General features: G+C 38.3%; 2 protein-coding genes across 2 annotated transcripts; one reads left to right on the forward strand and one right to left on the reverse strand.

Moving 5' to 3' along the window:
* Nucleotides 1-4,370: 4,370 nt before the first annotated feature.
* LOC110681155 (vacuolar protein sorting-associated protein 16B-like) lies at nucleotides 4,371-5,863 on the reverse strand (the record flags this gene model as incomplete). Its single annotated transcript, XM_021856922.1, has 4 exons — nucleotides 5,653-5,863; nucleotides 5,070-5,587; nucleotides 4,985-5,012; nucleotides 4,371-4,613 (listed from the first exon to the last, which is right to left on the reverse strand). Coding segments are annotated over exons 1-4 (858 nt in total), but the record flags the coding sequence as incomplete, so codon positions are not given.
* Nucleotides 5,864-10,437: 4,574 nt separating this feature from the next.
* LOC110681154 (coiled-coil domain-containing protein 174-like) lies at nucleotides 10,438-45,329 on the forward strand. Its single transcript, XM_021856921.1, has 4 exons — nucleotides 10,438-10,573; nucleotides 10,635-11,065; nucleotides 11,800-12,089; nucleotides 45,031-45,329. Exons 1-4 carry the CDS (start codon nucleotides 10,502-10,504, stop codon nucleotides 45,327-45,329), a joined length of 1,092 nt encoding a protein of 363 aa, XP_021712613.1. The 5' UTR covers nucleotides 10,438-10,501.
* The last annotated feature ends 26,760 nt before the right edge of the window (nucleotides 45,330-72,089 follow it).

Here is a 72,089-nt window from a genome sequence, read left to right on the forward strand (position 1 = left end):
ATTTTGAGAGATGTTCCAAACACGCTAGAACTGTAATGTAAGTACAAACTTATTATACCATAGTAAAAACTCATTCTTCAAACTATAATAAAGAAGTTTGCTGAAGAGAGAAATTTAATCCAACGGATAGCAGAAGAGATATTTATGAGTTTGTTTGCTATTATTTAGCTAAATATGGGATTATAACCCTGCAAACATATACAAAAATCCCAAACAAAACTAAATCAAAAGGGATTTGTTTCTTTAGCAATATCCTTCATTAAGATTTGAAGAATGAGTTTGCAATATGGGATGATAAGTTTCTACTTACATTACAGTACAAGCGTGTTTGGAACATTTTTCAAAATTTTTCCATAGTAATTTCTATATAAACCTACATTATCTTTGGGCCACCTTCAAATCACTACCTAGAAAGCTGAAAATTTCACAGAACACTAACACTTTTTTTTCGAATTTTCTAGAACAATCTCACAGATTTTAGTAAGTTGATCGAAAGTATTTATCATTTGATGACTCTCCATAGTATTAACTCCAATTTGTCAAAAATGTCGAATGTGACTGTTATGGGCAGTATAAACTCTATCAATTATAGCACGCGAAGGCAACAAGACAGACCAAACTCACAAAATTTGGGAAGCAGGATTCACAATGCTCAGATTGAATATAAAAATACCACAATCTTTTAGGTTTGTTTACATTTCCCAATTGGGAATTAGTTTTCTTCCAAAGCCTATTAGATGTAAGGTTGGTCTTTATTCCAGTTAAATTTAATGCAAAACCATATAGGCTCTATTGAAACACTTCGTAAAAGCTACCGGAAAATCAACGTAGCTCTTACGTGTAGCGCCGGTGGAATGGACGAAGTTCAAAAATTCATGCATTCATTCTGGGCTACCTATGATTAACGTAAAAGCTACGTGAAAAGTGCGATGGAAAAAACCACGTATGTTTTCACGTAACAATGACGTTTGGATTACTTTGAGTGTATATACCTACTTTAAAGTTTTGAAATACAGTAATGTCCCGATTTTGTCAGCCCCATGCTACATTTAGGGTTGACAAAATCGGGAAATGTTTCGACTGTTTTCAAATTTTATTTCAACTTAGGGACTTAGTTTAATGATTTTGTCAATATAAATATTGTTGTTTTCCTTACATTTTGTATGTATCGTATTATTATTATTTATTTTTATTAGAGTGGCTTTTCGCCCTTGGCGAGTTCACCACTTAAACATATGTATCGTAATCTAAGGTAATATTGATCAGTTTCTTGGATAATTTTTACAAAATTTAAATTTATAAAATTCGGTCTTTAGATGATTGTATAGACGTGGCCAAGGTCATAATTGACTTTATGAACCAAAAATGGCTAGTATAGACGTGCTTAATCTGATAAAAATAAATATCAATTTTAGGCTGGCAAAATCGGGCAAAAAGGATGCTAAAATCGGGGGCTGACTCATTACTGTAATCTAGTTAAAAATAAATGAAAATGAAACTCCATACAAAGTTTTTTACAAGTAAGTACACGAGAAGATTGACCCAGATAGCCGTAGCGGTAAACGCGCAGCTATTCAGCAAGACCAAGCTGAGGGTCGTGGGTTCGAATCCCACCGGTCGAGGATCTTTTCGGGTTGGAAATTTTCTCGACTTCACAGGGCATAGAGTATCTTCGTACCTGCCACACGATATACGCATGCAAAAATGGTCATGGCATAGTAAGCTCTCAGTTAATAACTGTGGAAGTGCTCATAAGAAAACTAAGCTGAGAAGCAGGCTCTGTCCCAGTGGGGACGTAACGGCAGAAAGAAGAAGAAGAAGACATGAGAAGATTAGCATTGGTGCTGCTAATTATGAATACTTTACGCATAATTCAAATTTCATTTGCAAATGAACTATCACAGTAGTTTCACTTTTATTGGCACTTATGAAGACTGATAGATCAGTCTAGGGGGAACACAATATCCAATATTTATTTAAAAGAATATACAACTCAACAATATACACTAATCTGCACAAAATAGAGCTACATTCTTCTTTCGGTATAGTAGTTTCCAAATGTATAATTTCACATGTATGTCCAAATTTTATCAAATATAGTTATGTATCCAGCTTTTCATCAATGTTTCAAGATGGTGCATTATAGCTTACATTTTGGGGCTTCCCCGAATGGAATAAAGACGTTCGTACTTTCATATTATACGTTTCCGATATAATTATTACGTAAATTCGGCAAAATAAAAACGTACTATTCTGCACGTTAAAATGATACGCACTTCTTTACGTCAATTCTAAATTACAAGGAACCGTCATAAATAACGTAGCACTTTTTGGGCAATTTTTGACACCCCCTTCCCCCATTGTAGCCTATTTTTCCATACCTAAATACATGGTTTGTAAGCAAAGTCGTAAGACTCCGCCTCCCCCCTAAAATGCTTACGCTCATTTATAGACGGTCCCAAATGACTTGTTTAATTTTGCACAAATAAGTGATACACCCTTCCTTTCAGTCTTATCCTGTTGACGATATAGACAAAATGTTTCGTAACGGGTACCCAAATGGCAAAGAAGGTATTTGGCATGATTGATTAAAAATGGTCAAGGACCATTTGACATAATGGTCATTTGGCAATGACCATTTGGCAATAACATGGAGAACATCCTTTTTTGAAAAGAAGGAGCATAGGTATGGCTGGATGGCAAATGGCTTTATACCAAATCATTTTATGTCAAATGACCTTATGCTATAATGGGCTCTCCATCGATATATTTTGCCTATACAGTCAACTTTCGTTCGTTGCACTAAACCCGTGGCCCACCTAGTGAAAGACTTTCACTAATCGGGCTAAGTTTTTGCGCTGTCAAATAACCGATTACAATAGAAATTCAGCGCTACCAACATTGACCAATTACGGTTTATGTCAGAAAGTGACATTTGCCTTCGTTTTAAGTGGGGCTATAGCCCACTTAACGGGAGCCCAATTAAAACGAAGTGCAATTAAACGTAGTGCAAGGAACGAAATTCGACTGTATCATTAATGAGATAATACTGAAAGAAGGGTGCACCAATATATAGGACAAGAATAAACATATAATTTGTATATTTTATGGGAATTTACTGAAAGAAGGGTGTATTATTATAATATGCAAAATAATCATGAATAGGGGGATTAGGGGCATAATGGGACACATCAGGCAAAAACTTATTTTACATAGAATAAAAAAATATATGTTTCAGTTACTCTCGGCTGGTGTCCAAGTTCGTAATTAGTATGACGTGCTGCATCCATTCATGCTAAGGAAAAAGTCTTATCAAATGTAAGAAAAAACGAGATAGAAAATTGGGTCCAAAACACGAATGATAAAAAGGCATCCGGGTAAAATAAACACTTTCGTGGAATTTAATGAAAACTTAATTATTAATAGGTGTCAAAACGTACTGATGTGTAAAAGTACTCCCCCCACCCCCCCCCCCCCCCCCCTATCACATTAGCAAGAAGAAACTTCTCTAGGTTAGTTACTTTTGCTCTAAAATTTAACTCTTCCACCGCTTTGCTTATAAACTAATTTGAAAGCTGAGAAAAAAACTATAGTAGAATTTCAGAGGACAAATGAAGCAAAGCATAAACTTTTATACCGTCAAAAAGTTCATATACAATACAGATTTCGTACTGTACGGTACGGAAATCGGGGACTTCGCCAACTCTCGAGAGCAAACGCTGGATTTATGCTGTTAGCTTCAAGCTAAAATTCATTTCAATGTTTATTTCAATTAGAACTAGAATTCATTTTCATAATTAAAGCTACTTACAAATTTGGTGAATCGACTACTTATATGAATGAAGAATGGTGAGTCGTCGGATTCAAGCTAAATATATAGATGACAGGATCGTTAATTACCTTAATTTTAGAAACAAGAGTTATAGCTTACTTTCAGTCTAATAGAAGTATTCACGACTATGTTTTACTTGATTTCAACGGATTAGATTCAGGAATAATATAAACGCTGTGTCAACAGAACTGGACTTCAATTTCGCATAATCATCTATTTTTTGTCCTATGATATTTGTTGATGTTTCCGATGGCATATCGGATAGCTCGTCTGAGGTCATTTGACATTGACAGCGTTTTGTACGGATAACACTACCGCAACGGGGGGTCTATCGCACAACGTACAGTTTATAAAAGTTTTGCTGAAATATGCATATTCCCAGAGAATAAGGGGGTGTCCATTTCGCCCCGCGTGTTCATTTTGCGCCTAACCCCTCTACCTACATATTTGTTTTGTCACATCAGAAAAAAAATGGATATTCATATAGCTTTCTGGGGAACGTGACATTCTGGGGAACGAGATTCTGGGAAATGGGTTCGTTCTGGGGAATGTTATAGAATCCTTTTATTCTAGGGTTGAGCAATGACTTTTTGAACAGTTTTTTGCATTGCAACACTATATGCAAGTACCTACCTAGCAAGTTAATGTAATTTGCAACTAGCTGAGCATAAAAACTGTTTGCTCCTGGCTGGGAGAAATAGTCACAGTAGATCTTTTTTAACCGTTGTCGCTTGAATTCAATATTTGATGTGCTCCGCACGTAGATAGAGAACTGGAGTAACTGTAATGAGTCATGTGGTAAATTGGTTAAAATATGTTTTGCCCATACTAGCATAACAGTCCCATATTATACAGTCAACTTTCGTTCGTTGCACTAAACCCGTGGCCCACCTAGTGAAAGACTTTCACTAATCGGGCTAAGTTTTGCGCTGTCAAATAACCGATTACAATAGAAATTCAGCGCTACCAACATTGACCAATTACGGTTTATGTCAGAAAGTGACATTTGCCTTCGTTTTAAGTGGGCTATAGCCCACTTAACGGGAGCCCAATTAAAACGAAGTGCAATTAAACGTAGTGCAAGGAACGAAATTCGACTGTATAGGATTTCCTCGAGTATGAGCAGTGTTAACTCTTTCAATATTTACTTACGCTTGCTTCATGATGTCTTCCAAGGTACCTAAAGTTGAAACATCAATGTTTTTAATACTGAAGGAACAATTCGCGGCATACCTACGTCAATAGATCCGTACATTCGGTGACCTGGAGCCTCAACGCCATATAATTCACGTAATGACTAACCGCTTCCGGTCTGGTTTGAAGCAATCGGTAGAGCAGCTTCTTCTTCAGAGTCTTCTCCAAAAAGAGCACAACTTTCAGTATGGCATTCCCATTCCCACTGGCCACGGCCTCGTCCAGCAGGGCTTCCTTTTCTTGTAGAGACCGGAACATTTCCAGCGAACAGCATTTCCCCAAAATCAGCTTCGCCACGACACACGGTGCCGATGGAGCAAAATTAAGCTCTTGCAGCTTCTTGCGAAGTAATTTCAGTTCCTCTTCCACGCTGGCGCCCTTCGGCATGGCCCTTTCGCTACGGGACTGGTCCTCCAGAATCATCGTCAGATCGCTGTCCGCGATTATCATGTGCAGTGGCAGTTCGCTCTGGACGAAGGCATAGTTCACTTCCGAGGCGGTGTCCTCTCCAAATAGGCTTCGCCGGTTAGCTCCTCCGGTGGGAAGTTCCAGAATGGCCACCTGTTGGCAGGGCAAACAAAAGGCCTGATGAGCCGAATAGTTTAAGGGAAAAAAAATCAACTCACGTCATCTTCGTCGAAGTTGAAAGATTTGTTGGCGGAGTCGTTCCAGTAATCATCGTCTTTTGATTCCATTTTTGATTTATTTCACTTAAATAATAAGAAATAATTTTGTATTTAATACACAAAAATTAACTGGGAGTTTGCACAAAATTCCACCACTTCGTCACGACTCACGATAAACAAACTTTTATGTTTTTTTAGCGAGGGGCACACGAATGCGATAAAAAAATGTTTTTTGCAATTTCTCATCGTAATAGGCTGTTTTTCATCACGCCAATCTGTCATGATACGGCCTACTTTCCTGCACTGAAGTATGCAGTGCGGGAATAGTCATTACCTAACTGAAACCAGTGCTGTAATGATTCATTACGCAACGCTTTCTCATTACGCAACTGTTTTCAGTTGCGTAATGAATCATAACACAACCATTTCTCAGAAATTGTAAAATAATGGTGGATGCGTTCCGATATAATTTCTGATACCCTCAAGTGGTCTTCTACGAAATTGCAAAAAATGTTGTACGTAACTCGTTGCAGAACTCGATTTTTACAGCACTCGTCGTAATTATCCTACTCGGCAAGCCTCGTAGGATAATTTTACGACTCGTGCTGTAAAAATCATCATTCTGCCACTTGTTCCGTAAACTACTATTAACAATCTTTGTTCTGAACAAACATGCACTGAAGAAAACGTCACATAAGAATTTCATTGAGCTCTCGCTGAAACCCGAAGAAAATAGAAAACCCCCCAAGTATCCATGATAGCATTATATGATTACTTAGGGATGGTACACAAATTATGTCACGCTGAATTTCAACTTTTTTGACCCCCTCCCCCCCTTTGTCACACTTTTTGTATGAGTCCTTCGAAAATTTTGTAAGGGTTGTCACGCTTGGCTCGACCCTCCCCCCCTTGGAGCGTGACGTAATTTGTGCATGACCCCTTATATAAAGCAGCTGCAATGCCATAAACCTACCATTAATATAGTTTAAAGGTGGAAAAAGGCCCTTATATAGTCGAACTAATGCAATAATGTTTATAAAGCAACCAAGCAATTTTATTCATAAAGTAATACTAGTGCACCCAGGTAACCACTAATCACTGTTATAAGCGGTATATGAACTGTTAAACAGATTTGCAGTGCCTATTAGCATCATAAGACATTTTCAAATGCTTCTAGGCACTGTAGACTTCAAGCCCTGAAATAAGCCGTATATGAGTATATAACGCTATGTTACAGGGCCTGTAAACCCTGTGTCTATAAGCCGAATGCAACGGCTGTCAATGCTTATAAACGGCTTAATATCATGACGTTTATATCGAATGGAGCAAAACAGATTTCAACCAAAACAAAAAAGTGTTGAGCGATGATGCAAATTGGGAACATTTTTTTCCGATTCATAAATGCTATCCGAGAAATTAATTCGTGAGTAGAGGAAATGCCCCAAGTAACCACAAGCATTAAGGTATTACCGTATTTTAACTTTAATTCAACAAGTGCAATGCATCATTGCTTTTATTCTGCAATATGCGTGCAATAATGCTTTAATTCAATTTTATGAATGCAATGTAGCATTGCTTTATTGTAGCAATGAAATGTGCATCAATGAGTGATATACGGTCGCCGCTCAATGCTTCATTGCATCATCTTACTCAATGCTTCATCGCAACAAAAACGACAAGACTTCAATGCAGTATTTATCGTCGATCCTTCATTCACTCAGGCAAATAGACTATAGAAATACTTAAATATCCCTTATAAAAATTCGCCATAAGAAATCTGGTCGAAATTCGTAGATTTGTCTTATGAGAAACCAGAATTTGAAAACAAAAAAAAAGTTGCATCAACCTGGAATTGAACCAAAAACCTTACGATTGATAGGCCCGTGCATACACCACACGCCTTTCACTGATTCAATGTGACAAGATGCTAAAACGATACATAAAGCGTGAAGATGAGCAACCGTTTTAGCCCCACATAATGAAAACAAAACAAAATCTCAACAGCAAAATAGCGACAGCCGCGGTAAACTTGGAAGTGCAACAGTCGTGTTCACCAAACTTATTGGGGCCCATTCACAAATTTCATAACGCTGAAGGGGGTGGGTGGGTGTCCTCGTGATGTTACAGGTCATACAAAATTTGTAAGATATTCATACAAAAAGCGTAACGAGGGGGTGGTTGGGTGTCGAAAATTGCCATTTTCAGCGTTATGAAATTTGTGAATAAACCCTTGCGCACTTCACCCCAAATTGAACTATCACTAAATTTGTAGAGTGCAGGTAAAAAGGGATCATCTCAACGTATTCGGTGGACTTGTTCCTTGAACCACAAGAAATAAGTGCACTAAAAACATTATCATGATTGGACTTATCTCTGCTATCACACTTTGAGGGAGCTTACACACTTGTGATGGTCCAACTTGGAGTGAAATCGACAATATTTGCCACCGGCAACGAAAGGGCGCTGCTTGGAGTTGCACAATTTTCCCGGCCAAGACATGCAGCATTCATGGTCCGGAGAATAGGCGCGGCGAGTCATCGAAAACATCTCATTTAATTTAGGTTCGAATCCCACCAATCATACCAAAAAGACAGACAAATAGCTCGTAAGCAAACGCTGACCTGACATCGAACGAACAAAAAAATACTATAATATTTTTGTGTTTCTATTTTTGATCTCAAAACAATTGTTTCCTTCATGCATCAAATACACTTTGGCTAAAGCTTTTATACGGTACAGACCGTAACTATACTTTAGCAATTGCCAACATAGAGATAGGAAATGTAGCCGTATTTAAACTTTAATAGCGCCCTTTTCCACTTTAATACTGCATTAATGAGACATGTAATGCAGTATGACTTTATATGCCATATTTTATAGTAGCATATAAAGTGATATTGATGCAACTATATACAGCTGTACGGTTACTTGGGGCTGGTGAAATGCCTTTGCTCAATATAGATTTTGATAACGAAGTGGATTTGGAAGTTTCTTAACTAATGAGAGAAAACGGGAAGGGAAAAAGTACAAAAAATAACGTGAAAGCAATTGCGGGGAAAGGAGATTTACCACGAGAAAACATATTCTATCAGCTATCTGGGCATTCTCATGTGAAATGAATCCATGTCTAACTAGCTACCTACACGATCTAGCTGGCATTAACAGTATCTTAAACTTTCTTCTGCTGGATAGCCTCAAAGGCTACAGCAAATTTCCTTACTTTATATATTATGCTGGGCGATGTAAATTATTGATGAGTTGGAGCAGTTGGGAAATGCAATGAAAATCGTCCGAAAGGAGCTTCAAATACATAAGTTCAAATCTGGAACAAGCAGCAAAAAAAACTTTGGAGAGGAGCATAGAAAGAAAAGAATGGTTCAGAAAATAAACAACATTTTTTTCTGTTTTCCTTAGTCCACGTGCTACAAAATTTTGACATATTTTATTTCAGTGACTCGGAACTAGTAGGCAGTTTATTAGCCGAATAATTCGCCAAAAGTGGCTTTATAGCAGCCCTTAATTACGATATAGTTCCAATTAGCCCTGTTAGCCATGCTTTTAAATCGACTATAGAACCGAAGACACATTAAAGACCTCCATGTTCCTTGCAGTTGCCCAAAATTTTATGGCTCATAAGGTAATCTAGAATGCCGTGAAAAGTGTACTGCGATCTGTCAAACTTGGGTACCTTTTGCACTACCGAGGGACCAAATGCAGTACTAGAAGTGGTACCCAATCTGAGCCCGAGTGTGACGGACCTGATAGAACCGACTTGGGACCGATTTATACTGCCTACTGGTTACTTGGGTAGCGTGATTCCAAAGACAAATTAAAGACCCCCATGTCCCTTGCAGTTGCCCAAAATTTTATGGCTCATAAAGTAATCTAGAATGCCGTTCAAAGTGTACTGCGATCTGTCAAACTTGGGTACCTTTTGCACTACCGAGGGACCAAATGCAGTACTAGAAGTGGTACCCAATCTGAGCCCGAGTGGGACGGACCTGGTGATAAGGCTATCCATGAGGACTTTCCGCGATAGGACTGACAGCTAAAAGTGTGCATAGAACCGAAACAGCTGGATAAACAACACATGCGAGTGTTATCAGAGCTTAACATTTTCCTTTGTAATCGAACGGTCACTCCGATCGCAAAACGTCAAAAACTCGTGGTAAACAAAAAACCAGCTGATCGCAGCTGTCTCATGGATTGCCTTATTCACTACATATGCTCGTCGAAAAATATTTCGTGTTTAAAGGCTGGTTTGCTACTGACAAGAAACGGAATCGCCTATCTCGATGCGTGGAAAATTTCTTCTAAGAAATGGTCAAGAAAATCACATTTTTCTTCAGTACGCAGTTGAGAAGAAATGTCAGTTCAAAGGGGGCTCTCTGTAGGAAATTTCTTGACCCATTAAATCAAGAAATTTCTTAACTTTTCTTGAGCGAAACAGCATACTTAGCTTAAGCATGGAAAGGTATAAAACATAATATTTCGGTGACTAATTTTAAAGTTTCTCAATGATTAAAATGGGATAAAGTTGGGAATATATTAAATCTCATACTAATTAGTATTTTCGCCTTTTTCCTCTTATAAGAGTGAAAGAGAGATGATGACAGGTGTCACACAACGATACAAACATTTTTACCAGTGAAGATGAATCGGCCACGGTTCTGAGAGCTGAATAGAAACTTGTTAACGTGTCAATCAATGGGTGAAAAACAAAATTTGTGTTTTGGTCGGCTGGATTTCACAAATTTTGTTCTGTTTTTGAAATCATATGTTTTTTGTTGATAAACACTTCTCCTTCAAGTTTGGATATTTTTGCGCACTGCAAACGTTATCACGGTTTATGCCGTATTTTTTTTCATCTGCATTCACGATGAATGATCCCAACAGAAAGATAGACATCGATAAATCATCGGTAAGTACCGATCCTGCCGGCCAAATTTCAATCGAGTAATGTTCCGCTCTCCCCCAAACAGCTACTCAGCCTTAAAGCGGAATTACTCCGCAAACAGGAGGAAGTGTCCAGGGCCAAGGCCTTCAACTCAATCGACGATTTTGTGCCAAAAAAGGTGCCCAAACCGGAGAAGCCACCGCCTTCGTCCCGGACGTCCACAAAGCACAAGGATGCCCAACAGATCGAGCTGGAAGATTCGGCCGAACTAACCCGGTCGAAAAAGATCCTGGAATCGAAGGCCAAGTACTACGACCGGATGGTTGCATCCGGTGGGGCGCTGAATAGCGACGAGAACTGTTTGGTGATGTTCAATTATAAAAAGCAGACCGACAAACCTGCGCCGAACCCGGAGGAGAGACAGTATAGTAGTTCGGATGAATCGGAATTGTCCTCCGGGGATGAAGAGATGGTCAGAAAACCTAGGTCAGATGTGGCACCCGCGGCTGGAGATTGGTAGGTATTTTTTTTACAGTAAATTAATCTACGATGGGATATACTTAAGCTTAAAAGGGGGCTCCGAAAAAAAAAATCAATGTTTGAAAAGTTGTGCTCAACCCTGGACTAGGGATGCCAGGGGATTTGATGGGATTCCTCAAACAATTACTCCCGAAACGCCTCTAGTCTAGAGGCTCTAGAAGTTTCTTCAAAACTTTTTCAAAAAATTTTAATGTTATTCATTTTTTTAAATATTTTTTTAGATTCCTTCAGGAATTCCTAACCAAAATACCTTCGGAAATTCTAGAAAAGGGTGTGGCGAACTCGCCAAGAGCGAAAGGCCACCTAAATAAAGATAAATAATAATCATAATTCTAGCAAAGATTTATTATAGAACATTTCCTCAGCTTTCTAGAGAATTTCATTTTATTCCGCATGATTTGATCCTCCAGGGACTCTTCCAAAACTTTCTCAAGCAGGGAAGTTCATTAGGAAGTTGTCTATGTAGTTCTCTAGGACTCCTTCCTATTTATCATCAATATGTTCGTCCCTCTGAAATTCTTGTAACATTCGTGGAATTCTTAAAAGAATTCTTAGATGAATATCTGAAGAAGTTGATTTGTACCACAAAAAGCTACAAATAAATATTTTTCAATCTAGGCCTAGGGACTATGAGCAATATGACTTTTCGATCACTGATTTTTCCTGTATCACCTTAATGATTACGCTAATTTTTTATTTCCCCCCCAAAGGGTCGAATACACGGATTTCCTCGGCCGTAGCCGCAAGTGCAGGAGGAAAGATTTGGAAGAATGCTTGCGGCGGGACAAAGACATGGCACGAGATGCCAAGGGGAACGTTGATGACAAGGAGGAGGATAAGGACGAAGAAGAGGGAGAACTGATTGGGCCCGTTCCGTCGATGGCTATCACCGAGGACACGATCGGGGAACGGTTCCGTGAGATGCGCGAACAGTGGGCCAAACAGCAGGCGGAAAACTTGGACAAGGATTCGGTGCATTATCAGGATGTGCTGTTCGATGGTGAGTACCTTGAATTGTTTCTCCTGATATAGAATTTGAGTCTATTCCATCATCTACCCGAGTGGAGAGGATAGAGGAGGGAAATATGGGAGGCAATAAGAGTGGGGTTCCTTGAAGAAAGAAAATCGCATATGCGAAATGAGTACATTTAGCTTCATATCACAATGGGTTCAAACAGGGCCCTAAAAAGGGCACTGCAAAACTATAGTTAATTATAATTAGCGTAACGAGAGCCTATACCTCTTTACCACGGCAGATTGAGAAAACATAATGTTCTGAAGATTCAGGTTTCTGAAATCAGTTTCACTTAATAAGTGTTAACCGAATAATCGGAATCGCAGCTACGCGAAACTGAACTGTTACATTTCAGATGATAAGTAGGGTAAATTGCCAATTGTTGAACGGTCAAAATGCTCGCTAACTGTTGAACACGCCATAAGGAATACACGGACTGTTCAACAATAGACGAGGTTTTTAGCCCTTCAACATTAGGCGAATTGCCCTATTTTTATAATCTGATTCACAAATATAACATGCAAATGAGTCAGCACGCTGAATATTTGCCATGTGATTGTTGAATCAGCAGTGATAAGTCAACGCTTTGACCAAGGACATGCGAATTTTCTAAAAGGAAAGTGACAAGCAATTGTGGGATCATTCGAAGCTGGGGCAATTATATCCTAATTCACCAGAAGTGGAAACATTCAAATCACTTTTAATGCGCGGAGAGTATCCATGACATTTGATTACAATTTCGTGACATACAAACACCATTCCATTTTATTTTATTTTAAGTTCCGGATCCTAACCGGATTAGGGGGAACTTGGGGGTTTTCTTATCACTGCGTAAACACGACTTGTTTGTTTGAGGTGCAAAAACTGAAGAGAGCCTCTTCTTAGTGCTTGTTTATTGGAAATCGAGAGGGATTCGCGATAAGGGCCTATCTGACAAATCAATAACAATGAGAAAATAACCAATGAAATTTTCATGTGCACTTTTTAATCCCAATTGGAGAAAATATACTCCAACTTTAACTATTTCACTTTAATACACATTTCATAAACCTAGTTCCAAAATCCCCATCAATACCACACACATCTCCTTCAATTTTCCTAGCTATTTCGTAATAAAAAAATATTATAAAGTTTCGCCTTAAACGCACTCAAGAATGCCAGTATCGCCCAATGTTATGAGCCTGTAATCGATATTATTTTCAGTGTCGCCTATTACTTTTGCGCCGTGTTTTCATTCTGGTTTCAATTAAGCCCGCCATGTACGCCTTGTTTATGTTTTATTTGCAGTGTCGCCGTTTACTCTCGCCGTGTTTTGATTTCGATTTCAGATGCGCCCATCACTTTGATAAACAAAAACACAGGCGTAATCAATGAAGTGTGTGGTTTGGCATGAGGTGAAGTTTCGTCTTCTACAAATTTGCGTTTTTTGAATAGTTAAATTATCGAAAGGGGAAAAGTTCAAGTGCAGTGAATAGACAATCAAGCTGCAATTTCACCGCTATAGTTTCCTAAATTGTGTACATTTTGTCAGTTTCGCCTAATTCGCGAATCTTTCTAGAAATATAAGTGCGACAGCAGTGTTGCCAGTTCCCGCTGACTATTTTATGGAATGCTAAATACACTCCCAAATTTTTATACACAAATATATCATTTCGATATACATCAGCTCTTCCTTCTTATAAAAGATTGAACAGTAATTCAACAACAATAGTAAACTTTAATATTATTCGAATTTACTTTTTACTTTAGACTTTCCTGGTTAATAACACAGGGTTTGACGGTGCCAAAGTAGAAGGTGCACCATAATAATATTCGTCTGTGAAACATATCACCTTCCCAATACTTTGGCACACCTCTAACAGTTCATGATTTTCATGAAACGGCTGCATTCAGGCAGAGGATCTGTTAATATGTTTCGGCATATTATCAGGTCCTCTTCGAACGGATGGACCGCCAGGGCTCAGTAGTTACTTATAAACCAGTGCTGGTTGTTGATGTTTCAGTTCGTTTACACGAGCTGTAGCATCCTTTGTTCTAATGAGTAATGGTGATTAAGTTTCAAAGCTACCCGAGGAGGAAAGAATAACTCGCAATAACTTATGCATACCATATTTTTGTATCATACCATAATTAGGTATTTTTCAGTTGTGAATCCCTAATTTTGGTATTATAATGGTATTTGCAAAAAAATGTTAAAACAATTTAAAATACCGTAAAATGGGGTGTTAAGGACTCGTGGGGTTTTAAGGGATTGAACTTCTCCATCAAGTTTGACAAGTCACAAAAACGTCGAAAGTCGTTATATCAGTCATCTGAAATGCTTGATTTGTTCGGAAGAATGTGAGCTGCATTATGTGATAGGGGATGTCTATTGAAATAAAGTATTGTAAAGTCTAGACATTGAAAACGATTCAAAACATTTTTGTTTGAATTTTATAGGCAAAATACATTTAATTACAAAACTATGAAACAATATTAAGAAAAATATGTGACTAACTTAGAACATAAGTATATTTAACTGAGATCACAAAACAGACAAAAACTTTTGAAAATTTTATATAGATTTCGATTTTTAATTTTTCTTATGGAAAAAGTCGCCTTTTCAAAATAAGTGGGGTGTTAGAGGATTATCTTTTTTACTTATTCCAAGTGACAAAACTCATTTGATTTATGCCGTAATCAATTCCAATATACTTCTGGCTTGTTCCGTGAAGTAAAACAGCATTGTAAAAGTTAAGGGGTCTATTTTGTTTGTTACTGAATATAATCAAAATGTCTAATCTCGAAAAACGGTAAAACTGGTATTTTTCCAAAACTTGTTTGATCACACTGCTAAAATGTTTGGAATGTTTGAATGATTCTTTCATATGGAAATGGTTTAGAAGCCATTGATTTTTTAGTGGTAATCCTATGAAGTGGTAAACAATATTAATGTTTTGTCATTACACAGAGTCTATAAATAAACAGGCGTTGCAGAATTCGCTCTCATTTGAGAATGAAGCACGATCAAAGCAAGCAAAGAAAAACATCCCATCTGTTGCTGTCCACGATCGTCATTGTATCGCAAGGTGTAACAAGTCTGATAAATGGAAGCAGCGAGCGAGAGCTCCAACGAGAGAGCGATGATAAAATCCATTTTTCTCGCTTGTTTACCGTTGGGGATAGGCGTTTTTCTTTACTGGCACGATAAACAATCCACGAACTTCCAATAACAACAGTGTCCCCCAGGCTTGGAGCATGTTTAGAGAGGTTTTATCATGCACTACTATCCCCCCAATCTGATCAAACTTGTAGCAGTATACGATAAACAGTCTTTCATAATGATGCTGCACATTATGCACGTTATGATAGTTACAGAGAGCGATACGTGAGAGATTCTCTCAATTTTCTCAGGATTCAATCCCTGTAAATAAAGAGTTGCGCAAAGAGTGAAACCAAATCTTCTTTTCGAACTGTCAAACCGTCTACCTATCGAACAGACCAGCAAAACAAATAGGGGCTATTTTCGAAGACAAAGGATAACAATCATTCAAAGAAGTCTCTTCGCGCAACTCTCTGTATATAGACTCTGTCATATCTGAGCTCTTTTTGAGAAACTTCGCGGCCTCTTCGGGCACTAAACGCATTGTGTTATAGAGTGAGAATTAGATTTCCGCTCCATACTGGAACATTTCTTCTTATTCAGTATTTTTCGACCACACAGAAAGAAAAATCCATGTAAATTTCAGCGTAAAATCGTGCACATAAAGGTAATGCCAGATTTGTCGCAAATTTACATGACACATAATAACACAGAAAATTACATCAACATCATGTAAATTTATGCCAATTGCACTATGGTCCAGGAATCAGTTTTACGCGGAAAGATGCATTCTGAGCTTTAGTATGAAACATTAGACAAAAACGGTCTTCTACAAAGTTGTTTGTATTAGTTGAGGCCTTTGTTTGATGTTATTGAAAATTAGGGTGGACCACATTTTCATAGAAATGATTAAACTAACTTTCTTATTTGTAGAAATTATATTATACATGCTTCAGCAAAGTTCTAGACCATTCAATTTCAAGCAACTTTGCCAAAAAAAGTTTTTTTGTATCTCTTGAATTGAACGATTTAGAGCTTTTTTCCTACGGTGACATAGGGTGGTCCGAACAAAACTGGTTTTCTGGCTCTAGAGTTTTTAATTCAAGTTTCTCATCAAAGTAGTCTATGAAACACTTTTAGAGCTTTAAAAAATGCGTAATTTGGTGAGTGAAGAAACTCGCTATCTCCTTCCGTTTAGGAGTTATTATTGTTTTTCTTCCAAAAACATGCCTACTTTGATTGTGGATTTCTCTGATTGGGGCAAACATTAAACATATCTTTTGACGGCGTTCAAAAGACAAAATAAAATTGTATGTTATATCAAAAAATTACAGATGTGTTATTTTTGTAACTCTAATAAAACATCTTGAAAGTCAAACATTTTTAATCACAAAAACTTTAATAACTTTTGAACTAAAATAGATATTAACAATCTTTTTGCATGAAAATTTGCGTTTTGTTAAGTTCTAAAAGTCGTTTATAGACGACTTTGACGAGAAAATAATATTAAAAAAACTAGAGTTAAGAAACTTATTTTTGTTGGACCACCCTGCGATGATTAGGAAAAAATGCTCTAGATTGGTCAAATTTTGAGCTACAGAAAAACTTTTTTTGGCAAAGTTGATCAAAATTTAAGTTCTACCGCTTTGCCTAAGAGCATATACCAGTATTTTTGCAAATAAAAAAGTTGATTATATGATATGTGTAATATTGTGGACCACCCTAGTTTCAAATGACACAGTATGAAAGCTTACATTTTTAGAAACAATTTTGTAGAAGATCATTTTTGTCTAAAATTTCATTTTCATACTCAAAATGTAAAATAATAAAGAAATACATATCATGAAAATCTTCAAAATAGTTTTAGAGCCCTATCTTTGTTATTTCAGATTTCTCGTCAAAGCGGTCTATGAATGACTCTAAGAACTTAACAAAACGCAAATTTTCATGCAAAAATATTGATGATATCTATTTTAGTTCAAAAGTTATTAAAGTTTTTCTGCTTAAAAACCTTTGTTTTTCAAGGCATTTTATAAGAGTTACAAAAATAACACATCTGTAATTTTTTGATATAATATACAATTTTCTTTTGTCTTTTGAACGCCGTCAAAAGATATTTTTTATGTTTGCCCCAATCAGAGATATCCACAATCAAAGTAGGCATGTTTTTGAGAGAAAAACCACAATAACTCCTAAACGAAAGGAGATAGCGAGTTTCTTCACTCACCAAATTACGCATTTTTTAAAGCTCTAAAAGTGTTTCATAGACTACTTTGATGAGAAATTTGAATTGAAAACTCTAGAGCCAGAAAACCAGTTTTGTTCGGACCACCCTATGTCACTGCAGGAAAAAAGCTCTAAATCGGTCAATTCAAGAGATACAAAAAAACTTTTTTTGGCAAAGTTGCTTGAAATTGAATGGTCTACAACTTTGCTGAAGCATGTATAATATAATTTCTACAAATAAGAAAGTTAGTTAGACTATTTCTATGAAAATGTGGTCCACCCTAATTTTCAATAACATCAAACAAAGGGCTTTACTAATACAAACAACTTTGTAGAAGACCATTTTTGTCTAATGTTTCATTCTAAAGCTCAAAATGCATCTTTCCGCGTAAAACTGATTCCTGGACCACTGTGAATTGTCGCGTAATCGGTTAGAGTCCATGCTAGATTACACGATGTATAGCAAAATTTACATAATGTTATTGTAATTTTACACGATGTGACGTGTAAATTTGCGACATTTCTGGCATTCCCTTTAAGTGCATGATTTCACGCTGAAATTTACATGAATTTTTCTTCCTGTGCATGCCACTGGGTGTTGCATTTAAATACTTTGTTTAGTGTAGTGTTTTATTTATAGGACAAATTGGCCATTTCCCCTATTAAAACTAAAAGCTTGTTGAAATCATCCGTCTATTATAGATTATTTATACAGTTGCTCTGCGTACCTTATAGGATTCGTAAACTGCACATATATAAGTTATGATTCTGTTGCATTTAAATATAAACATCATTTCAAGACAATTTTACGATGTATTAATAGTTTCCAAATAGGATTAATAACTACGAAATATTCAGCCGTTAAAATAAAAACGGTTTGAGTTTACAGGAGTTCCAAGCTCGATACTGTTGATGTATTACCTGATTATGGTTGAACATAGCTTATGAAATTGAATGAAAGTATCAAAGTTATTGACCAAAAAGATTATGCTTTGCTGTTGGCAAAATATATCTGTTTGTCTATGCTACTAGTTTAATGATGGTTATTATTTTATGCAATCATTTCTCTGAATATAAAAACTATTGCCTAGTTCTTAACACAATCATGATAAAAGTTTTCATAATGATAGAGAGTGCAGTATAGTTTATCAAAGTGATTTTATTTTTTCTACTGTAACTTTCTTGATTTTTCAATTATTTAAAACTTTTTCATGATAACAGATGGTAAAGGGTAACAAAAATGAATTATTATGAAAGTAGTGTGATGTAATTTTCATAAAAAATTGTAGCTGTGAAAGTGAAGTGATATAATGGAAAGTAGACATATATGATGTGTATTACGAAAGTTAATGAGTGATAATCGGTGATATTAGTGATAGTGTTAAAAAAGTGACAACAGCAAAAGTGTGGTAATTATGTGACAGTGACTGATGAAATGAAATGGGGAATGAGGACCTTTCAATAAAACTATTTCGTTCTTCACTCCAACCACTTTAGTAGCATTTCAAGTCTTATCATAGTTTTATACTAGTCTCGAATACAAGACTGCAAAACTACGGCAAGGGTTGATTGCTGCTAGGGTACACAGTGACCATTTGAGCAACATTGCTTAGGAACGTCTGTGCGATGAATGTAATAGAGGCTTATAAAAGCAAATGTTGGGCAGGAGCTTGGGGCAGATTAAAAGTCCCAGTGCTACCCCTATCGCTACTGAAAAAAAATTACTATGGAAAAGGTGAACCTTTCATGTTCAGTCCTCTAACTCCTCGTCATAATAGTCTATGGAAAAGTGAATAAACTCTTCGCGTGTGAAATCTTTCCAGCTACAACTTTGTCGAAGACCACGTTTTGCTTCGACATAAGAATAATTTGTTATTATTGATAACAAATCATACTGAAATGATCAAATGAATTCCCGCCAAGAGCACCGCGAATAGTCGGTAAGGCATGCTGAATAACAATTTATCCTCTCGTCCAATCAAAATGTGGTCTTCGGCAAAGTTGTAGCTGATAGGATTTCAAATAAGAAGAGTTTGTTTGCTTTTCCATAAAATGTTATGACGAAGAGATAGACACAAAAGGTTGGCGTTTTCCATTTGAATCTCCATAGAAACTTCAAATGGCGTGTGCAAGTCAAATTTCTTTCTGTGATGATGCTATTTACCATTATAAAAATTGTTTAAGCATTGGTGAACCGAAATTTTAAAATATGCATCACTCTAGTGGTCATTATATTGGCGAAGCCTGACTTGCAACATATCAATCTTCATGAATTTGCAAATCAAGTCTAAAGAACGGTTTAAACGGTTTAAATCAGTGGTTCTCAACTTTTTCGGTGCTGCGACCCCCTTTGAAGCTTTATAAACGTCTCGCGGACCCTTAAAGATGAATTTTCTTGAAATCAAATGCAAGAATCCTGCTATGATCCTTTGGAAGAGTTTACTAATAATTGAGCCAGGAATGTAGATTTCTGACTACTAGCATCTTTTCAAAGGTATGACAAGGAACCTACACAAACAATGTTGACAAAATACAAATAATGCAGGGCAAGTAGAATAAACCTCTTGGGAACCTTCATCTTTCGCTTTAGGGGCTGTCCATTTATTACGTAAGATAATTTTTGGGATTTTTCAAACACCTCCTCCCCCACCTCCCTTCTAAGAATTTTTAATATGAAAATAGAAATTAAATTGTATCACGCGTAAGAAATCTCAAACCCAATCCCCCCCATAAACCCATTAATTACGTTAGGGTTTAATTATTAATGGATGATCGCTTAACATAACATTTTTCACCATCAGAAGGTCTGAAACTCTGCAGTAAATCGCATTTATGTCCGGCATTAGAATAGAGAAAAGAAAAACATGGAACAACAACGATTCACTATAAGCTGGTGAATTTTTCTCGGCCGAAACATTGCAATTAAAACGTTTCTTCAACGCATTTCAGCCCAAATATGAGCTCAGTAGCTTTCCGACTTTTCTTGCCGACGTGAAAACTGCAAAGATAATATACATACTTCAACATTCCAAATCCCACTAGCTTCTCAACAAAAGTATTCCCAGGAGTCATACCAAATGCTTAAGTTTAGGCCAGATAAAACTTTTTTTCCTGATTTATGAGATCTTGTCACACCCCTTGGTTTATATTTAAATTTCAGATGTATTTTGTTTTCCTTCTGAAATGTCAGATAGAAACAACCCCAGTGTTAAAAACTTGAGCCCCTGTTACGTTTTTGTCGGCTAAGTGAACGTTAAACTTGATCAAAAGTGACAAGGTTCAAATTTGAACCCATTTTTTTAAATTAAAGCTTAAATATAATATAGCTATTATCTTCGCGAGAAAATTTGCCAAAATAATAAGGAATTTGCAAAATTTGCAACTTACCCGGCTTACATTTATTATGTAATGCTAAAATTGGAAATTTATGACCATCGTCCGTAACGCTTTTTGTATGAAATATTTCAATTTTTTGTATGAGCCATAACGCTTGAGTTTACTCCCCCTCTCCCCCTAGAGAGTTACGTAATTTGTGGACGGCGTCAACTATATTAGGAAAAGATTTCTTATATCAAGAGAAACGACACTTATTTTCAATGGCTTCACGGACCCCCTGAGAGCTCGTCACGGCCCCCTAGGGGTCCGCGGACCACCGGTTGAGAAACCCTGGTTTAAATGGTTTAAACGTATTTGGATGACTTGAACACATGCCGGATTGTTCCGGATACCCGGATTCCTGGGGTAAATGGCCACTAAATTGGTGGTTTCGAAACATATCTGTCGACTGTCGACATATCAAACTTTATAAATTCCCAGATTAAGGCTAAAAAAGTTGGTTGGTTCAAACGGTTTTGGATGACTTGATCACTTACCAAGTCGTTTTGGATACTCTGTTCCTCAGGGAAAGTGGCCATAGTATTAGCGGTTTTGAGATCATTCTTGCGACATAACAAACTTCATGAATTTGCAAATCATTTCTGAAGAAGAATAATTCAAGAGATTTTGGATGACCTAAACCGATGAAAATGGCGAATATATTGGCGGATCTTAAACATAGTAGTCAAACATCATGATTTTACCAACCAAATCTAAAAAAATATTATATTGTGCTATTTGTGTCGTGAATTCTGATTTAAATATTTAGTCCGCAAAACAATTTTCAAATCGCAGATGAATTTCTGCCAAGCCTGCAGCTGGAAGAATCGATATAGCAATTTACCACCTTTGCTAAATCTTGTAAACACTTTAACTTACTCATCAACATTTTTCTTCACCAACTCATACATTTTCTTATTATCCCACATACAGAAAATTTTGGTTTCCATCCCAAACTATAAAATTATTATTTTTTTTCACTTCTCCACATGTGGCTCCATTTGACACATGTCAATTGAGCCTTCATTAAGTGCCTTAACATAGTCTAGAAGATTAAATCTATATATAAGAATGGTCACCTGCTGTAGGTGTATACTCACCACATAATTGTTCACTACTATCAGTGGGACTGTTATGCGTAGAAATTCATCAAAAAACCCGTATTTTTAAGCTTAACAGTCTCACTTTGAATTTCGTAGCAAAATTAACTTTTTCCCGTAATACAAACTCTTGGCTCTAATGAACACGCTTTCTTTATGCGATTACAAAGATTTTATTTAAATTTATCACAAACCAGGTCAACCAATGGTGAACAAGGGCAAGACAAGGGATAAATTTGATAAAATCTTTAAATGCGTTTTCTCTGTTGCATACAGTATGGCCCATAAAAAATGCTAAAATCGTCATATCATGTTTTATGGTAGTTTTCATAATAAAAGTGTTAACGAAACATACATTTTATTCATTATTTGTATTGTTTAATCTATTCAAACTCAGGTTTACGCTTTGAACATGATTTTTATCTGTTACTTTCATCTTACTAGAGAGGAGTTGGAAACATACCTTCAAATTTTATCATGCAGTCATCAAGTTCAATATCTTTGTGATGAAAGCTTCCAAAACATCAACGATGGGGTGAGGACCTTCACAGGCTTTGTCTCCAGCATTCGCCGATATCATATAATAGAATGGATTCATACCTGGATCATTTTAGACATAAACATATTTTCGAAACAAAAACTGCTCATTTTGGAGAGCCGTGGATGAACCTTCGTATAAGTGTGATAAGCGGCTCTGTTTTGCTCAAAACTTATGAGCTAGTATTGATATAAGTTGTCTCTAACCGAAGGAACATTTTTTCCTCAAAAAAGTGTTATACACCTCTGTGTTTATTTTTTATTAAACTTTAACAAAAAATGAAGGCATATCAAACCCATAAGACGCAAATGCCTCAAAAATAAGACCCTGGCAATATATTTTATTGTGACCATGGAAAACACGTTCTCCAAGAACTCCTTCATCCTCTGATACCATACAAACTAATATTTTCAACAATAAAGTGTGATTTTCGAAGGTGGAAAGTTTATTACCACAATCAGACGCTGATATAGCTTTGAGCGTACAAAACCTTTAAACTTTTTTTTATTTATTACATTATTTTGGAAAGTAAGAAAATTATGGCAAAAATTACCCTAGATAGTGAAGTTATGCACGAATATACTACATTAATGAGACATTACATTCACTCACAAAAACAACGAAAATAACGCTTGTGGATGCTAAATTCACGTTCAAACAATTTTCGTGTTTTTTATGGGCCATACTGTATTTTGGAACATGGGACAATTATGCGTATAACGGCAGCATAATCAAAAGAAAATCGATGGTAATGATTATATACGAAACATTAGAAAATTAAACCGAATTTCAAAAGAAGGAATAATCATTGTCAAAAATATGAATGACGAATAAGTTATAACCCCTCTACCTGCAGCTTCATAATTTACCGCAATAAAACCTTGATTACTTTTTTATTTCTCAATATTTTTGCATCATTATTTTACAAGTTCTTAAAAAAACTCTTCTTGTTTTAGAATCTGTTTATTAGCCATGATTTGTATGATTTTTTCAGAGTAGGTCATTATCATCTAGCTTTGTATAGCCCACATTTTATTTCTTTGATTAATTGACGTAAAACAAAATGGCCGCCAAAGACAAATTATATGAAGACGACGGATATTGACATAGATTCTTAAACTAGGAGAGTTTTTTAAGAACTTGTGGAAAAATGATGCAAAAATATCGAGAAAAAGTAACTTGAAAATACCTTCTCAATTTTGTTTTTTCATTCTTATGAGCATGATAATTTTTTTCTCAGAATGCATATCCTCAATTGTTTACATAATAATAAATAAACACTTTTTAATATGGCTCCCACTAATCTGCACATCGTTCGAATTGAAAATGGTTTTAACGTCATTCTACTCATGGAACCGAATTGGTAAAGCAGGCCTGCCCAACTTTTTCAAACCGCGGGCATAAACGCAGAAACAATTTTGTGTGGCGGGCCACCTTTTTATATGCATAAATATTCGCATGACAAATGACAAAAAGTCAGTAAATGAATCTCAGAAGTCTGACAAAAGTCAGGGAATGTAACAAATTTATTTGAGAGAAATCGAAACACAGATAATTACTGCAAAGCTTCCTGCTGTGTAAGCTCAACATTCCCATTATTACGGTACTACGATTCATTTTAGGTTTCTTATTCAGGAGTGTATAACAGGACAAGGACATTTAGATTTAAGGAAAATTGTCGTTCTCGTTTGATTTTGCATGGAATTTTATGGAACAAATAGCGTAATTTAGGTAAATTTCAGAAAGTATATAGGGAAAGCGTACCAGTTATGGTAATAATGATTCCCTATTTGGCAATATGTGAAATTTCGAAAACATTCATACTTTAAATAGCTTTGAATGTTTTAACATCAAGATATATCTGATTTCTTACTAGAGATGGGTGACTCACTCACGAATCGTTCATAAGAGTCGACTCTCTAAAATGAGTGAACGAATCACGATTCTTTTCAAAAGAGTCACGATTCACTAGCACTTCATTTTTTAAATAGAAGAAAATTTTGCTTAAAAAAATTACCAGGAATCTTGCTTTTGAGTTGGATTCATCTTAGTTAAGTACCCCGGACATGTATGAATTGTTGATGTAGCTTTATGAAGAATGATCTCATTTTAAAATGATTACACATTTTGTTTCATATGCGATATCCTTGATTTTGATAAGATTTTGCTAAATGAGTCACTGAATCGACCAAAAGAGTCGATTCACTTTTGTGAGTGAATCACCTACGATTCACTCCCACAATTAGTCCATTTTGCCCATCTCTATTTCTTACTACTAAAACATACAAAACAGTTCAACATTTGGAAACATTCAAATTATCATGTATGGCAATATAGGGAACGGGTACACCTACCATATCACTTGATTATTTCAGTAGTTAATCCTTGACACACTAGTTCAGTAATAGGCTTACCGCAATGTTAGAAATGATAACCTTATGCGTGTACTATTAGTTTGTAAATTTGCAGTTTAACGTACCGATATTCCAATCAATTCTATTGTAAGTTACAATTCTATTTGCACTATACTAGTACTATGGCGAAACCCGGTGCATGTACCCTATCGATAATTACCTATATCCCCAATCGCTAAATCTGCAACCATTCCTCCAAACTGCTATGCAACTAAAAATATGTTTGAACGAACGCAGATCCGTTTGAAACGTGAAAAGCTTGCAACAAATCATAACGCCATGCGAAGAATTCACCATTGTCACGCATGTAGGTACAGAACCTATCTCAAATTGCCGAACACGATCCCTAGAGGTCGTTGCAGCTGGCACATCACTCTGTGACTGTATTGTCTACTATAGCAAACGACAGCCATCGGATCCGCACCCAGGAGGAACAATTGTACGTGATAGCAAGTCTGGTTAATTTCCGTTCCACATGTCAGACCACCCGCACCGATGCCTTCGAAAATTATCCTAAAACAATTATTCTCAGGTCGGGAGCTGCATTGCCCTGATAAAAAATATTCTAAAAATACAATAGGTATTATTGTAACAATGTCATACTTTCCAGCAGATCTACCATAGAACTAAATGTATTTTCTGCGTTTTGTACCTTTGAATCAATTGTAAATAATATTTTACATTTTTGAATTTATTTTAGTATCATTCCAAACATTACATTCATGTCTTATATCTAGGTGTTCTGTGTTTAGCAACACTATCATCCTAATTTGATATAACAAAATTAAGCTTTTATTTACATTTTGTTAACAACATTTCATTTACCATAGCAGTTACGATTTTTTACAGGTGAATTGATTTCATCTGCTCATTAGAGAAAAAAAAAACGCTTTCAATTTACTTCACCTAACTTAACCTAACTTAACCTAAATATATAACGCATTAATCGTGGCAATAGAAGATTGTAACGATTTTTTTCTAAAATTATTAATTATACCATAGGTTGTATGGTGTTTCTATAAGTTCAACTGTTGAATTAATTGTACATTTTCTACTGGGGTGATCCCGGTTTGGGGAGGCTCGTCTCGTCGTTTGTTGACCGGGGCGCTTACGATTCCTGCACCGTTGAATAATACATTCCCACTCATCGTCGGTTGTCAATGGGGTTGTTTCGAGCCGAGATTATGCTGGCTTATGCCGTTCGTTGCAGAGTAATTATTCATAAACGTCGGAATCATGTCTGCACGCGGTGGAGTGTGTAGTAACATTCGTCATTTATCTCTCGATTGCAGTATTGTGTCTTTATGCTTTGGGGCGCACGATGTAGTCACTACGTTAACACCGGGTTCGATAAGGACGATAAAGCCATGTAGATTGAAGTGAAAATCGAACCCACACTTTAGTGCATGATAGTTATTCCATACTTTATCTCATGATAAAAGGGTACTTCGTCGAGGTATTCATTAAAAAAAATGCAATATTCAGAAATCCCAGTCGAGAATTCCTTCAGGTATTTCTTCACGAACACTTTAAAAAAATCCTTGTAATGTGTGCAGGACATTTTTAAAAAATTCTTCATTATTTTTTCTAGGAGTTTCTCCGAAGATTCCTCCAAAAAAATCATTAGGGATTTGATTATTGTTGACTTAACGAATCTTCTGAAGGATTCCTCGAGCAATTGTATCTGAAAATCCTCCGGGAATTCCATCAAGAATTTCAATTGGTTTATGTCCGGGAACTTTCACAAGAAATTATCTTCAAGGAATTCTCCAAGATTGGTTTGGATTGTTCAAGTGTTTTTTTTTTTCGCAGATATATACTTCCCCTAATCGCATAAATATCCCATGTAGGAAATTCCATAGAATATGGGACAATTATCTAAATAAATATGGGCAGTATACTACCTGCCAACAAATTTCCCAGAGTTCTCTTCCAAAACTTTTCCATACAATCTTCTAGCAGTTCGTTAAAAAAATCCTAAACATTTTTCCAAGAATTGAGTAGGATTTTTTCGAAACCCCGGATAAAAGTCCTGAAATTTCCTTAGATTTTTCCGGAGTTTTCGCAAGAATTTCTCCAAGGGTTAATATGAAAATTTTAAGAAGTCTTCTAGGGATAACTCCAATTGTTCCTCTAGGAATTCTTCCAAATGTGTCTTAAATAAATCAATGCAGAATTTATTTTGGAATTCTTCTAGGAATCACTCCAGCAACTCTGATAAAAAAGAAATCCAGGAATTTCTCAAGGGTTTCTTCCAAAGATTTCTTTAGAAATACTTTCACAGACCTCTTTGGAAATCTCCTGGAATATTTGTATCAGCGTTGACATCAATGTTTGATTCATTTTAAGGATTTTATAGGGAAAGAAATCTTCAAAGGGTTACTTTAGAAATTCTAGGAAGTTCGAAAAACCATTTTGATTCCTCAAAGAAACCTGGAAAATATTTGGCAAGAGATTTGTGTCGAATTCCAGTTATTTTATTGCAATATTTTTTTTTGGTATTTCCTTCCTCCTAAAATTTAACTCGTTTTTTTTTCAAGTATGCCTGTAAGAGCTTCTTTAGGTTTTTTATTTTCAGCTTACGCCACATCCGCCAGAAATCCTTGAGTAGTATCAAGTATTGATCACAATAGTTTCCCAGAGATTTCTTCTGAAAAATTCTGAAACTATTCGAGAATGTTTCGAGAAATCTCTCTGGAGTTTCTGAAACAATCCCTCTGGGATTCTTCCGAAAATTCATCGGAGAGTTTTCCTGATTTCTTTTTAACATCTTACTTCAGGGATCCCTTAGGAAATTTTTCAGAAAGCCCTCTGGGGTTCTTGAAGAAATTCCTCATGTATTCTCCCGTATATCCCTCTGAGATTTTTGGGATGTTTTCTGGGACTCTTCTAAGATTTTGCTGTGGAATATTTACGGGAATTCGTTTTGGGATTCTGCCGGATATCTCTTCCGAATTCTTCCAAAAATCCTTTTGGGCTTATTTCGACAATCTTACAGCAATTCTTCCGGATATTTTCGAGAATTCTTTTCGAATGATTTCTGGAAGATTCACAGCTAGTTTTACCGGAAAAATTTCGGATTTTCGAAAGAATCCAAGAGGCGTTTCCAGAAAAATTTTGGAGAAGTCAGATAATCTCAAAATAATTTCTGAAAGAGTCCCAGGAGATGAATCCTTAAATGATATCCGGAAAAATACAAGAACTGTTACCCGAGGTTTCTCTAGAAGAATCCCAGTAATATTTCAGAAAGAACCTCGGAGAAATTTCCGTGAAAAACTTTGATGTATTTCTTGAAGAATTCCAGGAGGATTTCCGGAACGATTCCCGATGAATTTCCGGGAGAATCCTAATGAGATTTGTGGAAGTATCTCAACGAGATTTCCGGAAGAATTTCGAAAGGGCCACAAAGCGATGTCCGGAAGCACCTCAGAAGGGTTTCCAGCAGCAACCATGTAGTAGATCCAGAAGAATCTCAGGAGGATTTTCGAAAGAATCATCGAAAAATAACCTGGAGGATTGTAGCAAGATTTCTGGGACGCACATCCTACAGAGATTACCGGACAAATCCCAGAGGGTTGTCCGTAAGAATCCTTTAAAAACATTCCGAACAATTTCAACATAATTCCAGAACTTCTCTACCGGAGACGAACCAACTAACGGCTGAAAGTCTCGATAATAAAGATAATAAAAATAATAAATAGAGAATAATCCGAGAAGAATTCGTAAGAATTGCAGAAGCATTTCCTGAAAAATCTCCGAAGGTTTTGTGGAAGCTTCCCACAAGGATTTCTCGAAAAATACCGGAACAATTTTCGGAAGATTCCTCGAAAGACACCTTGAAGAATTCCAACAGGATTTTCGCAAAAATTCCAGAGGAAAAATCCTAGAAGGATATCCAGCCAAAGGACTCTCAAAACTAATTCTGGAAGATTTTCGTGAGTATCCCAGAAGGATTGCTTGAAGAATTCTCGAGAAATATCGGGAAGTATTCCAAAAGAATTTCATAAAGGATCTTAGAAGCATTTTCGGAAGAACCCTAGAGACATTTTCGTAAGAACCTCAGGGATATTTCCGGAAAAATATTAGAAACATTTTCCAAAGAATCGTAGTTATTCGGAGAAAGGATTTTACATCAACAATTTCTGAAAGAAGAATAATAAAGGGTTTTTTCCTGGGAGGGAGACACCGATACTACACACGAAATATGACACAAAGTTATTTCGAACTGCAAGAAAACTCCAGCTTGTCAACAACAATCAAGGCAGACTTGATCAAAATCGCTAGTTTTCTTTTGTTGTGTTCCTTCGATCGTTCTGGACAAACATGGAAAAAGGGCCAAAGTTTTCTATGCATTTAAGGTGACACAGTTTGGAATCAACTTCTAAGATTGCACTGAAACTTCAAAGGCACAAATCTCGCGAAGAAAGCATCCAACAACAGTGAACTTTTTATTTTGGCTTTATGCACAAGCAGAAAGCTTAAAATAAGAAGATCAGAAACGTTTGCAAACTATTTCTCCAGTTTTGTGCCTTTGAAAACGTGAGTAGGGGCACAAGTCGGCCATTGGGACGGCCATCTTTGGATTCCGAGATGTTTCACCTTAATTTTCGTTTTTAGCATAGCATAGCATAGCATAGACTGACTGTACATGTCAATGGTTGCTACTCCGTGATTGATCGGAACTGGTAAGAATTGCACTACGATCCAAATGAATAAGGGATGGGAGTTTCCGCTTACTCTCGAAGTGCAATTTTAGCAGATCTAATATTATTGATCAATAACAGCGCCGGCCAAGTCCTTACAGTCAGTTGGGATGGGGAAGGAATGTTAGGGTGTAATGATTGTTGCTTCTAGAGACCGAGAATACCTCTGCATCTCCACAATCACCACGGGAAGGGTGTTTATTAGTGAGGGAGGAAAAGATCTGGGAGTTACCTCTGGTCGGTGATGCGATCCATGGACAAGGGGGAAATATACGACTTATATTTAAAGCTAGTTGTGTATTTTTGTCTCGAGAAGTTTTTGGTAGAAGCTTTAAAAAATAGGTCAACATCTATAATGTCGAACAATTCAAAAGACGTTTTTATTAATGTCGAAAACTGAAAATTACATGTATATATTTTAAATTATATGAAACAGGAATAATGCCGACACTTGTAGTGACGAACCATACATAGTTTGTTTGAAAATGACATATGAGTATTACTGTGCATTTTGTCTCGATATGGTAGAAGTTTTAAAAAATACGTCAACATTTACAATGTCGAACAATTCAAAAGATAATTTTTAATAATGTCAAAAAGAGAAAAATATATGTATATTGAAATTGTATAAGAAAATAGCATAATGCCGACACTTATAGTGACGAACCATACAAAGTTTGTTTTAATATTACATAAAAGTTACGCTTTCAAGAAAAAATGTGTTATCATAAGCATGAAACGAACTCACCAGTTGGTAATCCATTCTCGACTGAACACAAAACTGACATTGACAGCAAAACTTCTTGGCGTTCCGAAAACAAACCGTCTTGCTTGGGCCTTCCCAAATACCTACCCAGCAAGACGCTCCAAAACAGGGAAAAAAAAACTCCGGCGACGAAAACACGCGCGAAACCGTGAGCAAAATCTATCGGACGACGCAAAACCGAACTGTCCTGCTTGGGCATCACGAAGCACTACCCAGCAAGACGCTCCCAAACAGGAAAAAAAAATTCTCCGGCGACGAAAACGCGCGAAATTGTGAGCAAAATCTAACGGACGACGCAAAACCGAACTGTCCTGCTTGGGCCTCACGAAGCACTACCCAGCAAGACGCTCCAAAACAGGGAAAAAAATATATTCTCCGGCGACGAAAACGCGCGAAATCGTGAGCAAAATATATCGGACGACGCAAAACCGAACTGTCCTGCTTGGGCTTCACGAAGCACTCTGTTTCACCTTAATTTTCGTTTTTATTGAAAAAGTAAAATGATGCGTATTTGAGTATTTTATATTCAATCAGAATAAAAGTTGCTATTGTGACTTTACCTTACTTACCAGTCAGGCTAAAGCCTGGGTGGCCTCTGCTGTACGTAGGAGACGTCTCCATTCGACTCGGTCCATGGCTGCCCGTCGCCAGCCACGCATTCTGCGAAGGGTCCGCAGATCGTCCTCAACTTGATCGACCCATCTTGCTCGCTGCGCACTACGTCGTATTGTGCCGGTCGGATTGTTTTTGAGAACCATTTTCACCGGCTTGGTATCCGACATTCTGGTGACATGTCCGGCCCACCGCAGCCTCCCAATTTTTGCGAGGTGGACAATGGTTGGTTCTCTCAGCAGCTGGTGCAATTCATGGTTCATCCGCCTTCTCCACGTTCCGTCTTCCATCTGCACTCCGCCGTAGATGGTCCGCAACACCTTCCGTTCGAAAACACCAAGGGCGCGTTGATCCTCTGCACATAGGGTCCATGTTTCGTGCCCATAGAGGAGTACCGGTCTAATCAGCGTCTTGTAGATGGTCAACTTCGTGCGATGGCGAACTTTGCTCGATCGGAGCGTTCTGTGGAGTCCAAAGTAGGTACGATTTCCAGCAACGATGCGTCTCTGGATTTCTCTGCTGGTGTCGTTGTCGGCGGTCACCAGTGAGCCCAAGTACACGAATTCTTCGACAACTTCGATTTCATCACCGTCAATATGAACTCGAGGTGGGGGGCGTGCCGTGTCTTCTCTTGAGCCCCTCGCTATCATGTACTTCGTCTTTGACACATTGATGTTCAGTCCGATTCGCCTAGCTTCAGCCCTTAGTCGGATGTACGTGTCCGTCATCGTCTCAAAGTTGCGTGCAACAATATCAATGTCGTCGGCGAAACCAAGTAACTGAACGGACTTTCTGAAAATCGTGTCACTCGTGTCTATCCCCGCTCTTCTTATCACACCCTCTAAAGCAATGTTGAACAGCAAACACGGAAGGCCATCACCTTGCCGTAACCCTCTGCGAGATTCGAAGGGACTCGAGAGTGTCCCTGATACTCGGACTACGCACATCACTCGCTCCATCGTCGCCTTGATCAATCTTATCAGTTTGTCCGGGAAACCGTATTCGTGCATAATCTGCCATAGCTGTTCTCGATCGATTGTATCATAGGCCGATTTAAAATCGATGAATAAATGATGTGTGGGTACATTGTATTCGCGGCATTTATTTTTTTTTTATTTTTTTTATTTATTTCATAATTCATCGAACAAAAATGTCTACATGAATATTCTTAATTTTAACATTAAACATCATAAATTTCTAGAATATAAACGTTTACGGAAGACATCAATACTCATATTAAAATCAAACAGGTCATACACACAGTTAAAAACTTCGCACATTCTTCGAATTGGCTCATGCTGAGCGCAGTCAGTTCGTTGGAAATCCAGCCTAAGAAAATTTCGAGTACGTAGGGGTCTGGGTACTACATTCAAATTGATTCTGGATAGAATAAAAGGAGCATCAATGTTCGCGGTAATGATTTTTCCAGCGAAAACGGCTATCATCATCTTTCTCCGTTTTTCAAGTGTGTCCAGTTCCAACAAGCGGCATCGGTTCTCATATGGAGGAAGCTCATCAGGGTTGCTCCATGGAAGAAACCGCAATGCGTACCGGATAAATTTAGCCTGTATTGACTGGATTCGCTTTATCCAGACGTCGTGGTACGGACTCCACACAGTTGAAGCGGTTTCAAGTGTTGAACGTACCAAAGAACAGTAGAGAGCCTTTAAACAATGTGGATCGGTGAACTCCTTAGACAGACGAAAGATAAATCCTAAGCTCCTGTTGGCTTTAGCAATAATGTACGAGTAGTGTTCTCTGAATGTAAGCTGACTATCAAGAATCACCCCGAGGTCTCTAAAGCTTGCAACTCTTTCAATCGCATTTCCTCTGATTGTGTAAGGCCATATCAAAAGATTCCTACATCGTGAGAATGATATCACAGCACATTTTCCAACGCTTATGCACATAAAGTTGGCCTCGCACCACTGGGAAAACAAATCTAAGAGTCTCTGTAGTTGCCTACAGTCTGCAACACCTGGCGGATGGCGAATATCTGGTCCGTTGTTGCTCGTTCGCCCATAAATCCTGCCTGATATTGTCCAACGAATTCTCTAGCAATTGGTGATAGACGGCGGCATAGAATTTGGGAGAGTACCTTGTAGGTGGCGCTCAAAATTGTGATCGCACGATAATTGGCGCAATCCAACTTGTCGCCCTTTTTGTAGATGGGACACACGACACCTTCCATCCACTCCTCCGGCAATACTTCCTCCTCCCAAATCTTGGAAATAACCCAGTGCAGCGCTCTTGCCAGTGCATCACCACCGTATTCTAGCAACTCGCTCGGAAGTTGGTCCACTCCAGCGGCTTTGTTGTTTTTCAACCGTCTAATCTCCGTTTCTACCTCTTGGAGATCTGGAGGCGGAAGTCTTTCGTCGTCCGCGCGTGCTCCCAAAGTTATTTCCGTGCCACCTCCGCTACTGGCCACATCACCATTAAGGTGCTCGTCGTAGTGCTGCCGCCACCTTTCGACCACCTCACGTTCGTTCGTGAGAAGATTTCCGTCACAGTCTCTGCACATGTCGGCTTGTGGCACAAAGCCTTTGCGCGAACGGTTAAGCTTCTCGTAGAACTTCCGTGTGTCTTTAGCGCGGAACAGCTCTTCCATCGCTTCGCGATCTCGTTCTTCTTGATGGCGCTTTTTTCTTCGGAAGATCGAGTTTTGTCTGTTCCGCGCCTGTTTATACCGTGCCTCGTTCGCTCTCGTGCGGTGTTGCAGCATTCTCGCCCATGCTGCATTCTTCTCATTCTTCAACTGCTCCCATTCGCCGTCGTACCAGTCGTTTCTCTGATTCGGGGCCACTAGGTCCAGCGACCTGTTGCGGTGCTACCTATGTCTTATGTGCCTCCAGCCATCTTCAAGAGTGGTGGCGCCAAGCTGCTCTTCCGTTGGTAGGGCCACTTCCAACTGCTGCGCGTATTCATGGGCTACTTCTGAGTCCCGTAACCGCTCGATGTTAAGCCGCGGCGTTTGGCTTCGACACGAGTTGTTCACCGTCGAAAGTTTTGAGCGCATACATACAGCAACTAGATAGTGATCCGAATCTATATTCGCACTGCGGTATGTGCGAACATTGGTAATGTCAGAGAAGAATTTTCCGTCGATAAGAAAGTGGTCGATTTGGTTCTCGGTTAGGTTCTCGGGTGATCTCCAGGTGGTCTTATGGATATCTGCGGGGGAAGAAGGTGCTTCGGACTACCATACCACGAGAGGCTGCAAAGTTGACGCATCGTTGGCCGTTGTCGTTAGATACGGCATGCAGACTGTTCTGCCCGATCACCGGTCTGTACATCTCCTCTCGTCCTACCTGTGCGTTCATGTCGCCAACAACGAGTTTCACGTCACGCGGAGAGCATCCGTCATAAATCTGCTCCAGCTGCTCGTAAAACGTCTCCTTCTCGTCGTCGGGTCTCCCTTCGTGTGGGCAGTGTACGTTGATGATGCTGTAGTTGAAGAAACGGCCTTTTATCCTCATCTTGCACATCCTTGCGTTGATCGGCTGCCACCTGATAACGCGTTGTCGCATCTTGCCCAACACTATGAAGCCAGTTCCTAGCTCATTTGTGGTGCCACAGCTTTGGTAGAAGGTAGCCGCTCGATGCCCGCTTTTCCACACCTTCTGTCCAGTCCAACAAAGTTCCTGCAGTGCTACGATATCGAAGTTACGGGGATGTAGTTCATCATAGATTATCCTGTCGCAACCTGCGAAACCAAGTGACTTGCAGTTCCATGTTCCAAGTTTCCAATCGTAATCTTTATTTCGTCGCGTGGGTCTTTGCCGATTGTTCCGAGTCGTATTATCTCCTATGTTATTCGCAATAAGGTTTTTTACGGGTGGCTTATCGGGTCTACGCCAACACTCCTGTCTCGTCGGAGCGCCATCGTGCCAGCTCTGTTTAACGTCCCAACTAACACTAGGACGATCGCGCTGATGGGGCTACCACCTTGGATTTAGCTGTGCGCGATTCAGCATTTCTTACTCAGCCGCTGGATACCAGAACAGACGCTGTTTGAGCCGCACCTCCTAGTGAACAGACGCTCGAGACGTACCTCCTCAATCTAGCTGATGTCAAAAGGACAACAGTGCTCAGGCTGCACTACCAGCTAAGTACGCAATCCTTAGCTGGCGGTCTTTGTCATCGTTTGACCCGTGGAAGCGTGAGGTAGGAACTTGTGAGGACCAGAGCTGTGTTGAACGCTCCTTCCTGGTTGTCGACTCACCGTTTTGCAGCCGTTTTGCTATTGTGACATTACTTTTGAATAAGCATGAATAGCTTTTTAACCGATTTTTTGTCACATTTGATAAAATGCAAAAAATATGTATTAATCAATTACGCACTTTTATCATGTTTGTCCATTGTTTTAGATCTGGGCTCACAGTGACAGCAGAATCTCGGCTCACCTTGACGTACATAAATTTTGTATCGGTTTCTCCCTCCCAGGGTTTTCCCTACACTGCCCATACTCGCACAACAGTCCCATTTATATAGGAAATCCCATAGAATATGGGCAGCGCCGGATTTGGGCTTCGGGGGGCCCGTTTTAGATCTCATAAAGGGGTCCCTTTAATAAAAAAATCAGCCCGGTTCCACAAATTAACGTTTTGAATTTGGTTTTTAAATTAGATGTTTGGTCCTAAGATATGCAAAGGAGTGTAAGTGTCGTTTTGGTCAGTTTTTAGAATCAAAATTTGATCAAAGAATTTGACTTTTTTCTTTCAACAATTCGTAGAAGATTGGTTTGTGTATTGGCTTCTTTATAATGTGTATGGAGTGAAAAATTGATGAAAAGCTTCAAAGCCGAGTTCCTCGTATATAGCCTTCAACCCCCTCATAAAGAACATTGTATCTTTTCACTCTAGTTATTGTTCTCCATTTAGCCAAAAAGAACAAAGCCACTAGTTGATATGATGAACTTTTTTTATTGTTTATGGAATGATGTCATTTTCATTGAAATCTTTATTTACGAGAGTAATCCTTCTGAAATCAATAAAAAGCACTTTTTTTAAATCAATAATTAACTTTTCAATAAAAAGTTTTTCTGTCCTCGGCATCATTAACATCAATTTTTAGTTTCAATCAACCATTTTTTTTTCTCTTTTCTCGTTTTGATCCTTTTACTGGGCCGTATTTAAACATTGGACAGTCATATAAATGTATTAATAATTATAAAAATATTTTTTTTATGATCGATTGACTCTATTGAGTACAAGTTTAATGTTTTTCTCTCGTTGTCGCAATCTTTAAAAAAAAAATAGTATTTGTTTTCTATGGATTTTATTCGAATTTAACTCTAAGATTTGACTGAATTAAAAAAAAAACTTCATCAACTATAGAGCTATATCAACATGGAGAAGTTATTATAAATACTGATTACCGCATCAAAAAAGAATTTTTATATCATTTCAAGTTCCCGAAAGCATTGCAAATATGTTCAAGTTATAGAGTTCAGATAGGAAAACAATAAATTCTTTGGATTGAGAAGTACTCTACAGGTTTAGCCATATATTTTTAGATCCTGCAAAAACGTTAACGCATTTTCATTTCCAATAATCCAAGCTAACTCGAGAAGAATTTTGAATATATTGGCTTAACATTATTGATTTATTTTGTAATACATTCAAGGATAATAATTGACTAAACCATACTATGAGATTCAGATACATTTTAAGAAAAATAATATACACATATGTTCCATTGTTAACTGGAAAGTTTAAATTTTATGTCTAAAGAAAAAATATTGCAAAGTTTTTTAAATATTTTTGCACTATATTTTCATTTCTTGGGGGGCCCATCTGATCGGGGGGCCCGGGGCATTTGCCCCCTTGGCACCCCCCCAGATCCGGGCCTGAATATGGGACTGTTACGCGAGTATGGGCAGTACAATAGGTTTCAACATATCAGTGACATCAAATTGGAATTCAAACGATGGGTGCCGATGGCGGCCTGGTTTCAGCAAGAATGGCTCATGGCTGAATATTTGGATAGTTCGTAGTTTTTTTTTTACATATTATTCGCACAGTTGAAAATCGGAATTTTCGACACGCGAAAAACGGATTTTATCCAAACCCATGCGCCGGAGCTACGTCGGGCAAAGTGCGTTGTGCAGCACACAAGATCCGATGTCCAGCGCACTATGCCCGACGTTAGGTTCAACGCATAGATTAAGAGAAAAATCGGTTTTCGCGTGTCGATGTTTCCGGCTTTCAACTGGAGACGCGATAATTAGACAAATGTTTTCCGTACTGAAAATTTACAGGTATAACTGGTGTGCAGCGATATTGGACAAAATCACAAACAAATGAAATCAATACTTGTACAACACTAGCTAGACTCGACCTAAGTCGAAGTTGAATTCGAAATACGCGTATCTGTCAAAGCATACAAACTCTAGTGGAATTAAATGATATAGTACTAAATTCGGTTTTCATTCACATATAAAGAATGTGTTTAGGAAATGTTACAATGGTTTCTCCACGGATTCCTTTCGGCTCACAGGCCTAATTTCCACTTTGCGAATAAGCTAACAAATGTTTGTTTAAGCGTCATTTTTCGTTTTCACAATGAGAGGACTTAAAGACTCCACGTCCTGGTTCAATTATGTATAACTTACATACAAGCTCAAAATACGAAACAATCTTACTAAGTACTTTCAATGAAATGTATATGAATTAATTTTAGATTCCTTTATATTGAGAAATTAATTAGTTGCATAAGTGGTTGGTCGTCCAACTCCTTATCCAACTGCAACGCTTCATATTTCGGTTATCACATTTTCACTTATCTTGCTAAATATTCACCACCCCTTCTGTTTTCCTCCCTTCGTTGAAAATCGACAGATGTTCCTCTCTTTTTTTTTCTGCAACGCAACCGTTCTCATCCCGATGTTGCGATTATTATTACAACCGCCAAGTGTTTCGCTATTCTCATCTCTGAAACTATTCGCCTGGTTGATATTCGCTAAAATGCCTTATGCCCACTTCACATCCTATTCGCGAGGAACAGTAAAAATAATATGGGACAGAATTGTTATTATCTCGTATCCAACTTAGTAACAGGATATACGGCTGAGGCATACAGTGCATACTTCTCTCCATGTAGGCGCAAACCAACTGGAATGAAGCGCAAGCACGACGCAATGGAGGAACAACGTTGAGCTTTCGAGTAATGATTCCAGTGCAACTGGTAGGATATATCCGACGATGGATATTACTATTTTTCCGCCAGTAGTGCTGCCATGCTTTCCAAAGGCAACCGTCGGGGTGGAACAGATTTTCATTCAACTTTTTAATTAAATTATGGTTCCAACTGGCACCAGGTCCTGCAAGCTGATCTAGGGGAGGGTAACGGAGAGGGGAGGAAGTTCAGTACAGCTGATATGTATAAGCCAACACTGTGCAAGAATTCTGAAAGGCGGAAGGATTTCTGTTTGCACAATCTGCCACTGCCGGATCGTCAAGGATGGGAGCGAGTTTCGGTGGTTTGGCTCTGTACAGTATAGTTTTGTTAAATCTTTGGATATGGTTTCAATTGAGCATGAGTGTGATTGATCGCTCGCAGTTGCTTGCTACTCCGTTATTGTTGTAATCACACAAAGATCCAATAGACGTAATTACACAAAGTTCCAATAGACTCTTTCTAGTTCATCACCCTGTCACTGAAGGCAATTCTTGCACCTTTTTGCAGTTCATTAGTTTACTACTCGGGGAAACTGGTCGTTCGAGGAAAAGGGTCATTCGAGGGACCTGGCGTTCGGGTAAAAGATATTCAGGGAAAAGTAGCACAACCCATAAAAAAGATCTTTGAATTAATCCGCAGATAAACTATCCTAGGCACCTGTTGAGAATTTGGTTCGAGTTCATCATCTAACTCTTAAAAAACTAGTGGAATTATTAAAACCTTTGGATTAGTTTATAGAGAAATCTTTGCACAAATGTTAGAGAACTGTGAAAAAGCTGATGAACTCATATATTGTGTTTTTAAAGCAATCAATTTGATAGAACACATTGGATGTTTCTGGAAGAACTCCTTGAAGAATGCAAATCAGCAGGAGGGGAACCTAAGAAAATCTTGGTCAAATCTCTACAGGAATCCCTAGACATTTTACTTGGGGATTTTCTGTTGAATTCCTTGGTAGAATACTTGCTAGATATAATGGTGATGGAATCTATTTTAGGGATTTATTGGAGGAACTGTATAGATAATACAGTTTTCAATAACTGGCTAAGCTAAAATTGTCGGTCAATAGAAGATGAAGGGTCAATGTCATGTCAGGCAAAAAAGTCCAGAGGTTGTGTACACTGATCGAGGTTTTGAATTTATCAGATGATCACGTCACGAAAATATTTTACAGAGTCGTTTTGAAATTTCAAATTTCACTGGGATAGTTCCCAAAGGTGATCACGAACGCAACCCGATCAGTGATTACAACAGAATTATATCACAATTGTATCAAAATTTGTTACAAATATCATATTTTGTTTCAATGTTGTTAGAAGTTTGAGTTGATGGAGTAAATTATAAAACAATTAAAACAAAATCAGTCATAATAACAAAAGCTGTTTCAAATTTGTATTAGTTTAAAACTAAATTACAACACAATTTATTATAGAAAATTTGAGGACAAAGAAATTAACCCATTAACGCCCAGTGATCTATTTTGAGATCAGATGCCTCGAACGCCCAGTGATCTATTTTGAGATCAGTAACATTTCTGAATACAGTTAATTTTTTAGACAAAATGGATGGTTGGTATCTTTGACAAAGTTGTGAAAGACATTATGGGCAGTCTAACGACAGGTTTTTTAGTTCATATTTCTTCCACTAGGTTGCGCTATTAGCATGAATCATTTCTGTTTTGTCACCAGCTCTTGTCGGCATCACCCACGCTCGTCTTATACTACCATAAGCGTGGTTTGCAAATCAGAGATCCTGAACAATTATAGAATAAATCTGTGCTGGAAGTCAGTGTGGATTCCGGGATTCCAGTGTAAATTCTGGGATTTCAGAATATATCCTGGGATGCCATGTGGATCCAGGGTTTCCAGTGCAGAATCCTGGGATTCCGTGTGAATCCTGGAGTTATAGTGTGGATCGTAGGGTTTCAGTGTGGACGCTAAGATTGTAGTGTAGATTCTGGGGAATCCAGTGTGGATTCTGGGAATCCAGTGTGGATTCTGGGAATCCAGTGTGGATTCTGGGAATCCAGTGTGGATTCTGGGAATCCAGTGTGGATTCTGGGAATCCAGTGTGGATTCTGGGAATCCAGTGTGGATTCTGGGAATCCAGTGTGGATTCTGGGAATCCAGTGTGAATTCTGGGAATCCAGTGTGGATTCGGATCCAGTGTGGACTCTGGGAAATCCAGTGTGGGACTCTGGGAATCCAGTGGTGGAGTCTGGGAATCCAGTGTGGATTCTGGGAATCCAGTGTGGAATTCTGGGACAATTCCAGTGTGGATTCGGGGATCCAGGTGTGGATTCGGGGAATCCAGTGGTGGATTCGGGGAATCCAGTGTGGGATTCCGGGGGAATCCAGTGTGGATCGGGGAATCCCAGTGTGGGATTGGGGAATCCAGCTGTGGGATTCGGGGCAATCCAGTGTGTGAATTCGGGGAATCCAGTGGTGGATTCGGGGAATCCAGTGTGGATTCGGGGAATCCAGTGTGGATTCGGGGAATCCAGTGTGGATTCGGGGAATCCAGTGTGGATTCGGGGAATCCAGTGTGGATTCGGGGGAATCCAGTGTGGATTCGGGGAATCCAGTGTGGATTCGGGAATCCAGTGTGGATTCGGGGAATCCAGTGTGGATTCGGGAATCCAGTGTGGATTCGGGAATCCAGTGTGGATTCGGGAATCCAGTGTGGATTCGGGGAATCCAGGTGTGGATTCGGGGAATCCAGTGGTGGGATTCGGGGAATCCAGTGTGGATTCGGGGAATCCAGTGTGGATTCGGGGAATCCAGTGTGGGATTCGGGGAATCCAGTGTGGATTCGGGGAATCCAGTGTGGATTCGGGGATCCAGTGTGGATTCGGGGAATCCAGTGTGGATTCGGGGAATCCAGTGTGGATTCGGGGAATCCAGTGTGGATTCGGGGAATCCAGTGTGGATTCGGGGAATCCAGTGTGGATTCGGGGAATCCAGTGTGGATTCGGGGAATCCAGTGTGGATTCGGGAATCCAGTGTGGATTCGGGGAATCCCAGTGTGGATTCGGGGAATCCAGTGTGGATTCGGGGAATCCAGTGTGGATTCGGGGAATCCAGTGTGGATTCGGGGATCCAGTGTGGATTCGGGAATCCAGTGTGGATTCGGGGAATCCAGTGTGGATTCGGGGAATCCAGTGTGGATTGGGAGGGAATCCAGTGTGGATTCGGGGAATCCAGTGTGGATTCGGGGAATCCAGTGTGGATTCGGGGAATCCAGTGTGGATTCGGGGAATCCAGTGTGGATTCGGGGAAGTGGGATGGGCCAGTGTGGATTCGGGGTGGAATCCAGTGTGGATTCGGGGAATCCAGTGTGGATTCGGGGAATCCAGTGGGTGGATTCGGGGAATCCAGTGTGGATTCTTGGGAATCCAGTGTGGATTCTGGGAATCCAGTGTGGATTCTGGGAATCCAGTGTGGATTCTGGGAATCCAGTGTGGATTCTGGGAATCCAGTGTGGATTCTGGGAATCCAGTGTGGATTCTGGGAATCCAGTGTGGATTCTGGGAATCCAGTGTGGATTCTGGGAATCCAGTGTGGATTCTGGAGGTGGAATCCAGTGTGGATTCTGGGAATCCAGTGTGGATTCTGGGAATCCAGTGGTGGATTCTGGGAATCCAGTGTGGATTCTGGGAATCCAGTGTGGATTCTGGGAATCCAGTGTGGATTCTGGGAATCCAGTGTGGATCTGGATCCAGTGTGGATTCTGGGAATCCAGTATAGATTTTGCGAAACCCAGTGTGGATTCTAGGAACTTAGTGTTGATTCTTGGAATACAGTGTGGATCCTGGAATTACAATGTGGATCCTGGTGTTCCAGTCTGATTCCAAGTGTTTCAGTGTGGATCATAGGATTCTAGTGTAGATTGTGTTGCTGCATTGTGGATCCCTGGTTTCCAATGTAGATATTAGAACTCCACTAGGTTTGTTGTATTTTTGTGTATATCTTGGGACTGTTGTTCCGAATCTTGGTATTCCATTCTGGATATTGAAATTCCTGGAATTGAATCCGTGAATTCCAATTTAGATCCTGGGATTGTAAAATGGGTCGTGTAAATTCAATGTGAAACCTGAGATTTCAGTAGGGACCTTGGGGTTTCAGGATTGATGGACCTTGCGATTTTAGTGTGAACCGCAGGATTAGAACATGGGTCCTTGGTTTCTAATGTGAATGCTGGGATTTCAGTGTGGATTTTAGGATTTCAGTGTAGATATTTGTACACTAGTGAAGATAATGCATTTTCAGTGTAAATCTTTGAATTTCACTGGGGATCTTGGGATATTCTAGTATGGATTTCAGATGGATCCTAGGGTTTCATTGATGGATACCAGTGAAGAGTTTGAGTTTCCAGTGTAGATTCTTCCAGCGTGGATCTTTGGATTCCAGCATAGATCATGGATTTTCTAGTGTGGATTTTGGGATTCTAGTGTAGATGCTTGTATTCCAGTGAGGATTCTGGCATTCCAGTGGGAATTGTTAAATGGTAACCCAAGGATATACTGAGGGAATCCTGTTGGAGTTGTCCTGTTGAATCCTGTTGAAAGTCTGTGCAAATTTTGTGAAAAAAATTGCGAAAATAGTGAGCAAAAACATTGGGAATCTAACGAGAATGCTGAGATTCTTGTGATGGCCCTGTTGAAATCTTGTCTCATAGTTATATGGCAAACAGTTAGTATTCCTGAGAGAATCACGTAGAAATACTTTGGGAATTTGGATTGGTCTTATTGGTAAGAGTCAATTGTAAGAATTATTTGGGTATTGTGTAGAAATACTGAGGGAATTGTCAACATTATGAGAATTCAGTGTGTTTTTTTCATGAGCATCCTGGAATTAATGCAATGTGGATTTTGTGATATTCTTCGAGAATCCTGAGGGAATCCTGATGGAATTCTGTGCGAAGCCTTCAGGATTTCTGTAGAAACAATATGTAGTTGTTGGGAATCCTGCTAAATCCTTAGTGGCTTTTATTACGACAAAAAATATCATATTCGTGGAAATTTGTATAAGTGTGTACCCCGTAACCATTTGATACAAACGAGCCTGGCGTAAAATAAAGGAGGAAAATGCGACTACTGCGGCTATATGTGTATGAATGTATGCATGTTTGTATGTACAATCGAGTATGTGTTGTGCATTTACGTGTTTGTGTGTTTCGTACGCGTGTCACATTCAGCATCATTCTGTGGTGTAGTTTTCAATTAAGCCTCGTTTTGTTATTTATACTTATGGTATCATGTTCTTACCGTTTACATAATGTTTGTCGTAATATCTTGTCACTTTTTAATGCACCATACCACCTTCAAACATTTGCAAAAATAATAAAGTATTTTATTTTTTTTCAATATTTTGCGTACATATGACCCACTGTGTACTGTGACAAAATGTGACCGTAGATTTCTATTTAAATGACGGTTTAAGTATTCTCTTATCATAATGCGATACTCCAGAAAGAATCAGGTGATTACTACAAATGTGAAATAATTCGGGCGTTAATGGGTTAACAAGTTTTGTTATGATTCTGTTATGGGAAATAACATAATGGATTAAAAATTTGTTTGATTTGGAATTTTGTGTTTCAAATTATATTAAGAAATTGTGTCATAATTTTTGTTATTTTAACTACTAACCATTCCGATTTATAACACATTTTGTTAGAAAAAATGCGCTACCTGAGTAACAAAATCTGTTACAACTCTGTTGTTATCCACTGATCAGGAACTAAAAACTTGCAATTAGTGACGCTATCACGTATCCGAGAATATTGTGCACTTTGCGAAGTTACATTTCATCATTTTCAGTTTTAGGCAGTGAAAAATTATATTTAATCAGTACGAACAGACAGAGTGGGTGGCTGGCGAAAGAGATGCACACATATAGTCGTATCTATATAATTCGGTATACTTGATAGTCGTTCACCGTTTTGGGTACTACTTGAAACACAAAGAGAGTCATATGAGCCAACAGGACGAGCTCGAAGTTTCAAATAGTTGACGAATGCTGAAAATGTGAACCAGGTCAGCTGTGTATTCCGAGGAGAAAATTAATGAATTGAACAAACTTTGTCGAAAATTTTGCGGAAACGGGTCCGACTCCGACAGAAGCATTCCCGTGAGAGATAGTTAGCTTCGTGTAGAGTAGAGGTAGTTATTATGTATAATTTGTATGATATGCGATGAGAAACTAGGTACGTCCTTTGAGTTAGGATCCCAATTTAGAACCGGGGTGACGAGAAATGTTGAATTAGGATGAAATTAGATTACCGTTATTAAATGCATCAAGGTCGAGTATGATATCCATAATGATGGACAAAAGCAACGTGGAAGTTGATATTCTAAGGCGATGAGATGTGCTTTCACTTCCTATGCGTCTCTCAAGAGGTTTACGTTGATGCGTTTTTCTTAACATTCATTGATATAGTAACCACATCATAGCCGATAGCTATCAGTGACTTGAAATTTGCCTACCCTCAGGGGTACATAAGCACAGAACCTATTTCACCCAACCTGATTCAGTGACCCACCGGAATAACTACGGCCACAGAAATATTCCTGAGATCCTTTGACCACTTTTAGAAACTAGATATGTGTACGAGTAGGTACCTATACTGACAAAATACTAAAAAGAACTTTTGGAAACACCCTTAGAGAAATGACTATCATGAATTATCTGTAAATCCCCTATGAAACCTCTTTTCTCTTATTCCTTTTTGGATTCTTTTTTTTCTTGGGTCATAGTTTCTTTTAGGTTTCTGTTTTTTAATTCATTTTTGGTTTCTTTTTTTACCCATGAGGTCCCTAAAGTTCCTATTTTTGGTACACTCAGTTGCTAGATGCTAATCCAGTATTCCAGCGTTATGATAATTTATCTCAATCGTCATTTTTCCCATCTGATTTTCCCTTTTACAGAGGCCCGTCAGCACGGTGTTGGTTACTATGCATTTTCGACTGACCGTGAGGAACGGAACCGCCAGCAGCAGGAGCTGGACTCGATTCGCGATGCCACGCTAGAGGCACAAAAAGAGCGGGAAGATTTGCGCAAAGCACGTGACAAGATAATTGCCGACCGGATGAAGGCGGCCAAGGCACGGCAACGGGCTCGTCAAGGTTTGCCTCCGGAGGAGGAGAAGGAGGAGCCGAGTGCAAAGCCGGAAAAAGGAACCGCAACAATCGGAAGCTACGGAGGATGCACTGTACGATACCAGTGAGGAGAAGAAACGACTGAAGGCGAAGCCAAGGCGCAGCGGAAGAAGGAAAAAGAAGAACGCAAACGGAACCGTGAGCGTCAAAACACACGTTCGACCTTGGGACGAAGGGAAACAAAAGGACGATGAAATGGATTGGAAACCGGCCAGAGAATGGCACGTCATGTCACAGGAGGAATGGAACGAGATGGAAGCGGAAGGAGCGAATAGATGAGTTTGCCCCACCTGTCGATTATACATCGAAAACGGGAGCGGAGAAGAAACAATCCTTCGCAGCCAACGGGACACTATGAGGACAAGATTGGACGGCGAGATGACAGGAGGATGGTGGGAATGGCGGAAATGATTCCGAAGAAGATGAGGACGAGCAGATTGGTCCGCTTCCTACAGATCGATGTTATAACAGAGCACATAGTACGGCCAATAATCCACTTCTACCGTCGTCGGTATTCTATGGCGGCGGAGGTGCAATAGATGAGGATGTCGTCAGCATGCCTACCATCCCGGGGAACGGAGGACGACATCATTTTACCGGAAAGAACGAATCGTACGCTGTTTTTCACCACCAAGAAGACCAAGAAGGAATTTAAACGGCGGAATTATGAATGCATTCGTTGGACGATGCAGGATCAGAAAAGCGACCAAACCACAGCCGGTGCCTATACGAAATGAATTGAGCGAAGGCGAATCGGGTGATGAGAGGGAATCGTGCAGACGAGGCCAAGGGGAAGGGGCGGAAATAGCTCCACCAGCTACGTTTGAGTATTATGGACCAACCTCGTCGGCGGCAAAGGCAAAACCAACGGAAAGCACCGCCAGTTTTCGAAAAATGCCCTTGAGGCATCCATCGAGGCTGGCTTACGGTTTTTGCGGGGAACAATCCGACAAGGGTGGACCCAGCAACCGGTACCAAAAACAAGTGGACATCTAATGCGGATTATTGAGTTGCATGGGGTGCGGTTTGGGGTTTCATGAATATATATATATTTTCGTTTTCATAATTAGATTGCTATTCATACAGGCAACTGTAGAGGAAGTGAACATCCAATCCGATCTGATTTAAAATACGGTATCATGTTTAAAACAGGTAAGTAGGTTTAATTTGTATTGTCCACCAACCCTTCGATACAAAATAACAGAAATGAGAGATGATTGATAGGGTTCCTAGCCCCTCAGAACGTTAGACAAAGCTCCTTAACTAGGGTAAACAGGTATAATACGCCACGCCTAAGGAAACACTGCTCTATCGCAGTTGTAAATGCCTTACTTCTGCAGTTTTTGGTGTCAAAGTGCTATTTATTTAGTTGGCCATGCTCTGCATGCAACTTCCTCTTGCCAGGTAGCTTCTTAAAAGAGTAAAAGACGTTTTCTGTAAACGATCCAAATTTTGGCGTTTCAAACAAACCAACAATATGCCCCTCCCGTAGGAAAAAGTACGCAACCAATGTTTTTTAATATTTCTAAGTAAAATTCCACCAACTTGCTAAGCTTTAACGGGTCATTAGCAGGCCCAAACATCGACTCTGATCACTATCTCGTTGTTAGTAAAATCGTGCACGGTTTTTTTTTTTATTAGTGCCATTCCAAAACATTACATTAATTTCTTATATCTAGGTGTTCTGCGTTATAGACAACATATCATCCAAATTTGGTAAAAAAAACTTAAGATTTCATTAACAACATATTACATTTCATTTGCCGTAGCAGTTCAGATTTTTTTACAGGTGAGTTGATTTCACCTGCTTATAAGCAAGACTGGTAGCGAGTCACTTTTTTAGTGACTTGGTCACTTTTTTGAGGCCAGTCACTTTAAAGTCTCTTTTTTGAAGCGATTTCAACTAAAGTCACTTGTGGTAGTTGTCCCTAGTGATTTATCCTACCTCCGTTCTGGTCACGATCTTCAGATTTATATCGTGATTCGTCAACATTCGTATTGATAAAGTGGAGGGACATGGTTGAAATGGAGTTTAAAAGAAACGAATGTCAGAACAGGTATCCACCGGCGACGCCAAACGGACCAACGTAATGTGGTGTAATTTGGGATTTGTGATTGAATACTGATATTTTTTTGCCAAGCATCAATATGGGTGACTTTCGAGGATAGCGAAACGTAAGAGGGGTAGGACAAGGTTGTGGATTTACTGGGTAAATCCATCACATTGGGGTTGACTTCTTGTCTTGTCAGGAATAGGGTTGATTGGTATGTAGTATGCAATAGAGTTCGGAATTGATAGACAGACTTTGAGGAAGAAGTTTTGAACGTAAGGCAGCAGCACCTTGGATTTGGAGGGCGCAGGTCTGGAGAGTTGGGCAGCTGTTCATACTAGGTTACATTACGTAGAAAGTGGAATCTGTTTTGCCGTGCACAAATTATGGGAAGTATTTGAAATGTTTTTGTTCAGATTGGGTAAGCAAGAGAGGATTTTAGCTCTGCGTTATATTAGGAGGATATTATAGTGCATGGTCTACTGATGACTGTGTATTTTAAGGGTGATCGAATGAAAGCTTTTGTTGAGTAAAGTTACCGTTGAATTTTTGCAGTTCGTAATTGTTTTGAAATGTTTGTCGGACAATAAGAAAATTTTCTAGGGTATTTGTTTGGATGCTAATGCATTATATTAATAAATCTAATTGTTCGTATCACACGCGAAGCATAGCATAACCCATGTATAATGAAATTAGGTTCGAAGAAAGGATTAATATTGATCACTTAAACTTTACGCTGCAAGATATTCTTAATCGTTTTTCTTTTCTTCTGATGTACAGGTTAACTGGTATATTTAGCTAAAATAATGAACAATCATACGCATAGAGCCTACGGGTCATGCAGTTAGGATTGAAATTAAAATAATATTGCGCATTCTTTCACACCACAGGTTTATCGCAGAAGTTTTTACATGTGCGGAGGCGTTGGTAGAGGTGTGCGATTGCGTCGAGTCGGGTCGGTGTTTTCAGCGGACTCATTTTTCGCAAATCGAAGAATGAGTGCTCTGAGGGCATCAACATGATTCGATGAGGTCCCACACTTTTATTTGCGCTTTTGCACTTGTAAATGTCTTTACTAAATAGGAATACTTTGTGTTAGGGAAAGTGCAGGAGAATAAAATATAATTCATTAGCAATTTTTCTGATAGAGGCAGAGTTCACATGTTACTTAGGTATTTAAAAGCAAATGAGAACCACATTAAATAATAGATAAACATAATGGTCATATTTTATATTTTCATTTCATCACCGGTCCTCATTGCTCGAGCGGAGACGACCAAAACTCGAGGTGGATAGAATCGACTCAACTACGACACGGAAAAGAAACAGATGAGAAACTATCGATACATTATTCAACCTATAAAAACCACGTTTTAACGATAATGACTTTATTTCTTCTCGTTTCAGCAATCCAACAACCAAACCATCTCTACTATCTTTTCATTTCCTCTTCGTTACATTTATAGTCCCTCTGGCACTGAATCGAATGACGCATTCCACTTTTATTAGCGATGTCTTTGCTGTACGTTGAGCATGGTGTCGGAGGTGATGTGCTGTGTAGAACATCGGATGTTCTACACGGCACGCTACTCCGGCATTTTGTTGGCGTGCGGATAGGCAGTGGCTAGTGATGATATGAAGGCCGCTATTCCGGTTTAGTGCCAGAGGGACTATATCTATTTAATGTATCTGAAGCTTGTGGGACCGCTTAATTCCGGCGCCTGCTTGTGGAAGATCCCGGTGTGCTAAACGGATATAGGACATGTTAACGGGGAGGCTTGGTAGGTCCTCACCCAGCCCGTGTCTAGATGGCGGATAATTGTCTGCCAGGGGTGTGGATTGAGCATTACAATTACAATTACGATTTCAAACTAAGTCACTTTTTTCGTCAAAAAGTCACTTTTTCAACTATTTTGAGCTAATCTTTCGGGAGAAAATTTTGAATCGGCCTTCTTAATTTAGGCTTAAGTTAGCAGGGTGTCTACTACCTGAAAAATCCTGGAAAACCTGGAATTATCAGGGAATTTTATTGAACGTGGAAAAAATACCTGGAATTAACAGAGGATTTCGGCTATACGCAAGAAAAAAAAAAACCTCGAACCACTAAGGCAGCGTCCATTTATTACGTAACGCTTAAAATTGAAATTTTTTGACCCCCTCCGCCCCCCTCGTAACGCATTTTGTATGGGAAATTTTGAATTTATGTATGATCCGTAACGCTTGAGCCTACTCCTCCCTCCCCCTAGAGCGTTACGGTAATTTTGTGGATGCCGCCTAATTATTATGGCAGAATATGTCCTTTTTGTAACATAACATTTATTCAATCAAAAAAATTCGGTCTGCGCAGCTGTTACAACTTGAGGTATTCAGTCCATTTCACTTTAAGTTATTTTTAATATTTATTTCGAATAACTTGTTTAAATAAGGAAGTAGGACTTTAGGATTGCTTGAAGATGGGAAAGGCAAATACGATTCCCAGTTCTAGTTGGGTATCTTTCATGAGCATATGAAATAAATAATATTTGTAGAAAAAGATAGAAGCAAGTAAAAATAGTATATTTTCAGGTAAGCAGATCTTTTTAAAGGCTTGGATACTATTTCAATGCATATCTCTGAAAAGTGTTTATTTTTAGTCAAGGTCTCTAAAGACATTATAATCAATATGGTATCTAAAGTCACTTTTTTGCCATAACCCCACTCTTTCCCATGGTAGCTCCAGAGCTCAATTATTTTTGACGAACTTGAGGCAAAACCGAATCAGAGGAATACTATGCATTAGTTTCTACAGTCAACTCTCCGTAACTCGATATTGAAGGGGCCATCGAATTATGGAACACAAAACCAGTGCAAATGCGAACCGAGGACCATCGCAGTAGCCATGAAAACCAACTTTTACTGTGGTTCTCTAACTCGATATCGAGATACGAAATATCGAGTAAGGGAGAGTTAACAGTAGATTATGATTCTATACTTATCCGATTAATCCAAAAGCAAACTAACTTTTTGAATAGTTAAAACTATTGGTGGAGCAATCAGTAAAACAACCAAACAAATTTTAAACTGATTTTTGAAAAAATTAAGAACCTTTGAAAATATTGTTTTTTGAATTACTTTTTACAAAAACGCTTTTTTCATAAGAAACTGTAGATTGAAGTAGTCGACATACATGGTTAATCTGGCCTTGCAATGAATTCTGGTGGCAACATTCTAGAGGCTCCAGAAAACCTTCAGAGACTATTACGTAACTATTTATCCAGAGATTCCTTCTGGAATTCTTTCAAGAACTCCACCAGGAATGCCACCAGCAAATTTTTCAAATAGAAGCTCAAAGGAATTTCTTCTCAATTTTTATACTAAAAATTTTTAGAGCATCTCCTACGGCAATTTTCACAGAGAAGAGTGCTTTGTGAAGCCCAAGCAGGACGTTCGGTTTTGGCGTCGTCGATTGATTTCCTGACGGATTCGCGCGTATTTTCGTTGCCGGAGAATTTTTGGCCCCTGTTTTGGAGCGGTCTTGCTGGTAGTGCTTTGTGAAGCCCAAGCAGGACAGTTCGGTTTTGCGTCGTCCGATTGATTTTGCATGACGGATTCGCGCGTATTTTCGTTGCGGGAGATTTTTTTTCCTGTTTTGGAGCGCTTTGCTGGGTAGTGCTTTCGTGAAGCCCAAGCAGGACAGTTCGGTTTTGCGTCGTCCGATTGATTTTGCTGACGGATTCGCGCGTATTTTCGTTGCCGGAGAATGTTTTCCCCTGTTTTGCAGTATTGTGTGATCCTTTGACTGCGACGCTTGCTCCCGCGGGGGCGGGTGATGCGGTCAGGATCGAACGTGTTACGCGCGAAGTGCAGGGAAAAAAAGTGGCGTGACTCGCGGATCGGTTCAGTAGTGTGTGATTCCTTTGACTACGACACTTGCTTCCTGCGGGGCGGGTGATGCGGTAAGGATCGAACGTGTTACGCGTGGAGTGCGGTGAAAAAGTGTATAGTATTTTACGGAAACCCCAGTGCGGCGACGGAGAAAAACTGCTTCACATCCTGGTAAAATCGTTCTTTATTATTGTTTACTTTACTCACTTATTACCAATTCAAACTAAATACGTGCCAGGGTCGAAAATATAATTTTCGATTCGGGAAGTGTAAAAACATTGCATATATCCATTTGATATCTGGATGTTTTTATGCGGGGCTTACTGTAAATGAAAATGACCTCAGAATGTGTGTGTATTTACTGCCATTCTTGAAATGGGTCGTTGGAATTTCAGTAGAGCTATCACCTTTCATCTCCTGGGCTAAAATTGTCTGCAGATATAAAGATATCGAAGGGTATTATTAAATACATGCATACAATTTTCTTCCATAAAAGCACTGCCGGCCAGTGGGAGGTGGATTGTAATCACACACACACACACACACATTCCTACGCAATTTTCACAGAGATTACTCTGAAGAAAAAATCTCAGTATTTCTTCCAGATCACTGATTCTTTCACAGATTTCTTCAACTTCAACTTCTAGGATTCTTCCCGCATGCCCTACAGAAGTTTTCCCCCAAAGGTTTATTATAGAGTTTTCGAAAAAAATCGACATTTTACAAGAAACCCTACAATAATTCCTACGCATTTTTCATTTAATCCAGAGCATTTATTATAGGATTCTCTCACAAACTCAAACCATAATTACTCTCCGGAATTTCTCAAAACTTACTTAAGCTATTAATTGGATAAAATAGCTCGATGAATTGCATCTGGGATTCCTGATAGATTCCTCTAGAAATTTCTCCAGCATTTCTTCAAAATATTATTATCTGCGGCTCAAACACTCACTGATATTTTTTTCGGAATACAGTTCCAGACCTGCAGAGATTCTTTAAAATTTCAATTCACTAGTTAATACTACAGAAATTATTACAGTCCATTGATTCGACCATTGATGGATTAATATGCTTTTATTATCATAGCAATTTATCAAGAAATATATTCATCAAGAATTCGAGAGATCTTTCAGTTATCCTTGTAGGTATTCATCATATAACTCACACAAGTTTCATCAGAAATCACACTATGATTTTTTTCTTAGAATAAAAGACACAAAATTTTGAAAATATGAAAATCTACTAAAAAGGATTATTACGTAAATATAAACTACCCTGTTTGAAAAAATTCTAGGCGAAATCTTGGAAATTTGGAAGCACATATGTCCAAAATATGGTACTCAACTAGACCTACTACATGTAGAAGATCATATGGAATATCCCTATCATGATTGATATTGATCGTAAAAACAGTATACTAGAATTGAAATAACATTGATTATGGCTCGCTTTTCAATCACTTTTAGTCACTTTTTTCGAGAATAGAAAGTCACTTTTTAGTCAACTTATTTCTCAAATTTGGGTCACCAATTTCGGTACCAATTCTTGCTACCAGTCTGCTTATAAGAGAAAAAAACACGTTTCAATTTACTTAACCTAACTAACCTAAACATATAACGCCTTAATCGTGGCAATAGAAGATTGTAACGATTTTTGCCTGAAATTATTAATTATTTCATTTGACATTTGTTCCAATGTTTCAACATTGGATATTCTATGTAACTCATTGGTACTATACCAGGGAGGAAACTTCAGAATCATTTTCAAAATTTTATTTTGAATTTTCTGCAGAGCTTCTTCCTGGTATTATAACAGCTAGTCCATATTGGTACAGCATACAACATGGCTGGCCTGAAATTTGTTTGTAATATCAAAGCTTGTTCTTGAGACAAAGTTTTGATTTTCTATTAATAAGGGGATAGAGACATTTTACATATTTATAACATTTGGCATTCAACCTCAGTGTGATTTTTGAAAGCTAAATTCTTTATCTAGCATGAGTGCTAGATACTTAACTTCATCTGACCAATTTATTGGAACCCTCTCATCGTGACAACATGTCTACTTGAAGGTTTCAAATAACGAGCTTTTGGTTTATGTGGGAATATTATTAGTTGAGTTTTGGAAGCATTAGGAGAAATCTTACATTTTTGCAAGTATGAAGAAAAAATATCCAAACTTTTTTGCAATCGGCTACAGATGACACGCAGGCTTCGTCCTTTGGCGGAGAGGCATGTGTCACCGCAAACAAGATTTTTGACATCCCTGAGGTAACTCAGGTAAGTCAGATGTGAAAATATTGTATAATATTGGTCCCAAAATGCTACCTTGAGGAACACCAGCTCTTACAGGAAGTCTTTCAGACCTGGAGTTCTGATAATTAACCTGAAGTGTACGATTTGACAGATAACTTCGAATTATTCTAACAATGTATGTTGGAAAATTAAAGTTTTTTAATTTTACAATCGAACCTTAATGCCAAACACTGTCGAATGCTTTTCTATGTCTGGAAGAGAGAAGAATAGCCTTCAGATTTATTGGAACGGATCAAATTTGTTACACGTAAAAGTTGATGAGTGGTCGAATGTCCATGGCGGAATCCGAACTGTTCATTGCCAAACATTGAATTTTGGTTGATGTGGGCCATCATTCTGTTCAAAACAACCTTTTCAAAAAGTTTACTGATGGAGGAAAGCAAACTGATTGGACGATAGCTAGAAGTTTCTGCAGGATTTTGTCTGGTTTTAAAATTGGAACAACCTTAACATTTTTCCATTTGTCAGAAAAATATGCTAGTTGAAAATATTTGTTGAATATATCAACTAAAAATGATAAGCTACTTTCTGGAAGTTTCTTGATGAGGATGTAGAAAATTCCATCATCGCCAGGAGCTTTCATATTTTTTGCAAGTTTTTAATAATAGTTCTCACTTCTTCCAAATCAGTCTCACAGGCATTTTCGAAAACGTTCTCTTGATTGAGAATGTTTCGAAGTCCTGAGTAATTTGATTTTCAATTGGACTAGTAAGTCCTAAATTAAAATTGTGCGCACCTTCAAACTGCGTAGCAAGTTTTTGAGCTTTTTCGCAATTAGTCAGTAATACTTTGTTTTCCTCTTTCAATGCCGTATTGGCTTCTGAGGTTTTTCAAAATTTAAATAATTTCCCAAAAGGGCTTAGAGCCAGGTCCAATTGAGAATCTTTTTTTTTCAAATTTTTGGTTCTTAAATTGAGAAAACGTTTTCTTGATTTCTTTCTGCAAATCCTGCCATATAATTTTCATAGCAGGATCGCGAGTGCGTTGAAATTGCCTTCTCCTCAACGTTTTTAAGGCGGATCAAGAGTTTAAGATCATCGTCTTATAATCACGGATTCAAATTTTACTTCACATTTGGAATTGCAATGCTCCTGGCTTCATAAATGGAATTTGTTAAAGTTTTCAAGAGCATTGTCAATATCAAGTTTGTTTCTAAAGAATGTTAACATCAAGATTAGAGTCAATATATGTTTCATATATATTCCAGTCGGCTGGAAAATAATTGAAAGTGGAGCTGATAGGATTGAGAATCGCTTCATGAGATATTTGAAATGTAATAGGGACATGATCAGAATCAAAATCAGCATGAGTAATCAGTTGGCTACAAAAGATGACTAGAGTCGGTTAAGACCCAAGTCAATCGTAGATGGATTGTAGGGCTATCGTAGGACATCAGGGTATTAAATTGTACACGTAGGGCTATAGGGTATTAAATTGAGAAATATCCTGAAGAGCACTCATCAAATAAAATTCTGCCCTTGGAATTACTTTGAGAATTATTCCATGACCGATGTTTGGCATTAAAATCACCAATGACAACAAACTTTGACTGATTTCTAGTCAATTTTCTCAAGTCAGTTTGGAACAAATTAACTCGCTGTCCAGAGCATTGAAAAGGCAAATAGGCAGCTATGAAAGAATATTTACCAAGCTGTATATCAACAGAAACACCTAAAGTTTCAAAAACTTTAGTTTCAACATGACGAAAACAGTTGATGTTTTATACGCCTATGAATGATGATTGCAACTTCTCCACATGCCCTATCAAGTCGATCATTACGATAAACAAAAAAGTTAGGATCTCTTTTGAGTTTAGATCCAGGTTTTAAATACGTTTCGGTAATAACGGCTATATTATTAACTGCATGTTATTAACTGTAAGAAAATTAAACAGCTCGTCCTCTTTACCATTCAGAGAATGAGCATTCCCAATTTAAAAATATTTAAATTATTATTTGGATGGCATTAGGAAAACGTAATCCAATCACACGGACATCGAACAAAAATTTTGCTTTTTTAAAGCTTTAATATTATTTAGTTCTTTTTGTTAAAGTGAACTAAATAATATTTCTGAGAAAGCCCTTTACGACCAATGCCAGATTGGGTTCTCTTTTTCATAATGATTACTTGGACTGGGGAAAATCTAAGTAAATCATTTATTCCATTTTTGATCTCACTTAGAGACCTTTCAAGACAACTTGGAACAAACGTTCAGTTTTACCATCATAAGTAAAAATTTGTGCTTCTTCTCTTCAAGATTCTTCAAGATTTTGAGAAGAAAGTTCGTGATCTTTAAGAATTTCCGGCAAAACGCGACTCCTTTCTTTGCGATTTGGGAGGAAACCTTGATTCCCCTAATGGAGTTCTAGATCTCCTGCCTAAATCCCCAAATTCAGAACAACTGACACGATAGGCGGCACTCTTTGCTTCCTCACTTGAATAGAAGAGCCTGGTCTAGAGTCTGCTTCGATTGGGTGTTAAAAATTTGTCTAGACTCTAGAGCATCGAAACTGATTGCTCATTTCGATACAATTGTCAACATTATTCATTTCACCCTTGGAAGAAAGTTCGCATTCCGGAGAAACGTCCTTTCTTCCATTCTGCCACGTTTAGTGACAGTTTTAAATCCCACTTTTTTGGAAGGAAGTTGTGAATTCAGAGATTCACCCTTCCTTTTGTTTGTAGTTGCAACCATGTTATTGTGAATAAACGGAAGAAGACGAGACCTCCTAAGAAGTTTTCCTCAAGAAGGATTACCACCGCTAGCTTTCCCCAACGGGTCAATACAGGATCGAAAAGGGATCAATAGTAGAAAAAATAGTGCGGAAAAGTACTGTTTAGTAGCATTGAAAAGTACCGTTATTAATTTTAGCACTGAAAAGCACTGTTTTTTTATAGCACTGAAAAGTACTGTTTTATTGCTTTAAGGTAGTTTTCAAGAAAACTGATGATGACGGGGTTGGTGGTCTGATGGCTACCGCTTCTGCTTCATATGCAGAAGGTCATGGGTTCAATCCCAGGCCCGTCCCTTTCCTCGTATTTTGTAGTTGTATATCTCTCACTTGCTTTCTATCTTCCATTCTAAATATATCAACTCAAACTATTCGTTCATAGCAAACGCTAGAACAGAGACGGACTAGAAACCGTTTCCCTAACGCTTCCTACTTCCACGCGCACGCCCTTTCTTACGCCTGATACATAGGCAGTCTGCTAACCACAAAAGCAAATCTCTCTGCCATGCCTTTCCATACACTCCGCATGAACTGACCGTGGATGCAGTGGAATGGGACCGATGCACGAGTTCACTAATTTGACGTTTGAGCGGTGCCGAATTCACTCGTTGCCATGGTCACATAATAACACGCACCGCTTAAACGTCAAATAATGAACCCGTGCATAGGTCCATATACGGTCTACGTGGGAGTCAGTTCAATGCATCATCAACTCCTCCCCCTTCCCTCATTGGTCTGCATTCTGACGTGGCAGGTGCCATTGTTGCCTAAAAATAGAAGATCACCAGCACTTATACACTGAGGATGCCTGTTAGTCCCAAGCAGTCATTCGGTTGGTTCCTTGTGTAAGAGCAGCTGATCTGGTGATACTGGAGTGCATCCACGGGCCAATCAAGCTCAAGCTCAAGCTCAAGTTAGGTAGTTTTCAAGAAAACTTTCCAGAGCAGAGAGAATTCGTGTACGCGCAGCACGAAGGTACGATGCGCACTTGTAGTATAGGGCGTCTGTTCCAGTGATAGTGGCAATAGTAACGGCACAGACAAACAGACGTCACATTCTCACCGAAGTCCATCGACCACCTTTTTAACGGCCGATTCAAATATATGGTAGGTGGTCCACTCGCAGCGCTCGCATCGTTATTGTTCGCGTTTGACGTTTACACACTACCGCCATCTGTTGGTCCATCGGCCAAACACACCGATTTTAGCATTGGGCGTACATGTCATCGTGACTATGATTTTGATCGGGATTTGTTCTAAGTGTTACGTCTGCTTGTCTGTGGTAACGGGTTGAGGAATAAAAAATCGCCAAAAAATAACGGAAACTCGTTTTTTATATCTGAATACGTCATTTGAAAGCTTTTTTATTATATTTCACGTAAAAAATAATCTTAGAATGATAAAATCATTAAATCTATCAAAAAAGCATTTCCTCCATCACTGGAACACGTTCCAGTAATAGTGGTATTTGCTAACTTTTGTTCCTATAATAGTGGTTTACATTGATTTCCCATTGAGACTCACTATTATAGGAACGCCCCACTATAACTGGTGCAAAGGAGCAAAAAAGTTAAGGATTTTAATTGTTTTCTACTATTCCTTACTGTTTCACAAGATTTTTTTCACACATTCATATCATTTTGACAATGTCCCATGTTAGAAAAATACACATAAAAATAAAAATTGGCTATAACACGCTTGAAACGGCACTACCACTATTATTGGTACACACACTATGACTGGATCAGACACCCTACTTATTTAAATCAATCACTGCTATCTGAATCAATTTCAAATTATGTCTACTTTTACGGATCTTCCAGAACCCCAAAAAGTAGCCATTCGAGATCAGACGACGGAGATAATATTGATATGATTCTGAAATCAGGCATGCAAATTGTTTGGAAGAAATCGCAGATCTGTGGGTCTATTGTCAGCATATTTCCATTTTTACGAATGTTTCGGATCTTCCGGAAGAAAAAATTTAATGGTAATTGTGGACCATACTGAGGGAACGATGGTATACTAATTTAAAGTTCATCACTGCAAGTCGTTTGAAAAAAAAAACCAAATCTCTTGGTCCACTTTCACGGATGTTTCGGATCTTCCGTATGACCATGAAATGGCCATTCGAGATCCTACCGAGAAAACGCTGGTATACTAGATGATGAGCTTTAAATTAGTATACTGCAAGTCGTTTCGACCCAGATAGCCGTAGCGGTAAACGCGCAGCTATTCAGCATGACCAAGCTGAGGGTCGTGGGTTCGAATCCCACCAGTCAAGGATCTTTTCGGATTGGAAATTTTCTCGACTTCCCAGGGCATAGAGTATCTTCGTACTGCCACACGATATACACATGCAAAAATGGTCATTGGCATAGTAAGCTCTCAGTTAATAACTGTGGAAGTGCTCATAAGAACACTAAGCTGAGAAGCAGGCTCTGTCCCAGTGGGGACATAACGCCAGAAAGAAGAAGAAGAAGTCGTTTCGAATGCCATACGAGATCATACCAAGGCAACGATGGTATGTTAATTTTAAGCTCTCTAGGTCAACTTTCGGGATATGTCCACTTTTAGGATGTTCCGGATCTTCCCGAGGACCAAGAAATGGTCATTCTATTCTATTATATTCTATTCTAAGTGATTGCACAGCCAGTATTGAAAAGCATCCTGGAAATACCGAAATTTCTCCCAGTATTTTCTTGTCAGCATAAATATTTGCAGTATATCCGTGATACAGATATTAAAATGGCCCGCGCGCTCTGCAGACTTGGGTTTGAAGATAATTCAAATGGAATACGGCTACCAAATTAACTACGTATGAATAACGTGATAAAAGGGAACAACCATACCAACCGTTTCATTTCAGGGAGATATATAAAAACGTTGGGAGTGGCGTAGCTAAGAATGTTGATACACGCCTCATGTGTTGGTTCTCCTTTTCTTAAGATGCATTTCTCCCTTGTGCCCTGGCTCAATAGCCTTGACTTAAGCGCCTTTTCTCGCTCTCTGTTAAGACATGAAGACCCACACATAACGCAATAGTTTTAAATAAACAACTAAAATTCAATCGATTCCAGCTCTCGATAAAAAAACACTTTAAAGACTATCCAAAGGGGTGACTTCCAGTTTCCTTTTCGAGTGGCACAAGGAATAGAGTGCAGTTAGGAATAGAAATATAACATAACTATTCTTTGCTTCTTCTAGAATTATTATTTGACTAATTTTCACTTTTAACACAGTTACGGCTTGAATTCTTCCCGGGTAGCACTACACAATCTCCAATCCACCAATGTCTATAAGAACTAATTTGGATTTTCACTTTGAACAGCCGAAACGATATTTGTGCAATTTGATTTTTATCACGAAACACTAATCGATCCTTGAATCTGACCTGTTCGGATTTACTATTCAAAATCGAAAAGCAGCTTCAAGATTTGACTTTAGAAATTATATGAAGCGTTAAACACTAAAATATGTACTTTTAATGAGCCTCCAAGACTGGAGGAAGTAATGTATCAGAAATCCCTATTATAGCAAAGATACTAATTGTTTCTCTCACTGAACACAGATGTCACCATAGAGAATAAGCTATTGTAAGGAATATCAAAACGTGTCATATTTTTTCATATAAGGATTTAAAATTGAAATACTTTCAATTAGGATAAAAAAACTTCTTGGGCTCCCCGATAATTTACTTTAGCATCTGGGGTTTTTATTGGCCAAATTGTTTGAAAGTTTGCAGTCATATGCATTTAAGGTGAAGATGAATCGAAGCCAAACTTCTAATTTTTAAGAGCACAAATCTGGAAAACCGAACATTCGTTTTAGCTGAAAACTTAATCGATTGGTCACCAACAGCTAGGGATCAATTGATTGAGTTTTGAGCTTAAACGGATATTTGGTTCTCCAGATTTGTGCTCTTGAAAATTTGAGGTTTGGCTTCGATTTATCTTCACCTTAAGTAAGGAGCATATTGCTGGCAAATATGAGTTCAGCGGCTTAAGAAAATCCATGCCGAAAAAAATTAAAAGTGCCTAAATAATATTCGTCTCCGTTTCGGCACAATTGGAAAACTGGAAAAATTTGAAAAATATATCGGAATAACAGGGGAATTTCAAAATAAAAAAAGTAACCGCCCTGTGAAAGCAACTTGATCAAATTCAACCTTTTTTTCTTAGTTATGCCAAATGGAAATTATGCCAAACGGCATTGTGTCAAACAGCTATTATGCGGATGAATGCTCAAAAAACACAACTCAACCGGTTGTATGATTTGACATAGAAATACTTCAAAAACCAGATGACGAATGATCAATATCGACACAAATCTAATATTAGAAGAGTTTTTTGAGAACTTGTAAAAAACATGTTTTTGCGGGGTGTTATGTCTTTTTCAGATCTCTTCATAATAGACAATTCATTGCTGCTAAATGTGCATCGCTATTTAGTATAACTTGTGAAGGCAGATAATGAGAATGCAAATTGTTGCTAGCATACTAAGAGTCGGACAATAAGATTGGATTTTGCGGTGGGTGTCGCCTGACAAAGCAATTGGTGGTAAATTAGTTTCTTTCGTTATGTTTGTCTCGCTGTTTTCCTCAATGTAGTTTTTGTTAATGCTCTGGATGGTTTTGTGGTTCATGTGGTAATTGTATGAGTTAAACGCGGTTGTTATTCCAAATATTTGTTCTTTAGGTTGTTAGCTAGCATTTTTATGGATTGTGCTGTATTCAAACAGATATGTCATTACTATTTATTTAACACAGCAGTATCATAACTGATCAATCTGGGTGAAATCGATGACGAGTAAATAAAGAAGACATTTTTTCCTAGCGAGGTTAGACTTGAACGTTAATTCTAATATAATTGTAATACTTGGGTGCAGATAGAGACAGAGACAAGCCTTGAGGTGCTGATGTGATGTGTATGAAGTTCATATTAACAAGATGTGAAAACCCATTAAACATTTTATAGGGGAACTCTTCTGAAATGTGATAAAATGGATAAATTTTGTGTGACATAATTAAGGGGACACGGAGACCGTGTTATTTTCCCTATCTTTTGTCTCACTCTAACAATTATCATCAAAACTTTGCCGAAGCAAATCTCGAGTTTTAGTGAACCGATGAAGCTGAAAATTTAATCGATTGTGCACCACATATATAGAATATAGTGATAATTTTTCACATCCCTATATTGAGTGGTACTTGAGATCTGCTTCTTCAAATGGATAGGATGATTATAATGACGTCCCGTGCGGCCTTAATGAACATTCTCTTTCCTTATGAACACCTCCTCATCATTTGTTATGCTTACTTCAACAAGTGTTATATTGTGCAATTATGAACTGTAATTAAATGCATGCATCATCACACACACGACTGCTAAACAGTTCACTGACGCGTCTATAAGTGCGACGGAGTTCAGTATGTAATGTCGAGTATCTATGTACAGTAAGACAGCAATACCGACTCTAAGAAGTGATTGATGCTAATATATTTCACGCCCAATCGCATCTTTCGCGGCTTCACTGCTGGCTGGATGGTGAAGTCTGTCATGGTCTCACAGTTTGGACTATTTTTATCATCTCGACCAACGTTTTTGACCGAATTTCAGAAGATGCAGTAGCTATGCAGGAAGTACATAGCTAGATTGCAGGATGATAGAGAATTATGAAATGCAATTATGAGAGCAAGGTGAGTCATGGTGAAATGAAAAATGAATGTTATTGCGCTTCTTGAGATATATTTTAGTTTCTCTCTCTCAAAAGACTGTCAATCAGTTATGCGCCAGGGTGGAATTTCTTATCATGGACAGCGCGCTTATTTTCCCTGCTAAGAGCAAATCTGCCCTTAACAGTATTTAGCATTCAATCCAACCAACACTGCGCGCAACTCCCTGGCGCACAATTATAATACCACAGAAAAATTAAAAAAGTTTTGCAACTTTTGTATCACAGTCAATTGATGTTTAAACGGACCAAAATTTATACCGTACCTTGCAGCATGCATAAACACTTCACAACGGTCTGCTGGTAGCCAGTTTTGACATTTATCCTCGTTTTCGTTGGCCACAAACAATGAATCTGGACAGCGCGTAACCCTGGCGCGTAACTGGCCGGCGCGCAACTAACTCGACGAAAGCTAAATTTTACCAAAATATTCGCAATACTCTGCCGTGTGCATCGTACTTTCGTGCTGTGCGTACAATAATTATTTTTGCTGACGGATGTTTACTTCCTTCGCCGAGTGGTTAGCGTCTGCGGCTACAAAGCAAAGCCATGCTGAAGGTGTCTGGGTTCGATTCCCGGTCGAGCCAGAATCTTTTCGTAATGGAAATTTCCTTGACTTACCTGGGCATTAAGTACCTTCGTACCTGACACACGATGTACGAATACGAAAATGGCAACTTTTGTCAAAGAAAGCTCTCAGTTAATAACTGTGGAAGTGCTTATAAGAACACTAAGCTGAGAAGCAGGCTTTGTCCCAGTGAGGACGTAATGCCAAGAAGAAGAAGAAATATGTTTTAAAAAGCAACAAAACAGCACTAAGTAGAACCAGTGCGCATTGTACCTTCGTGCTGTGCATACACGAATTCTCTCTGCTCTTGGTAGTTTTTAAAAACTATCTGAAGTACTTCTCAGTGCTACAAAAACAGTACTTTTCAACAGTACTTTTCAGTACTATTTTTCTACTGTTGATCCCTTTTCGATCCTTGTTTGGACCTGTACCTTTGATGTTTCGTTGGGCCCGTTAGATAAAGCTAGCGGTGGTAATCCTTCTTGGACACCGCCTTGGGAAAAAACTTCTTAGAAGGTCACTTCTTCTTTTGTTTATTCACTAAACATGGTTGCAACTACAAACAAAAGGAAGAGTGAATCTCTGAATTCAAAACGTCCTTCCAAGAAAGAGGATTTTAATCATTAATCGTGGCAAGAATGAGAGAAAGCGCGTTTCTCCGGAATGCGCACTTTCTTCCAAGGGTGCAATAGATAATGATGATAATTGCATTAAATGATCAATCAGTTCGATGCTCTGCACAAATTTACCGAACACCAAATCGAAGCAGCCTCTAGCCCAGGCTCTTTGATACAAGTGAGGAAGCAAAGAGTGCTGCCTGTCGTGGTCAGTTGTTCCGAATTTGGAGGATTTAGGCAGGAAATCTTGAACTCCATTAGGGGAATCAAGGTCTCCTTCCAAATCGCAAAGAAAGGAGACTGTCGCGTTTTGCCGGAAACTCTCAAAGATCGCGACATTTTTCTCAAACATCTTGAAGAGAAGAAACACAATTGTTTTGCTTATGACGACAAAACTGAATGTTTGTTCAAAGTCGTCTTGAAAGGTCTGAAGAGATAAAAATGGAATAAATGATTTACATGGATTTTCCCCAATCCAAGTAATCATTATGAAAATAAGAACCCAATATGGCATTGTTCGGAAAGGGCTTGTACGAATATCCCCCAGAAGCTACAACCCTGACTTGCAGTATGCAGTTTTTCAACTTTCGCTTTCGTTTGACCCAAATTAACAACGTTATTGTTCGTAACTACGGCCTAGCTGGATAGCAGAACGATACCCATCATACAACGTCTCTGATCTAGTATCTGTTGGCACAGCATCCACACATAGTTGCAAGGCTATCGTCATGCGAGCGGATCTGTATTCGAGATAAGAGAAGGAGAACTGAATGTGATCTAAATCCCGATGGACAGCCGATCATCACAGGAGATTCTCTACACTGGCCGTGCACAGAGAAGACCGTGGGTCAACTGATGACCAGAAAGAGTATCTGCCGCAAGTACAATTCGATCTCCGCCGGGTATATGTCACCGCAATAGTTATATGTGTTTGGTCTAGTTTACAAAATAAATGTAGTATGTAGATTGTAGTTTTTTATTCAAATAAAAGTGTTGTTAATTCATGAGATGTAAGATTTTGTGTATGCCAAGTGACCGAAGTGAACCAAGAACCCCAAACGCATGGAAACCAACCACTAACATTTCACGACAGAAAGTGCGCTCAGCTTGCCCACCACTCCTACCTCGTAAGCAACATCAACCAACCGGTCTCATCAGTGTTGGAGTCGGAAGCACATCTCCATTATTCGAAGGTGAGGGCCGACTATCCAACAGGGCTTTCTCAAGAATATTATTTACTTCACTTTAACCATAAAGATCTAAATAATATTATAGCTTAAGAAAAAGCTATACTAAAGTTCGATGTCGTGTGACATGGGAACATTTCCAGAAACCTGGAGGAAATTACCAGAACCCCACTCAGTGCCGTCGGTGCCAAAAGTGTGGTCATGGTACAAAACTTTGTCGCATGGATGCATAATGCATGATTTGCGGAGGTTCTTCTCACGCTTTATATGCTCGAATTGCGGGGTAATCATAAGTCCAATTCTTGGGATGGCCTTCGCGAAGGAGATTCGTCGATGCTCGTGTCAGGCAGATGAACATACGATAACGGTCGTTTCCGGAATTTGCCTGGTAGAGTATCGAACAATGGTCATTTTTCAGTTAAATCGCTTGATTAGGAATCATACCCATCAGGAAGATCATAATCATGCTCCTTCACAAACTAATTTTAATCGTCGGGTAGCGTTCGAATCTTTTAATTCGAATGTATCTATCCAAGGAAAATCCTTTGCGATATCGTAGCAGGTAATTTGAACTCTCCCCTTTCATGCTGCGAGTACCTTCTACTTGTTTCAAATCAAATGGAAAAACCCTGCGCACAGGAAACTTCTACTCCGCCTATTCGTCTACCGAAAATTCTTATGGAAAATCACCAATGTACCCACTTTAAGTGATATGTCTGCCTCTGATTTATTTTTCTAATCGAACAATAGAATCTAATGATTGATGCAATGTTAAAGCCACCACTATGACTGAAGCAGTCCAAGTAGGTGTAAAATTTACTAATCAAATTGTTATTGGATACGTTTTTCTGATAGATCAAGTAATAATTTAAATATTTTAAATTGGATGAATGGTCAAGAGGACGAGCTGTTTAACTTTCTTACAGCTATAACATGCATATAGCAGTTATTACTTAAACGTATTTAAAACCTGGATCCAAACATAAAAAAAGATCCTAACTTTTTTGTTTATCGTAATGATCGACTTGATGGGGCATGTGAGGTAGTTGCAATCATCATTCATGGGCGTTTTATACGCCTGGTTATCAACTGGTTTCGTCATTGAAACTAAAGTTTTGAAACTTTAGGTGTTTCCGTTGAAACAGCTTGGTAAATATACTTTCATAGCTGCTATTTGCCTTTTCAATGCTCTGACAGCAAGTTGATTTGCTTCAAACTGACTTGTGAAAATTGACTCGCAATAAGTCAAAAATTTTTGTCATTTGGTGATTTAATGCCAAAACATCGGTCATGGAATAATTCTCAAAGTAATTCCAACGGCAGAATTTTATTTATGAGTGCTCTTTAGGATATATCTCAATTCAATACTCTATAGCCCTACATGTTTTTCATCTTCTAGAAATCCTTCTACGGTTGATTTGGTCTTAACCGCTCTAGTCATCTTTGTAGACAACTCATACGCATTGCTGATTTTGATTCGGATCATGTCCCTGTTACGTTTCAAATATGCATGAAGAGATTCTCAATCCTATCAGCTGCACTTTCAATTATTTTCGAGCCAATGGAATATATATGAAACATATATTGATCAAGATTAAAGATGTTAACATTTCTTTACAAACAAAACTAAATATCGACAATGCTCTTGAAACTTTAACAAATTCCATTGTTGAAGCCAGAAGCATTGCAATTCCAAATGTGAATTAAAATTTGAATCCGTAAATATTGACATGATCTTGGCCAAGTAAAATGGTGCAAGAGTCAAAACTGAAAAAGCAGTTTTCTCTTATTAAATAGACACATCGAAGAAAATAAAAACACACAGCTCTTGCATTTGCCAAAGGCTGTGTGTTCTTATTTTCATCAATTTATTATTTGAAAGGAGAAAAACTGCTTTTTCTGTTCTGACTTTTGAGCCATTTCTGCACTTTAACTCTTGATCCGCTTTAAAAAACATGAGAGAAGGCAATTTCAACGCACTCGCGATCCTGCTATGAAAATTATATGGCAGAATTTGCAGAAAGAAATCAAGAAACGTTTGCAGAATTAAGAACACAAATTTTGAAAATAAGATTTCTCAATTGGACATACCGCATTGAAAGAGGAAAACAATTATTACTCGGGGACGGACCTGGTAGTGGTTAGAACACATCGCCTCTCACGCGAGGACTGGGATCGAATCCCATCCCGACATAGTCACTTATGACGTAAAAGTTATAGTGACGACTTCTTCGAAGGGAAGTAAGCGTTGGTCCCGATGCTAGCCAGGGCTAAAATCTCGTTAATAAAGTCAAACAACCAACCAAATTATTACTAACTAATTGCGAAAAAGGTCAAAACTTGCTATGCAGTTTGAAAGCGTGCACAATTTTAATTCAGGACTTACGAGTCAATTGAAAAAGTTACTCAGGACTTCGAAATATTCTCAATCAAGAGAACGAAACTTTAATTTTCCAACATACATTGTTAAATAATCGAAAGTCTGAATACTTCCTGTAAGAGCTAGTGTTACCCAAGGCAGCATTTTGGGACCAATATATACAATACTTTTACACTGACTCATCTGAGTTACTCAGGATGTTAAAAATCCTTGTTTGCGGATGACACAGACTCTCCGCCAAACGACAAAACCTGCATGTCATCTGTTGTAGATTGCAAATAAAGTTGCGATTTTTTTCTCATACTTGTAAAAATGGAAATTGCTCCTAATGTTTCTAAAGTTTATCTTATAATATTCCGCACATCAGAACAATTCCTCTAAAAGCACTTTATCGAAATTTTCAAATAGACATGTTGCCACGATGAGGGGATTCCAATCAATCGGTCAGATGAAGTTAATATCTAGGGCAGGTAAAAAAATAGCTTTTAACATTCACATTGAAGGCATTCAGCAAATGTAACGAATATATAAAATGTCTTTATCCACTTATTAACAGAAAATCGAAACTTCGGCTTAAGAACAAAGCTGTGTTTCTACTTCCCAGTAGCACAAATTCCTCTCCATAACGACTGTGGAGATACAGGAGTGATCTCGGTATCTGGTAATAGTGGCTATCCAACTAACATTCCTTTCCTTCCCCGAATGCTGTAAGCAATAAGTTAATCACGGAGCATCAACTACGAATTTTATGGTCATCAACGTTCATACTCTTTTTAAAACGTGCTGCTCAATTTTCGTTCTTCGAAGATAGACTACATCCAGGTAAATCCAGCTCAACGTGTAGGCAGTTCCAATAATTTATACCGAACGTACCATTTTGCAATGCAATAAAATTTTAAAGCTTCCCCTCTACTCGGTAATGTCCCGAACAAGGAGGATATCTCGTCAGAACATTTGTCAACTTGCCTGGCTGTCGATTTCAGGAAAACTGATGCAGCTTTTATGTCTCGGTAAAAGTTGAGCCACCCATCAGGACGACGTTTGTCTTTGTTATGCAAATAACCGTCTTACCTTTCTCTCGCCGTACTAAAACATTACTATCTCTATCTCTATGCTTTGCTTGCCAAGCTGTGCGAAGCAAATATGTAGGTACCTACGTTGTGTGACGCTTGTGGTTCCGCACTCGGCAATTGCAGACCAATTAAATATTGTTGGAGTCTGCAAAGTTTAGTCATTGTATTTTCCGCTGGTTGCCTGAAGCCAGACAGAATCTGATATAGACAAACGGTGATTTTCGAAAAGCTCTTTGGCAGAGTACAATGGCATTATTTTATTATGGGTATTTAATTCAATAATACTAGAGTTTCCCGTCAATCGGATGGATGGTAGGCTTTAAAGATCGTTCTCGAAGAGCATTCAATTTTATTTTTGGGTAATCTGTTTTACGATCCGGCTTCCCTGCTTTATTATTTATGTTCGATGATGATGAGTGCGATATGAGTAAGACAAACAATATGTAAATTCAAAAGAGCTGCTACCAAACAAGTAGTCGATCACGATCAATAAATTTGGTTTCATTGCCATCAGTTTCCAGCAGTTTTCCTGCTTTTTAGTATCGCAGTAATAAATCCTATTAGTAGTGCAATAAAATTGGAATCATTTCTCCAATTCAATATATGTGGATTTCAACGAATGTCGAATTTGGTTAATATATTCATTCTTTCTCACACAAGGTTGAAGCCTTTCGTGTTATAGTCAACTCTTGTTATAACCAGTGCCGTAGCGTGCGGTTGGCCAGGTTGGCACCCGCCAAGGGCGCCAGCCATTGGGGGGCGCCAAAATGCGTAAAGTATTTTGTTAATTTGAAAGGCATTTATTCAAAAAGGGCGCCTCCTAAAACAAATTTCCAACAAAATTTTTTTAACATAATAATGGAAAATTTGAACAATTCCTGAATCGCTTTCAAATACTTTTCAGTATTTTGGATAATTCCCATACATTTATTTCAAATTTTAACATTATGGTTACTTGCTTAATCTTTAATGGTTTTTAATAGCCATTAAAACTGGTTTGAGCAAAAATCAAGTTTGTGGTATTTATTTGGAGGTTCTATAGGCAAATTTAATGGGCCACCATCATAGAGGTCGCTAGGGAAGAAGGAGAGAAATGTCATTGAAAATGTTTGTTTTCGTCCAAAATTCAATTTTTCGACCCAAAAATTAGCTCATAATCAATTAATTATTAAACTATTTTCCATTGGCATAATCATTTTGACCCTTTATCCTTGCGATATGCGTGATTTCACGACAAATTTACCCACAAACAAAGAATCCGGAAGTTTATAACCTATGTAGCCAAACACCAATTTTCCAATTTTATCCCACTAATCGTACATGAGCACTGACCGGATCTGTACATTTTCGAAGGAAAAAAAAGTTTATCATGTTTTTCAATGCTCTCTGATCGTCTACAACATAACTATTCCGAGAAATAGTGTAATATGTGTGCTCCTTCCTATGCTGCACACGGTGCGTTCTCAACCCAACCTCTTTTATGACGGTTCTCCTACTAGCCACCAGATGTCGAAGTGATCGTTCAGCTTTGAAAATATTAGCCTATTGGAAATAAAAAAAATTCAAATAAACTTGATAAGAATTAAACAGTCTTTTTGGAAGCCTAAGAGCATCTTGAACAGGGATATCAGAGTACAGTAGATCATTATGACAGATAATCTTGAACAGGCCTTTCATTACAGCTCACAGTGATTTATCTCCATACAAATGGTATAGAAAGTCTTGAAATGGATTGTTCATGCCCAAATGAAAATCCCTTACTATGAATGACCAGATAATTGCCGTCTGAAACTATTTATCTTCATCGCATTATAGACTCTTCTTTGATCATGATAACCTCATCATCATCATGATCATCATATCTGTCAAGTTATATGACGCATCAGCCAAGCAACAACAAAACATGATACAAAGACCTTCAACTTATTTGCATTAGAATTTTTCAAATGATTTGTAAATGTTGTTTCAACATTTAAACAAGAATGTTCATTGGATCCATTTAAACATTTTGGCCATACAGATTTGTAACACCTAAATTCTTCAACCAACCGAAAATTATGGTGTGCAAGTTTGCTCAAGATGAACCTTTGATTTTCTGAAGGTTGGTATAAAAATGTATTGTTTAAGCATGTATTCGAGTGTGTGCTCACATTTGAAAATTTAGTCGAAGTTGATTATAATTCCACATACATTTTACTAGGGAGCACAAACACAAGAATTTTGATAACGTTCTTTGAGGAAATGTAAAAAAATCAGTTTTTATTTAAACTTCAAAAAATTCTGGGTTTGAATTTAGAAGAGAAATACAAAAAATACTTTCAGAATTGGTAGTGAAAGTTTTTTTTTCCCCGCCTTGACATCACTGTGCAGCTGGGCAGAATATTCAAAAATTTCTACACGTGGGAGGAACTCTTACAGAATTCTGAACAACATTTTCAGAGAATTTCGTGTCAGTGATAAGCAAACATGAGTTAAAAAGATTGAATTTATTTTCTCCCTAGAATGAAAATATTCCACGCTGACTGACTATAGTTTTTTTTTTTTTTAATTTTGATTCGCTGGAGATGATTTAGCATTAATAAATTTTAGATCACATTAAATACCATTTCTGAAATTCAACCAAGGGGAAGTGTTGGAGATTCTAGAACAGTTGAAATTTTCTTTAAGTAAATTACTAACACGAGTATCACAGAAACAAGGCTATTGAGTAAGGGATGCTTATAAATTCGTTGCAAATTCCATGCACTTTTAATTAACTAATAAAACAAATTCATATTTTTCCATGTTACTATTTAGGTATTAAACTTCTAAATGGTATAACGAATCTTATTATTTCCTCTGATTCAACTAAACAATTGATAAAAAGTTTTTTATTGCATTTTATTCTAAGAATTTGACGAATTTGCTTCCACTTATTGGAAGACTCTTGCGAAAACAACTAAAAAAATGTTTTCTTAAGGAGTTGTTAGGCAAAATCATTACACAATATTTAGAAGCCTTTGCATTTTTTAACAAATGAAAATATAATTAACAATGTCAAGAAATAAAAAAAATGTATTTAAGAAATTAAAAATAAAAACTATTGATTTTAGGAAGAGTTTTTTCAATGCTATGCTCAATTGTTTCCGCAAAAGTGCCTCATGAACAGTAGATTTCTTACAAATTTCTTCAAAACATATTTTATAAAATCTCACACAGTTTTCAAGAAGAACTGTGTTGTACACGTTTCATTGATATTTACTAATTATATTAATGAACTCTAAATTAGTGAATGCTTGAGTCGCAATTTAATATATGCATTCATTTAAGAGTTGTCCTAGTATTTTAAAAAGGATCTTTATGGAAATTGTCTAGTATCCCAAGCAAAAACTGCAATATATGCATATAAACGGTATACGTTAACCTTCCTTGTGCATTAAGAAAAATTTACACATTATGCATTAAGGGTCAAAAATGACCCATGACTTTGAAACGCTCCCAAAAATCCATTTTCATACCGATTTTCGTTCTTTTAGCTTTATATGAAAGATATGGAACTCAAGAATGGAACCCTGGAAGTTGTTAGTGAGTATGGCCATTCTGGGCACAAGGGAACAAGGAACCTGGAACCTGTTCCAGATGGATTTGGCGTCATATCATATTCAGCAGTTCATATACATGTATATAACGACGATTCAAATGTCATGGTTTTTCATTCCGATTTATAAGAGCACTAAGAGGACCAACATTTAGATCTGGCCGGTTTTTCGGAGTATTCCGGAACCGGTTCCGCTAGGGTGTGATGTGGACATTTTCAGACCATCATATAGTTCCAACATGCGACGGCTCAAAATACACGATTTTTCATCCAGATGTAAATGGACGTAATGCCATATACCTGGCGTTACGTCCCTACTGGAACAGAGCCTGCCTCTCATCTTAGTGTTTTTATGATTACTTTCACAGCTATTAACGGAGAGGTTTGCCATTTGACTATTTGTGCCTATGTATATCGTTTGGCAAGCACGATGATACTTTATACCTGCAAAGTCGAGAAAATTTCCAACCCGGAAAGATCCTCTACCGGTGGGATTCAAACTCATGCCCCTTTGGTCTAACTATAAAGCTGCGTGTTAACTTGGGCCTCCAAAAACATAAAAATATTACATTAGAATATCATTTCCGTTACGGCCAAATTAGAAGAAAAAACATATACACTCAACTCTCCATAACTCGATATTTAATGGACCATAGAGTAAGGAAGATATACAGTAATCAGTGCGCATCGTACTTTCTTGCTGTGCGTACACGAATTCTCTCTGCTCTT

This window comes from Aedes aegypti, unplaced genomic scaffold (genome assembly GCF_002204515.2).
Source record: "Aedes aegypti strain LVP_AGWG unplaced genomic scaffold, AaegL5.0 Primary Assembly AGWG_AaegL5_hic_scaff_481_PBJ_arrow, whole genome shotgun sequence".
Taxonomy (NCBI): Eukaryota; Metazoa; Arthropoda; class Insecta; order Diptera; family Culicidae; genus Aedes; species Aedes aegypti.

Bases quoted from the DNA above. Each gene is read 5' to 3' on its own strand.
- LOC110681154 (XM_021856921.1), top strand. From the start codon at position 10,502: ATGCCGTATTTTTTTTCATCTGCATTCACGATGAATGATCCCAACAGA. The intron at 10,574-10,634 runs GTAAGTACCGAT...TCCCCCAAACAG, and splicing joins TAGACATCGATAAATCATCG to CTACTCAGCCTTAAAGCGGA. The intron at 11,066-11,799 runs GTAGGTATTTTT...TCCCCCCCAAAG, and splicing joins GCACCCGCGGCTGGAGATTG to GGTCGAATACACGGATTTCC.